This window comes from Quercus lobata, chromosome 2 (assembly GCF_001633185.2).
Source record: "Quercus lobata isolate SW786 chromosome 2, ValleyOak3.0 Primary Assembly, whole genome shotgun sequence".
NCBI classification, from domain to species: domain Eukaryota; kingdom Viridiplantae; phylum Streptophyta; class Magnoliopsida; order Fagales; family Fagaceae; genus Quercus; species Quercus lobata.
In genome coordinates this window covers 26324674-26396762 of record NC_044905.1, presented here as the reverse complement: position 1 = coordinate 26396762, position 72089 = coordinate 26324674, and the positions used below count along the sequence as shown (strand labels likewise).

At 38.9% G+C, this 72089-nt stretch overlaps 3 protein-coding genes across 4 annotated transcripts in view; 1 reads left to right on the top strand and 2 right to left on the bottom strand.

Moving 5' to 3' along the window:
* LOC115975120 (E3 ubiquitin-protein ligase RNF170-like) overlaps positions 1–98 on the bottom strand; it is a 12641-nt gene extending 12543 nt beyond the window's left edge. For both annotated transcript variants that reach the window (XR_004088084.1, XM_031095776.1), the window contains exon 1: positions 1–98. This exon is cut by the window's left edge and continues 154 nt beyond it. The gene's annotated coding sequence lies outside the window, so the exon portion shown is untranslated.
* A 42099-nt stretch (positions 99–42197) lies between these two features.
* LOC115975119 (patellin-3-like) lies at positions 42198–45240 on the top strand. The gene is made up of 4 exons (XM_031095775.1): positions 42198–43858; positions 43961–44085; positions 44300–44441; positions 44555–45240. Exons 1-4 carry the CDS (start codon positions 42473–42475, stop codon positions 44807–44809), a joined length of 1908 nt encoding a protein of 635 aa, XP_030951635.1. The 5' UTR covers positions 42198–42472; the 3' UTR covers positions 44810–45240.
* Positions 45241–52057: 6817 nt separating this feature from the next.
* On the bottom strand, positions 52058–55520 carry LOC115962066. Its single transcript, XM_031080942.1, has 4 exons — positions 55452–55520; positions 53849–54292; positions 53668–53755; positions 52058–52716 (listed from the first exon to the last, which is right to left on the bottom strand). Exons 1-4 carry the CDS (start codon positions 55518–55520, stop codon positions 52058–52060), a joined length of 1260 nt encoding a protein of 419 aa, XP_030936802.1.
* Positions 55521–72089: the final 16569 nt, after the last annotated feature.

Here is a 72089-nt window from a genome sequence, read left to right as displayed (position 1 = left end):
TTTTGAATAGCACCTGACCAAAAGTGGAACTCTAGACTGCGTGTCCCGTGGGTTCGGATTCCAGTTAGGTAAAATCTCTTACGTTGGAATTAGAGACAAGTCCACACAAAAAATTGATTGATATTTTAGCGTGCGTTTAGATTAAGTATTTTGCCCAATTCGTGCGTTTTGCATTTTTTAATGGATATCATGGATACTGTTTACTTTTCCACCAAACTTAGCAAAACCCAGAATTTTAGGTAAATTTGGATCCCACAACATTATTAACATATTTAAAAATTATTTTGCTATAGTATTTTCAACAATAAATTTTTAGTTTTCATCAAATAAGCGGTATCCAAATACATCGTTAGGGTTCGTTTGGATACAGCTTATTTTACTGAAAACTAAAAACACTGTAACAAATAAGTGAAAAACGCATGCAGATTATTTTTGGGTCCAAGTATTGTATCTCAACTGAAAACGCGTTTTTACTTTCTTTCTTTTTTTTTCTCTCTTCTATTAACTCCTCACCCACCCTAGCTAACGCCTGTGTCTAGAGAGTTTCATGCCCACCAAAGAAAGGAAGAAAGGAAGACCTACATCTCAACGACCCCGGCAAAGAGCTCAAAATGTAAATTCACGAGGAAGACAACCCAGCCCGACATCAGCGAGGTGGTGGATGGGTTGATCGGCGGTGGGTTTGATGGGTTTGATTTGCATTTGTTGGGTAGATCCGTTTGATCGGTTCCGTTTACTGGGTAGATCCGTTTGATCATTTACATTTGCTAGGTTTGATCGGTTGATCGTTTGATAGGTTTGATTTTTTTTTTTCACATGGGTTTGATTCATATGGTTTTGGTTTCACTGTTTTGATCTTCTGTTTTGAAGGGTTTGATGGGTTTCAAGAACATGAATAGTCATGTTCTAGGTAGAACATGAAGAACACGCATGCATTTGAACATCTTGGTGGTGCAGTTGATTGGTGCGGTGTTGGTGGTGGTGCACGCCGTAGTGAGAAAGACTGATGATTTGTTCTTGGATGAAGAAGTTTTGGATACATGCCTAGTTTGATTGAAACAGTACACGCTTTGAAGGAAAACTAAGCTTCGCGTTTCATCTCAATGTTTATTTCATTCTACTGTAGCATGGGTCCCAGCATTAATAAAACGCAAACGCTGAACGCTGGAGAAAAATGTTAATCCAAACGGGCACTTAGTGTGCGTTTGGGAAGCAACGAAAATTATAAATTATTTCACTATTCAGCTTATTTTTGCTACTATTTATGGGCTTCACTGCACTTTTTGGTATTATTCATGGGCCTCACTATACTATTTCAACTAATTTTTACCTTTATCTATGGTACTTTCAGCAAAATAAACGGTATCCAAATAAAACCTTAGTCTGATAATAAAGAGCACCCGTGGTATTGATATATATGAGCTCGCTTTTTAATTTTTATTTTAAACCTAAAAAAAAGGTACATTTTTTATTACATATTTTTCATTACACTAATTTTTGCACTAAAAATTAGTGTAATGAAATTGGTATATACTTTCTTTTTTTTATGAGAATCAAAATTGGTATATAGTATATACAAGCTCGCTTTTTTATTACATGTTTTTGCATTAAAAATAAAGATAATGCAAATTTTTTATTTACCAAAATACCATATATCTTTATATTAAGTGTGAATTTTGAAAATCTAACCTTGGATATTGTATGTTCTTATTATATCCTTCATGCTTGCAAACTTTCAAAAAGTTCAAAGATTAATTGATATGTCATCAAACAAATATTAAAATTTCAAGCTTTTGTTATTTAAAATCGTGTATAAAAAGTAAATTTATTGATCAAATAGAAAATAACATCCAATTTGAACAAAATTTGATATATATGTTGAGAACATAAGGAACATGAAATTCAACAGTTAAATTCAAAAAATAGATATATCAGAAGTTTGAAGAGTTTCTCTTTAAACTAGTTTGTCAAAGTTAAACTCTATCTTTATTTTTCTCATGCGTTTTATTGTTTAATTTGGGTTTATGATTTTGACAGATTCTTTGCTGGATTTTTTCAATCTATAGCTGGTTTGCAGTTTGAGGTATGTATACTACAGATTTGGTTTATGTAGAAAAAGTGATTTTTATTTATGGGGTTTTTAAGGTTTTGGTTGATTTGTAGTTTATTTTGATATAATAACGATATATATATATATATATATATATATTTTTTTTTTTTCTTTTTTTGTAGCTTATATGATTGATAATTGGTTTGTGTTTTTAAGAGGTTGTGTTTTAGCTTGAGACCAACATAATTTTTTTTTTTTTTTGAAACTGAACAATTCATTCATTCATTGATATGTAAAAAATCTTGATACAAAGCATCCATAGCAAGTGGTGGAGAGTCTTCCATCCAATACATTTCATCACTAATAGTCCTAGCATGTCGAGCTAAAGAGTGTGCAACCATATTACCACCCCTTTTAACGCAGTTGATTGAAGCATATTGCAACCCACGAATAAGGTGTTGGATGTCTTCAAAGATGTGTCCCAGCAAGGAGTTGTTCTCTACAAAGCATGATATTGCATTCATCACCAATGCATTATCCCCTTCAATGACCAATCTTGAAAAACCAGCTTCAATTGAGAATTGAACAACTCTCCTACACACCAAAGCTTCAGCTTCTGTACTGTTATGAACCAAAGGACCCTTGACCGACATCCTAGCCATCACCTCACCCTCTTCATTGTGGATAATTGCCCCAAATCTAGAACAGTTCAGATTAGAAAAAATTGTTGCATCAAAGTTTAATTTATATATTGATGGAGGTGGTAGTTTCCAGGAAATTCTAGCAGGTGCTGCAGCTAGCTAAACCTGTGATTTTTTGTACTCCTTGAGGTAGTCCAGTGCTCTTTTGTTCAAAACCTTGGATCCATCATCTGTCCTCCATGCACCACCTTATTTCTTTGATTCCATATAAGCCATGATTAAACAAGAAATAACTCAAAATCTGCATCAGATAACTTGTCAAAAAGAAATTCAAATAGCTGAATAATATCACATTGGTTAGTTGAACACTTTTGCAGATTGATTGAACTTCCTACCCACACATCTTGAGCAGCAACACACTCCCATATAGCGTGAACAGTAGATTCTGGAAGAGATTTGCTGCAATGACACACCAGATCTGATATGATTTTTCTTCAAGCAAGGTTGACACGAGTTGGTAGAATTTCATGGCAGGCCCTCCATCCAAAAACCTTAATTTTATTAGGCACCCATAGCTTCCACAACTTCTTCCAAATCTGCAAACCACTAGGACCCCTTGAACTCTTTGGCCAATCCTCTTTTCGCATCACCCTTCTTGCTATATAATACCCGAACCTAACAGAATACACTCCCTTCCTATTGCGCAGCCACACCATAGAATCAGATACTTGTCTTTGGCTCAAATGAATTTTGCAAATAGCTTCAGCATCCTCCCTACGGAAACTAGACATGATAACATCACGCCTCCAACAGTGTGATACTGAATCAATAAGCTCGAACACCAACCATTCTTCATTTTCCTCCTGAGCTGGGTGAAGAATTTTATTAGCGGGATAGTTAGGAATCCATTTATCCTTATGCACTCTAATGAACACACCATTTCTTACCCTACAACAACAGCCACTCTTTAAAATTGGTAGTGCAGCCACCATACTTTTCCACACATAAGAACTATTAGGCGAGTCCACAGCATCTAGGAAATGACACCTTGGAAAGTACCTAGCTTTGAAACACTGAAAAAGGAGTGAATCATGGTCATGCAATAGTCTCCACCCTTGCTTAGCTAGCATTGCAAGATTGAAGCTTCTCAAATCCATAAATCCCATCCCACCATCATTCTTTGGCTATCATAAACTATCCCAACTCTTCCAATGAACTTTCCTCTCATCCCCCACTTAATCCCACCAAAGAAAAGGTTTGGTATTTTTCCCGACCCACCAAAGTTGGTAATCCCAGATAGGATTCAAACCACTCCACCTCCTTCACGCCTAGGACACACAATCTCCACTTTTTGACTGGCAGGGGTATTACTATTGAAAAAGATTGACAACTTTTCCATATTAATACATTGGCCAAATGCACTGGCATAAGTCTGCAAAACCTCATTGACCACAGCAACCTCACTGTTTGTGGCTCGGCAAAATAGTAAAGAATCATCAACAAACATTAGATTGGAAATTTTGGGCGCTCTTCTACATATAGAAACACCCTTAATACGTCCCTCCACTTCTACCTTAGCTAGTAAGGAAGTAAACCCCTCAGCACACAAAAGTAATAAATATGGTCATAAAGGATCACCTTGGCAAATCCCTCTAGTTGGGTGGATATTGCCATAGTTTTTACCATTAATGAGAACTAAAAAAGAAGGTGTAGTTACGCAGCCCATCACCCAATCAATCCACTTTTCAGGAAAACCCAATTTAGCCATTATGCCTGCAAGAAAGGCCATTCAACCCTATCATATGCTTTACTAATGTCAAGCTTCAATGCCAGTGACCCTTTTTTACCTTTTTTCTGGGAGTGCATAGTGTGCAAAGTCTCATATGCCACTAGAACATTATCAGTAATCAATCGCCCTGGAACAAAAGCACTCTGAGTAGGGGAGATAATATCTAGGAGGATCTATTTCAACCGGTTAGCCAACACCTTGGAAATAATTTTATAAATAACATTACAGAGACTAATAGGCCGGAAATCAGATATTTTCTCAGGTGTCTTCACTTTAGGAATCAACACAATATTACTATGATTAATACCCAAAATCATGATACCAGAATTCAAATAATCCAATACAACAGTAACTACATTATCAACCACAACATGCCATAATTTCTGGTAAAAGAAAGCATTCATACCATCAGTCCAGGAGCCTTAGTTGGTCCCATCTAAAACAACGCTACCTTAATCTCATCAGTTGTAAAATCACTGGACAAGATCTATTGCATGTCTAGAGTCATCTTCTGTTGTGCAGCACTTAAACAATCATCAATCTGATCACATGCACCTGCATTAAACAAACTCTCAAAATAAGTTATCGCCACATCAGCTATTTCTTCCATCTCTTCAACCTAAATGCCATATGAATTTTTAACTCTTTGTATGTGGTTTCGCCGCCTTCGTTGTGTTGCTTTAGAGTGAAAAAATTTCGTGTTTTTATCCCCATATTTCAGCCAAGAAATTCTGATCTCTGAGCCCAAAATATCTCCTGCTTCAGTAGTAGTTCATCCAAGGCTTTACTCACCCTTAAAAATTCAGCTTTTGACTGCTCAGTGGGTTCTTACATGTTTAGCTTCTCCAATTGCTTCTGAAATTACTTAATCTCATCAGTATTCGGGTTTGTTTTTGAAGATCCCCACGCCCTCAACACTTCCCCATAAGCATCAATATTCTCTTTAATCATGGCTAGCCCGTGCACCTCATTCCCATTAGCATTCCAAGCATCTTTTACTACATCCTCACAGTTCTCCAATAACAACCATACTTCCTCAAATTTAAAGCTTCTTCCACCACTTAATCTATTCTTCCTATAATTATGAGTTTGGAGAATTATAGGGAGATGATCCGATGCATGGGGAGAGAGATGAGTCACGGGGAGAGAGATGAGTCACGGTACTAAGCTGGAACTTTTCTCTCCATGCCTTTGTTGCTACTGCCCTATCCAATCGAAGTTTAGTGTTTGCCTTGCCTGGTCTTTTATTATTCCAAGTAATAAGGATAAAATATAAATGTACCTACTGATATAGAGGCATAGAGCAATGTTCCAGACAAATCCGTTGGCCTTGTATTCAATAATATATATTTGGAGTCTACGGCTCCAAGCTGACGGTATCAACTTGGAGCGAAGATAAATGGCTGACGACATTAAGCTGAAGGGCATACACAAGATTGACGGATCTGACATAACTTGGCCTTCACGCATAGGTTTATAAGAAAATAACTTGTATCCCACGTTTAGAAAGACTCCTACAAGGAAAGGGTTCCGTAAAATACGATTATGAGAATTCCTATAAGGAAAGGACTTCTAAACCAAGGAAAAGATGTCAACCCTCTACTACTATAAAAGCCCCAATACCCTCATTAATCAAGGTATGCATAATTTACCCGCTCTGGCACTTTAGAATTGTGAGAAATTCTAATTTGACTTTCGAAGGGTATTTGGCCGACACCACACCAGTGCTCTCTGCGAGGTCTTCTCTTTTTGTGTTGTGCAGGTGTTGTTTCGAGCACGTGTGAACCGTGTAGCTTACTGTTGATTTTTCGGCATCATCAGTTGGCGCCGTCTATGGGAATACGCACACTTTAGCCTATCGCTTCTTAGACAAAGAGTTGCATGGTACTTACTCCCTCGATGGCAACTACCAACAACGTTCAGGGAGACAAGCCAAAACCCACTGCCCTGGAGAGGCAGGTCCAAACCCTCACGGCAGCAGTGGAACATCTCACCAAATAGAATCAGGACCTTGAAGAATAGTTACGGCAGAAGAACGCCGCTATGGATACCTAAAAGGAAGATCAAGAAGGTACCAGTGTTAAGAGGAGGGACCGAGAGAGGCTGGAAGGTAGTAACACCCCGAGTAGACCAGAGCGACAAGATATGAGCCGTCCTTCCATTACAGACACGGCTCCCCCTCACATTGTCGCAGAGATGCAGATGATGAAGAAACGGATGGACCTTATGATGAACGCCCTCAAAGGACGAGTGTCCAGCGACCTCGATGATCTGGTCCACCAAACTGATTCGCCTTTCACCATATCCGTCAACTTCTTCCCCTTATTGCAGAAGTTTCGCATGCCGTAAATAGAAAGCTACAACGGAGTCAATGACCCCCTCAATCACCTAAAGACTTTCAAGACCTTAATGCCCCTTCAAGGAGTAGCAAACGAGATCATGTGTAGGGCCTTCCCTACGATGCTAAAGGGTCCTATGAGAATTTGGTTTAGCCGACTAACGCCTAACTCCATCAGCACTTTCAAGGAGCTCAGCGCCCAGTTTACTTCACACTTTATTGGGGGACATAGGTATAAAAAGTCTACTGTGTGCTTGATGAGTATTAGGCAGCGAGAGAACGAGACGTTGAGATCTTACATAGCCCGCTTTAACAAGGAAGCACTCTCGATCGATGAAGCTGACGACAAAATACTTGTAGCACCCTTCACAAACGGGTTGCGGAAAGGTAAGTTTTTGTTTTCTTTATACAAGAACGACCCGAAGATCATGTCAGATGTACTTTACAGGGCCACCAAGTACATGAATGCCAAAGACGCACTGCTGGCTCGAGAAGAAAAGCCTAAGAAGAGAGAGAGGCAGGAAGACACGCAATAGGACAGAGGTGGAATATGGCAAGGACTAGAGAGTGGAGGGATGACAGACGCTCTAAGCCCCCTGCGGGGAGGTTCACAAGCTTCACCCCGCTAACCACCCCAATTGACCAAGTCCTGATGCAAATCAAGGACGAAAGAGCCTTAACCTTCCCTGGAAAGCTAAAGAAGGATCCCAACAAACGACCTAGAGACAGATACTGTCGTGATTACGATCATGACACGGTCGACTACTATTACTTGAAGCAGCAAATCAAAGCTCATATCAGGCAAGGGAAGTTGCAGAAGTTCGTCAGTAGGGAGAGAACAGATTTGCCTCAGCAAGAGCAAGCCCCACGATGGGACAACGAGTGTCCCAAACCACCCCTAGGAGACATAAGGATGATTGTGGGAGGCACGGCAACCGCCATCTCGTCCAAAAAGGCCCAAAAGACTTACCTCAGAATGGTTCAGAATGTTCAGCTGACAGGCGTCATCCTGAAGATGCCACAGGTCAATAACCCAATTATTGGTTTCTCGAAAGAAGATGCTCGATGTCTTCACCAACCACATGATGACACGCTCATCGTTAGCATCCAAGTAGGAAACTATAACACATACGAGTCTTGGTTGACAACGGAAGTTTCGTAGACATTCTCTACTACCCAGCATTCCAACAGATGTGAATCGACAGAGAACGTCAAGTTCCAACCAACGCTCCACTTTAGGTTTGGAGGAACAAAAGTATACCCCCCTGGCGCGGTCACATTGTCTGTAACAATTGGGGACTATCCTCAGCAAATCAATAGGGATGTTACATTCCTTGTTGTGGATTGCTCCTCCGCCTACAATGCCATTATAGGACGATCAACCCTTGACTCATGGAAGGCCATAACTTCAACCTACCATCTGATGATTAAATTCCCCACGGAGTACGGAGTAGGGGAATTACGAGGAGATCAAGTAGCTGCGTGCGAATGCTATATTGCGATGCTGGAGATGGACAACCATCTACAGACCATGAGCATAAAGGAACAGTGGATGGGGGCGGAACCCGTAGAGAGGCTCGAGGAGATACCTCTCGATAGCTCCAGGTGGGACAGAACCACGAGGATTGGCACTCTCGCCAACCCAATGGTTCGCCAAGCGCTCGTAGCCTTCCTCAAGGAGAATCAGGACGTGTTTGCCCGGAGTCATGAAGACATGCCAGGAATCGATCCGTCAGTCATGGTACACAGGCTAAATTTATCACATTCTTTTCCATCCGTTCGGCAGAAGAAGCGAGTATTCGTCCAAGAGCAAGACCGAGCAATAGTAGAAGAAGTCAGCAAATTACAAGAGGCGAACTTCATTAGGGAAGTATACTATCCCGATTGGCTAGCAAACGTGGTAATGGTTAAGAAAGTCAATGGGAAATGGAGGATGTGCGTAGACTTTACAGATCTAAACAAAGCATGCCCCAAGGATAGCTACCCTCTTCCTCAAGTCGACGTATCGGTAGACTCTACAGCTCAGCACCAATTACTGAGCTTCATAAACGCCTTCTCGGGGTACAATCAGATCCAGATGGATGAAGTGGATCAGGAGAAGACTTCATTTGTTACCAGCCAAGGTTTTTTTTGTTACAAAGTAATGTCGTTCAGCCTTAAGAACGCGGGCGTGATATATCAAAGGCTCATGAACAAGATGTTTACGAACCAAATCGGGAGGAATGTTTAGGTCTACGTCAACGACATGTTGGTAAAAAGCCGAAGAGAAGAAGACCATTTGAAGGATCTCAAGGAAACATTCAGCACCCTTCGCTCCTACAACATGAAGCTTAATCCGAGTAAGTATGCATTCGGGGTGATAGCGGGAAAATTCTTAGGCTTCATGGTGTCTCAAAGAGGTATTGAGGCCAACCCAGACAAGATTAGAGCCATAGTGGATATGGCCCCCCCAAAGAACGTGTAAGAAGTACACAGTTTAAACGGTAAAGTAGCCACCCTGAACAAGTTCGTATCAAGAGCAACGAATAAATGTCTACCCTTCTTTCGCACGCTAAAGAAATATTTTGAATGGACTGCCGAGTGTTAGCAAGCATTCGAGGAGCTAAAGGCCTACCTCTCTTCCCCACCGCTGTTAAGTCCTTCACAATCGGGGGAAGAGCTCTTCCTGTATTTGGCTGTCTCCCCGGTAGCCGTCAACGCGGCCTTGGTTAGAGAAGAAGACAAGGTTCAAAAACCCGTGTACTATGCCAGCCAGGCATTTTGTGGTGCAAAGGAAAGGTATCCACCCATGGAAAAGCTTGCCTTCGCCTTAGTTACAGTAGCCCGCAAACTCAAATCGTACTTCTAAGCCCACACGGTAATTGTCAAACCCTTAAGGTGGGCAATGAGCAACCTTGAAGCTGCTGGTCGGTTGACGCTATGGGTGATAGAGTTGAGTGAGTTTGACATTCAGTACTGCCCACGCACTGCTATCAAAGGTCAAGTCGTCGCTGACTTTTTAGCAGAGTTCACCAACGAGGAAGACAAGGGGGCAGATGAATATCCACAGTGGAGTATACATACAGATTGGTCATCCAACAGGTAGGTTGGGGGCGTAGGTGTCGTACTTCTCTCTCCTAAAGGAGACCTGATGGAACGTATGGTTCGCCTCAACTTCCCTACCACCAACAATGAAGCGGAGTACTAAAGCTTTAGTGGCAGGGCTTGATCTCGCCAAAGCAGCAGAAGCCACAAGAGTGGTTCTTTATTGCGACTCTCAGGTCGTCACTAACTAAGTAAACAGGGATTATGAGTGCAGAGGAGAAAGAATGAAGATATATCTAGATCAAGTAAGGAGAAGGGTAGACAAGCTGAAGGCCAAAATTGTCCAAATCCCTAGAGGAGAGAATGAGCAAGCCGACCGCCTTGCCAAAGCAGCTTCAGCCGAACATATGACTACCCTTGATAATGTACTCTCTTTTGTTCAACTTTCTCCACTAATAGATACTATCGATGTGCAAGAGATAGGTTCTGAAAGCAATTGGATCACGCCGTTAATCTCTTACTTCAAAAATGGCGTCTTACTAGACAAAAGGGAGGCCGCAAGAAAGCTGAAGGTCCAAGCAACGCAGTTCATCTTGATGAAGGATGTCTTATATAAGAGAGGCTTCTCCCGCCCATACCTAAGGTGTTTGGGTCTCGAAGAAGCAGACTACACTATGAGAGAAGTCCACGAAAGGATCTGCAGAAACCACTCAGGGTCATGATCGTTGGCACACAAGCTAATTCGAGCAGGGTACTACTGGCCCACCATGCAAAAAGATGCTCAGACTTATGTCAAAGCTTGTGAAAATGCCAAAGATTCAGCAACATCATTCGCTGTCCGAGGAGTTGACCCCTATGACAGCCCCATGGCTGTTCGCTCAATAAGGGTTAAACATCATGGGGTTGTTCCCAATAGCAGTGTGACAGCTGAAGTTCCTGATAGTAGGTATTGACTACTTCACGAAATGGGTGGAAGCTAAAGCCTTAGCCACCATTACGGAGAGGAACGTGAGAAACTTTGTCTGGAAGTCCATCATATGCAGGTTTGGGATCCCTAGAGTCTTAGTCTTAGACAACGGGAAACAATTCGACAATGACTCGTTTCGAGATTTTTGCTCACAGTTAAAGATCATAAATCACTACTCCTCCCCCGCCTACCCTCAAGCAAACAGACAAGTTGAAGTCATGAACTGATCCTTGCTCAAAATTATCAGGACTCGGCTTGAAAGGCCAAAGGGTATATGGCCTGAAGAGTTGCCAAGCATACTATAGGCGTATAGGACAACGGCGAGGGCGCCCACAAGAGAAACACCATTTCAGCTAACGTATGGAAGCGAAGCAGTCATCCCAACTGAGGTCGAACTCACAAGCTACAGGGTAGATAACCATGATGAAAGAAAAAACGACGAGGCTATACGTCTACAACTTGATTTAGTTGACGAAGTTAGGGCTACAGCAGAATAAAGGCTCGCACAGTACCAGGACCGCATGGTTAAGCACTACAATTCTCGGGTCCGACATAGAGACTTTTAGGTCAGAGATCTCGTTTTAAGGAAGGTCATGGGCGCTGCTAGAGACCCTACCCAAGGAAAGCTCGGTCCCAATTGGGAAGGACCCTACTGAGTCACATCATGGCAAAGGAATGACACCTACCACCTGGAGACAATGAACGGACATAAGCTACACCACCCATGGAACGCGAAACATCTGTGGAAGTACAACCAGTAAAAAGGATAGCGTGAAGAGTAGCACCCCCTTATTTTTAGTATACCTTAGTTAAATTTAGCTACACTTCTTTGTCTTTCTATTTTACTTTAGGTTTTGCTACAATAACTCTTTTTTAAGCCCAAAGGGCAGGTTTTCTTCTTTTTAAGAACTACTTTTTCTACGAATGCACAGTTTATCATAATAACAGGAGTTTCATTCAGATATGACTTAATGTGTTTTTTCTACAATATATTATCAAGTCCATAAAATAGACGAGTTTGCAACTAAGTCCATAAAGTGGACAAACTTACTACCAAGTCCATAAGTGGACGAGTTCGCTACTAAGTCCCAAAAAGTGGACGACCTCATACCAGAAGGATGAAATATTATTAAGTCCATAAAGTGGACGACTCCACATAGTGGACAAGTTTACTACTAAGTAAACAAAGTTATTATTAAGTCCATAAAGTGGACGACTCCACATGGTGGATAAGTTTACTACTAAGTAAACAAAGTTATTATCAAGTCCATAAAGTGGACAACTCCACAAAGTGGACGAGTTTACTACTAAATAAACAAAGTCATTATGAAGTCCATAAAGTGGACGACCCCACAAAGTGAACGAGTTTACTACTAAGGAAACAAAATCACTATTAAGTCCATAAAGTGGACGACCCCACAAAGTGGACGAGTTTACTACTAAGTAAACAAAGTCATTATTAAGTCCATAAAGTGGACGACTCCACAAAGTAGATGAGTTTACTACAAAAGTAAACAGTCGTTATCATCAAAAAGGACGAATTTATTAAAGTCCGTAAAGTGGATGACTTCATTCCAGAAAGATGAAATATTATAAAGACCACCAAATGGACAAGTTTATTATGTCCATAAAGTGGATAAATTCAATAGTAAGCCCACAAAAGGGACAAACCAAAGTCCATAAAATGGACGGGTTCATTGGTCCACAAACTGGATGAATCCATTACTTAATAAGGTCATTTGAGGTTGACGACTTCATAAAATTACCATTTAAAAGCGGACGAGTTTAATAATAAAGTCCACAAAAGTAGACAAGTTTGTTAGCCAATCCTAAAAATTAGATGAGTCCATGAAAGTGGACGAGGTTATAAGGTAGATGGATCTAACTAAACTAACAGGCTCAGTAAAGAGCCAAGAAATCAAGTCTACAAAGTAGACGTCCTTAGGTGGACGAGCCTATCAGACAGACGGGTTCGTCTCTAACCTATGAAAACATATCATACAAGCACGAGGAACGAGCATATAGATAAAGAGCAGCGCATATATGCTTAAAACGACGGATATATAAATAAGATGACGTTTTTACAAACAGAGCTCAAAACTAAACAAAAGGGCATAAAACATTGTCCAGAAATTAGATAAACTTTACAAGGAAAAGAAAGACCCTAAGTTCATGAGGTCGGGAGGTCTTGTGGGGTCCTGTTGCCCTTGGTTTGATTTGGGGCATCCTGAGATGAAAGGTCGTTGGCAACTAGGGGATTGGCCGACAAATTCAAAGGAATGACGGGAGGATTCACGACAGGCTGAGCAAGGATGACGCCGTCATCTTGAGTATCCTGCTCTAACTCAGTGGCGCTGTCAGCACCCTCAGGAATGGCGTCGCCTGCAGGAGTTGTTGGCAAAGGCTCATCCATTAAGACCTTCACCAAATCCAGGTGAGGGTAATTGGATTTAACCTATTTGAGGCAATCCTCAAACCCCACACCATAATATTCGGCATAGGAATCAATGAATGCTGGCAAATCCTTAAACTCTTTTACAACGTCAGCCTTGGTCGTCTCCACCTGGCCCAGTAGAGCCGTCAACTCCTTCTCTACCGTCTCTTTGGCTTTCTAATCTTTTTTCCTCTGACGACCCTCCTCCTCCAATTTCTCTTTCAACTCCTTCACCTCCTTGTTAAGAGTACGAAGAGCATCCTTATACTGATCTTGCCCGTTGGTCAGGTTCTTAATACGCTTTTCCTGACGGGCAATCACCCCTTCGTTGGCAACACCCTTGACCTGTAAAGCCTTCATACGAACCAGTGCCTACAAGATAGAACAGCCGTCAGTTGGTTAGTATGGAAATGAATAAGTAAAAGAAAGAATGAAAGATACTTACCCGAGCAAGGTCATAGAGGCCTAAATCCCCTAATTCACTCGTCGCCTGACCAACACAAGGATCTGAATCTTTGTCTTTGATAATGGACTCAAACATCTTGACAGCATAATCCTTGTGGGTAAGAAGGCGACGCTCTGAATCTTGAGTGACAGGGCCGAGCGTCATCATCAACCCCTTACCAACCCCGTGCTTTGGCGGCGATGGCTTTTTAGGAAGCTTCTCTCCCAGAGTTACGGACACCTTTTTCAACGGGCGCTCGTCCTTCCCGCCAGCCTTCCTCTTGGCCGCCCCCTTACCAGTGGCCTTAGGGGCTGACGAGGACTCCCCTACCTTAGTTTTTTCTTCTTCTTTCTTACGAGCAGCAACTGCCCTCACCCTTTGTCTGGCTGCTTCCATTTCTACAAGAGCAAAAGACAAGTATGCACAAGTGACGACCTAAAGGAAAACACATACAAAGATGACGGGAAATTAAGGGATACTTACGTCGACTAGAATAAGCGTTTAACTGACGAGCAATTGGCGTTGGCTTTAGACCTCCGCAGTAAAGGTGTAAAGTGTTGAGTGTAATGATATTTCGACACTTTCTCTAATCCAATGGGATCTCTGTTACCCGACGGATGAAATCTTCCTGCTCCTCTGTAATATGGGGACGGATGCTAGCTGAAAATTAGGAAAGTAGACGATGTTAGAAGCTTGCAATAAACAAACAAAGGAAAAAGAGCAAACGAGGTTAACTTGAATCTTTGACAAAAGCCCAAGTGTTGTCAAAATAACCATGGGACATCATCTTCCATTCTTCCTGACGACACACCCAATTCGTCCCTTTTACAAAAAAGTATCTGCCCTTCCAATTCCTATTGGAGTCGGGCATGTCAGATACCAACTTCAGCTATTTTTTCCTCACCGCGAAGTGGTATATCCCCTGAGACAAGACTATATGTTGAGGTCGATAGCACTAAAAGAACTCGTTAATTGTTAACTAACGGTTCCCACCACTTAAACTACCCCACAAAATCTCAACCCCAATGAATATCCTCCAAGTATTGGGGGTGATTTGGCTGACGGACAAGCCTAAAAAATTGGCCAACTGACGGTGAAGCGCTGTCAGCAGCAGCCTCAACCCTGCTGCAAACGTGGCATCATACATGCCAATGTCTGCAGTCTTCCTTGAGTAACACTTCTTAAGCTTCCCAGGGAGACAGATTGGGATGTCGTCCGGTATCTGGTAACGATCTCGTAGGGTTTTAAAGACTTTGTCTAACATCATCGGCAAAAAGTCATTGATGGTCCATATCTTAGGGAGAATGAAAGGATAGTCATCTCCAGGGGCTCCCCAGGTACTATCTAAAGCCTTCTCGTCACTATTATCCTCATCACCGTCATTGTTGTCCCCATCACTGTTTCTCCCTTCCCCTTCATCTTCCTCATTGCTTATCACTCCCTCATCTTCCTCACTACTCATCACTCCTTCGTCTTCCCCTTTATAACTCTCTAATTCCTCATCAGAAGGTTGGGCTGATGTTTCCCTCTCTGACAACTAGGAGAAGCCCTCTTCAGGCTCGTGACCTGACGGGACGACCTTATCGTAGCCCGCTCCATCACGGACTGACAACTATTCACTCGTCGCTTCTCTAGACATCTGAATACAAGTGAAAGAGGCATTCTAAGAACCTAAGTTGACGGCCTTTCTAAAAAATACATAGAAAACAGAAAGTAATGAGAACAAGAGTGACTTACCTAAGTAAAGCTGACGGATTCATTCTAAGAACCTAAGTTGACGGCCTTTCTAAAAAATACATAGAAAACAGAAAGTAATGAGAGCAAGAGTGACTTACCTAAGTAAAGCTGACGGATTCTTGGAAGATGACGATTTGAGTTAAAGCAGAGGATGTGGGTGAAGATTTCTCAAGTGATGGGTTTGCTCTGACAGTCAATAGTAGTAAAATGGAGAAAAATGAAGGGAAAGGCAAGGTATATATAGGGAATGATAGGCACGAAAGACGAAGCGACATCCTCGTCCAAAGGCGGAGCCAATTGGATTGTGCCACGCGTCCAAGCATTAAATAAAGGCTGCTCGAGGAATAGCCCATAATTGATTCTCCCTTTCTCCTGAGAAAAAGAAAAATATTCAATAAAGTTCAACTCCATAACCCATCGGCTTAGACTGACGGAGATATGGAGTAGGGGGCAGCTGATAAGGATAAAATATAAATGTACCTACTGATATAGAGGCATAGAGCAATGTTCCAGACAAATTCGTTGGCCTTGTATTCAGTAATATATATTTAGAGTCTACGGCTCCAAGCTGATGGTGTCAACTTAGAGCGAAGATAAAAAGCTGACGACATTAAGCTGAAGGGCATACACAAGACTAATGGATCTGACATAACTTGGCCTCCACGCATAGGTATATAAGGAAATATCTTGTGTCTCACGTTTAGAAAGACTCCTACAAGGAAAGGGTTCCGTAAAATACAATCATAAGGATTCTTATAAGGAAAGGACTTCTAAACCAAGGAAAAGATGTCAACCCTCTACTATTATAAAAGCCCCAATACCCTTATTAACCAAGGTACGCATAATTTACCCACTCTGGCACTCTAGAGTTGTGAGAAATTATAACTTGACTTTCGGAGGGTATTTGGCCGGCACCACACCGGTGCTCTCTGCGAGGTCTTATCTTTTTGTGTTGTGCAGATGTTGTTTCAAGCACGTGTGGACCGTGTAGCTTACTGTTAATTTTTCAGCATCATTACCAAGTATATTGATAACCTTTATATCCCAAGTCTTCAAGCTAACAAACCACCAAAACTGCTCTGAAAGCATCAATCTGATTCATTTGAGCCAGTCGTTTACTAAGCTTCTCAGAGAACTGAAGTACTGCATTAAAATCTCCAATACAAAGCCATGGAGCTTCCACAAAAGATTTAAGATGGGACAGCAATTCCCATGACTTGTGTCTTTGAATGGCTTTGCGCCAACCATAAAAACAAGTCAACCACCAAATAAACCTATCATCTTCTAGCACTCTCACCATAATATGGTTTGCTGTGAAATTTATTAATTCCAACCACACATCATTCTTCCAAATTAACACCAATCCTCCTCCCAGGTCAGGTTGTTTAACAATAATTCTATTAGGAAAAGGTAGTTCACCATACAGTTTCTCAAATCCTTCTTTATCTAATCGTGTCTCCATAAGAAAATAGACAGTGGGAGCTTGTTCCCTCACAATTTTGCGAAGGCTACAACCTGTTCAAGGGTTTCCAAGCCTTGGCAGTTCTAGCTTAGGAGCCTCGTTGCTTTCGCCAAGGGTGGTAGTCCACCCCCGCCAATGTATCATCAATATTCTTTTTTCCCCCATAATTTAATTATACTTCTATGCAAAGCTTGAGACCAACATAAATTCCATCCTGCTCCTACAAACATATCAAACGCTAACAATTGCTCTTGCTCCACATTTTTAAATTTTCTTACAATGGTAACAACTTCTACAGTAACAACTTCTACTTGCTACGTTTCTACTAATCTATCAACTTCTACTTGATACTTGTGTTCCAAACTTCTAATAATCTTTCACCAACTATACATAAAAAAGGAGTCAGGAGCCTTAAGAAGAATGTTTATTTATTTATTTTTAGTTATGTCAAGTTTTATCTCTTTTGGTGAGGCGTGCTGATAAAAACGCACCGTTTCATACTAAAATTTCACTTCATTTGTGATCACTCACTGCTAAGACAAAAACTCATGCACAAAGAGTGATGGACAGCAAAAGGGAATTAGTTATAAGAAGATACGTCGATGAGATGATCAGAAGCATTGGATTATGTTTCTCACTCTCTTTTAATTTATAAGTTTTCTAATTTCGCCCTTTACTTTTAAAAAATCTCAAAGTGGCAAATCCTTTGTCTTTTTCTTTTTTTCTTATTAAGTGTCTATTTGGCATGATTAATTTTACCGACTTATTTTACTATTTAGCTTATTTTTGCTACTATTTATAGGTCCCATTGCACTTTTTGGTATTATTCATAGGTACCACTATACTATTTCAGCTAACTTTTACCGTTATTTATAGTATTTTTAGCAAAAAGTTTTTAGTTTCAGCAAAATAAGCGGATCCCAAACAGACCCTAAAATTATCCTCCTCTCTCAAGAGGAGCTACGCCCTAGCTGCCCAGGTCAGCTCTCCCTCCCTCTCTAGCTCTTTGAGGATTAAATCTGCATAGTTTTTATGTGATTACAAGTTTAAGGCCTGTTTGAATTGAGGGGGCAGAAAGGGAGAGTGGAGGAGAGTAAAGTAGAGTTAATTGAAAATATGCTAATTTTGGGTCAATCATACTCTACTTTATTCTACTCTCACTCCCTCCCTCCCTACTCCTCAATCCAAACGGACCATTAAGGTCTGTTAAACTTGAAACTTTGAAGAGAGTTATTATGGTTTTTTTCTTAAAAATCTTAGTTAAGCTGTTTTTTTTTTGTGTGGGTTATATTACCCAAAAAATGGGTACCCCTAAACTTCTATTTTTAATAAATTGCATTCAAGAACTATTATATTTACCGTGAGGGTTTTAAATTATGAGCATACCTCTAGCTGAGGTTGAAACAAGCTTAGGGTCTGTTTAGGCTCCGCTTATTTTGCTAAAACTGAAAATTTTTAACTAAAAATATTGTAGATAAAGGTAAAAGTTAGCTGAAATAGTACAATAGAATCTATGAATAATACCAAAAAGTGTAATGGAGCCTATGAATAATAGCAAAAATAAGTTGAGTAGTAAAATAAGCTGGCTTTTTAATTTGGAGCTAAACACACACTTATTTTGTGTGTCTAACAAGTTTTTGTGGAAATGTTTTGCTGTCGATGTCACGTTTTGATTGGGAATTACTGAATTAGTATTTTCAGGATGTGTTTACCGATTGTTCATTGGTTTGTGAATTTGAAGGAGAGGAATAGCAGTGGAATACTATTGTTTTTATGCTATTACTTTAAAAATCAAAGTAATTTTTTATATATGAAACAAAATAAAACAAAAGCTTATAATCACAAATCTGCCATAAGTGTGTGCCTTCTCAATATATGTATTCTATGGGATTTTGTAAAATGTTGAGTGAGGGAGTTCGATAATGATATATGGTGGCTTAGGTGTAAGTTGGAAGGGGTAACTGAAAGGTACATCCTTTTTTTTTTTTTTTGGGTATAAGTAATTGAAAGCCAAAGGTACTTTTTTTATTAGAAAATTATAAACTTTACATGCATAATTTTATTTGATTGGAAAGCAAACCATAACTTTGTTTGGAATTTTTTCTCCTTTTTGGTGGAAATAATTTATATGGAGATTTATGTTGTTCTGGTTTTTTAACAATTATAATATATGTAGTCTCACATGATGTTAATCTATATCTATATATTACTAAAACCTGAAGCGTAGTGTTTAATGTTGCTACTTTCACGTTGCGCCACATTAGCTGCCACATCATTCTTTTTTCTTTTTTTTTAAATATAATTTGTCCTACAATTTTAAAATGGTTTTTACAATTTTCAGCCCTATAAATGCAGCCCACTACTTATTTATTTACTTTCAATATCACCCTATAATAAATTCAGCCCACTACTTATTTATTTACTTCCATTATCACCTTATAATAAATCTGTATAATTAATCTAGCCCAGCTCTTATTTATTTAGTTTCACTAGAAAGCCCAATCTAAAACCTTTTCAGTTTAACTTTAGGGTTTTGTGTGAGCCTTTTCAGCTTAAAGGAAGAAAAAAAAATATAAAAAAAACGTTGAAGCCTTTCAAGCTTTAGGGTTTTTTTTTTTTTTTTTTTTTCAATTTTCTTATAATTGTTTTTAACATTTATTTTTTTAATATTTACACTTCTCCAACCTTTCTCTCTCCCTTACCATTTCATCTCCCCACTACCTTCTACATTAATATCATTCTTCCTCTTTCCCTTCATCTTCCTTTATTTTTGTCTCTTCTTATTTACATCCTCTTACTATAAATTTGTCACTATCTCTTCTATTCTATGCATAGTTTTCCCTCACAAAAAAAGGTTCCCTCTCTCTCTCTCTCTAAATTTTTTGGTGGATTTTATTTTTTATTTTTCTTGCATCTCTACTTTAGGTTGATAATTTTTTATATTCTTTAAAACTCTATTTTGGGTTAATGCGATTTTGTTTTGTTTTTTAAATTGTGATTTAGTTTTGTTTTTTAAATTGGTTTTTTTTTTTAAATTCTCTTTGATTATTAAATGTTATCCTATTGCGTTCTAAAGAATTAAATATAGCATATAAAAATATAATATTATTCTATTACATAGCATGATTTGGATAATTTGGTATTTATTCTGTTACATAGCATGATTTTTTATAGTGCTCAATTTAGATGTTAAACTATGAGACTTTACTAATTTTTGTTTATTTTCTAATCTTTTGTGGTGGACAAAGTACTCTTAATAGTTGTATTAGAAGTACTCTATAATACCATTTATTTAAAGAAAAACAAAGGTTAGCCAAACGAAAATAATCGAATAGGTAACAAATTTTAACTTTTGCAATTTTATTTTTATTATTATTATTTTATAACAATGCACGCATAGAAATTTAATTCTTAGATTTTGCTAATAATTGTTTATTTGATAATATGTTTTGGGCGGCCGAAATTATAATTTCTACAAAGAAAATAACCTTAATAGATTATCAAAAACAAAATTTTATCCTAATATTGGTTCAATTAATCATTGTCAAGTTTTATTAATTTTTTTTAGTTTACGTTTTTTTGGTGTTTTGGATTGTTCCTATATTACATTTATAATTGTTTCTATAATAAATAAAAATATAATTACGAAATACATTACTCATTATTAGATTTGTTTAAATTGTAAATTTTTTTTAATAAAACCACCATAAAAATAATTATCACACGCAACGCGCGAGTTCGCGGCTAGTTATACTTATAAATAGATCTTTTAGGAGAAGGGGGTGGTAGCAAAAAAATAATTTCATATGGACATATAGGGGATGGATTAAGACTTAGATTCTAATGTGGCATTGCTTACCCTGTCTTGCATTTCAGTTGAATTTTTCCTTTCGAGTGATTATTAGGAAATTCAGTTGGGTTTTGTGTACTGAGTGGCTGTGATAAAAATTAGAGTTTTATGGTTCTGTTATTAACACAAGTTGAAGTTTTTGGTGTCTTGTTGCCATTGTGTGTATTAAATCTTATGCAATCATCTTCACATGTCTCTTCCCTTGCTAATAGTACCGGAAATAAAATCACATTTTCGTATAATCTTAGTCTTGACTCATCGACCAACTTATAAATTTGTCTGATTCAGGAATACAAAACACAGCCAAAGAATTTCTCTCCATTTTCAACTTTGTCACCATTTTCTGTTTATCAAAGCTTTTGAGCTTATATATTTTATCACACAGACCATTTGATTTAACCATATTTTATCACACAGAAACAGTTATTGTAAATAGATCATTTGTATTAAACCTCTTTTCTATGTTTATAACTGAGTTTTTCTAACAAAAACTAATTTCATATGGTAGAATTTATTGTTAGAATTGTAAGCAGAGTAGAGTCACTAAAAGTGAATACGGTGTCGGTGTGGTATTAGTGCTGCATTTGATAACATTGGTTGGTATTAGCAAAAACAATGGGCGCATCAAACCTGAAAGCTACTTCTAATCAAATCTGGAATTAAAAAATTCCAGTTTTTTTCTTGCAGGTAAATAGCAATTATTGATCCATAAGCATGTTCTTTGGCCTGAAGTACAAGATTTGGCCTTGGGACTTTTTAATTGTATATTTATAGTTGGATGTTGGAGTATGGAGAAAGCTGTCTATTAAGGTAATGTTGAGGGTGGCTTGCAGTATGGAATATGTATTCCTTAGGGCAAAAGGTTTATTGGACTTGTAATTGAATTTTGAAATGTCAATTTTTCATTTTTATTTATTCTATTCACACAAAAAATGATTTACATATTGGTTTTGTAATTGTGTTATAAATAGGTTTAATATTTGAACTTATATTATTGTTCAATAAAAGATGATGAATACTAAACAGGATAATAGCATTATACAATGCTTCAAACAAGTGCCCCAAAAGTTTCTAAAAGCTATAATGACTGCCTCATTTATTGTTGCTGCAGCACCATAACAGCAAAGCATCATACTTCTCTCCAGCTTGTCCTTACACACTAAGTCCATTAAATCTTTTTTTTCTTAGAGTAACTTGTATCATTTTTTAGATTAATCCCAGCAATAAGCATTCTTCTACATGTATAAGTCCACCATATGCCATATTCAACCATTAGGTAATATAGACAATCCTTCAAACACAACTTTGTTTCTAAAAACCAAATAGACCATAAGATAAGACACCTTCAATCAGAACTACAAGCAAGGTATTATCAGAAGCATGTTCAAATATTTAAAAAAGTAATTGATTGAGGTTGCTTTTATGCTACAAGCAAACCACATTGCTCTAGAAGTTGAACAAGCAAAAATAAATAATTAACAGTTTCTTGATTCCCTCTCTCCTCCATAAAACACATAACAAGCAGAAGATATACTGTCTTTTATATAATTAGGTTAAACATGTAGAGAGCATTTTGAACCAGTTTTAAGTTTCAACAAGAAGACTAAAACGGCAAAAATAAGAAGGTAGTCATATTTCTTGAATTAGATTACAAACTGTAAAGTTGTGATTTACAACTATTTTGTGTTGGCTTTTATTTCCAGCCAAATTTGATTGTAATTTTTGTTCAATCCTATGTACCTTGTATTTTATGTGGGATTTCTTTGTAAGGGTTGTGTGTGAGAGAGAGTGTGAAGACTCAAGTTAAAGTGAAGAGCAAGAAGTTTTCGCGGGTAGCTCGCGAGAAGCCTTCCCGCGAAGTGAAGCATGTGCCCTACACATGACTGGAATGTGAAGAGTCATGACAGATGGTAACAGCTAGTTTTTGTGAGTGTCTCGCAGGTAAGGCCTTCCTGCGAGATACCTGCGAAACATTCTGTTTTGCCAATTTATCATATCTGATACACCAAGTCTCTACATACACTATATATACCAACATTCTGAAAGGAGTTCTTTTAAGAGAGAAAACCCTAACCACTATCCTTGAAAGTGAGAGATTGTTATACCCACAATTCTCTACACAATCCATTGTGGTTTTCCTCAACTCCTACCTCTCCATTTCCAAATCCTTGAGAGGTTGATAGCCCAAACACTTACCACACCCATTCTGATTGTCAAGTGAAGTTTTGGTACTGCTGGGAAGCATTGGAATAAGCCAAACTTTGGCGGATGCAATCGGGCGTATTGTAGGATCCGGAAAGCTAGACAAGACACAATTTCAAGAAGTTTTGTTGGAATAGGAACTTGGAGAGCTTAGGTGCATTGGGTAGATTAGGCTTGGAGGGTCTCTTGCTACATGTGTATCCCAACTTATTGTCTAGTGGATCAATTTACCGCTTAGAGGGCGGCGGAGAGGTTTTACATCAAGTACTTCAGTTTTCTCTTCGATAACACATCGGCGTGTTATCTTGTATTTGCATTCTTCTTCCCTACTCTTTTAGCTTTCATTTTACTGCTGTGTTTGTTTAATATGGCTTAGAGTAGTTTTATTGTTTGTTCGCTCGCATTTACTCTATTTCGTACTTAGTTTAAGTTAAAGTAAAATCAACTGAGCCATAACTTTTAATTTGGGAGTCTAAACAGCTCTTGTGTTTTAACACATAATTGAGCTTTCACAAACAATGTAATAAAAAATTATATGTATTCTATACTGGTAAAATAAATTAACATTGACCAATTGAGTTTAAGTGGAACAAATAAAATAATTTTTCAACTACATCCAACTGTCAACATGTCTATAGGGACACGATTTTTAGCCCAAGTCCAAAATGTATGAGATACTGGCCCAGTGAACCCCGTACAATAAATTTGTAGAGAGTGGGTAGAAGAACTAGGCTTTAGTGAATGAGGTAATAGTTATAATGAGATTCCAAGACAATCAAACAAAAATGAACCAAGTTTGTACAAGAAAGTTTGTCCTCGGCACAATCCGAGGAGCTCTATTCTAGTATATATTGGATGATAATGGTTACAGGAGTTGTTGAGATTGCTACAATGCTTTCTTTTCTCATTTTCTTTCCCCTTGATCTCTGGGGTCTCTACCCTTATTTATACTACATATCTTCCTTCATCTCTACCCTACACGTGAATAGTTGATGGTTTATGCTGATACTTGTCCCATCAGCCCCCTCTAGAAGTCTTCTGGGGTGGTTGTAAGGCTGCAATAATACTGTGCAGAGGTCACTTCCTCATTAATGCGGCTAGGGAGTTAGCTGGGGTGCAGTCAATGCGGTGATAGCAGCTTTTCCCAAGATATTTTGGAATTCTTCTTTGTCTTTTGTTCCTGCAATGCTTATCCATATTTTCAGAACTTCATGGATCGCACCTCTAGATGGCAGGCATCCTTTACTGACCTCGGCCTTGGCTAGCCGAGGACAAATTCATCCTCAGCACAAACTCCTAGGCCATTATGTTCAATATTGTCTTCCCTATCCACTAGCATGGGTTTCCCTGGCTATACTTACCCATCCTCAGACGGCCCCTTATCCTCGACTTGGGCCTTAAGCCTAAACCAATTGTATGATTTGGCCCATGACCCCCACAATGTCCATTGAATATCGCCAAATATCTACAATATTAACAACAAAGCATAGCAAGTGAAAGCCTATATTAAAATTATGGATTCTTAAATATTTTCATTATTAAAGCGTACGTATGAAAATGTAATCAATTTAAATCAAGTATCATATCAACTCATTATATTTCTTTGCACGAAAAGCAATCCTCTAGTAAAAATCTTACCTTAACTCATAACCTTTTTAGTAAAGGCCAACTTTCGTGCAAAAAAACAGTTGGTTTAGAATATCATTTTAATGTTTGTTATAAACTCAATTAGTTTCAACAAAAATTTCACATTAAGAATTTTTACTTTCTAAAAAACATTTCCATGTCAAATTTCACTAAATATACAACTGTACGTGAAGAAATTAATGTTTGTTAAGTTAATTATGGAAAAAATAAAATTATATATATATATATATATATAAATTTCTCTGACACCTTGAACGAGCTTATCTCTTTTATTAAAAACTTTCTTGAGAAATGTACTATTTATAATCCGAGAGAGGAAGGGATTAATTTCGAATATTTAATCTTGAAGCTCAGCAGAAAACTTGTAACCACCATAATTTCTTATCTTACCAAGTGATATTATTGTGCCACGATCAATTGAACCCAGCAATCATACGCACAGTTGGTTTCTTGATGGTATAACAAAAATTTAATAAAAAAAAGTCTAACTTAAGGACAATATCAAATCAAAAAGATAAGGACAAAAGACAATGATTTAAAAACACTCGACATGGACCCAATTAGTTAACTATTCCACCAAACGTTTTCTCAATGCATCCTAAAACTATTACAATCCACGACGTCAACAAAGTCTATGGTTATCAAGAGAACAAAAATAAACATTAAATCTAGGACCCAAGTACAAAAACACAGCACTAAAACTAGTCTTCTTATTTAAATAGAAAATTTCATTTTTTAAAAACCAAATCAACAAATTAAGCTACAATCCAACTCAAGTTAATAAAACCAACATCAAGTTACTTAAAGTTGCTATACAATTTTTTATTTTTTTTATTTTTTTAATACAAGATAGAATTTCTACTTTAATCTAATTTAAGTGTATATGTGTATGAAACTCCCTTCTGGAGACTTAAACCTCAGCCCTTGCCCCCCACACCCTACAAGCATTTATATTTGTGAAGTGAACACCGCACCAAGGGTGCACAGTGGTAGCGGCTATACAATTAACATTAACAATAAGCTGTAATAATTCCAAAAAGCTATCTACTGAACCTACAGAAATAGTAAAAAACTATAATACATAGGTCACATTGTTCGAGCGTGTTAAGTTCTAGTTATATCTAGTGTAAGTTTTGTTAATGTTAAATTACTTAGTAACTTTTTTTTCTTATACATTATTTTCTTGTACACTCTATGTCTGCAAAATTTTACAAAATGTCAAGATGATTAAATACCAATAACTATTTCATCTAAAACATTTTTAAATTTTTTTTTAAAAAATTATGCATAAAATAAGAGGTTATATATTGCTTATTTTTATAGTGTGGCGGGACATTGCAATTAGATTATAATTACGAGGTGATGATGCCGAAAAATCACTAGTGAGCCACACAGTCCTTGCACGCTCGGAACAATACTTGCACAATAAAAAGAGAAAACCTAACAGAGAGCACTGGTGTGGTGTCGGCCAAATACCCTCCGAAGGTCAAGTTAGAATTTTTCATAACTCTAGAGTGCCAGAGCTGGGGTAAATTATACGTACCTATTTTCTAAGGGTCTTTGGGTTTTTATAGTGGCGTAGAACCGAATTCCCTTGACTTGCGTCACGAGTCTTTTCCTTATAGGGAAAATCTCCATTAATGAGCGTATATTCCAGAATCCTTCTTGTGTTAGAATTCCACTCATATTGGGACTCTATGGACTAGGGTTAATCGTGAGGCGCAAGCCGTTTCCCTTTAGGGTTTCTTGGAGACCACATAATGATCAATTGAATGCCACATGGCCTTTATGTCTGTCCACCCTTTCGTCCGTTCACATAGGATCCGTCCACTACTAGCCTATTTGTCTAGTAGTCCGTCCATCTAATCTGATCCGTCATCTCCAGTTTTCTCCCTTTTCAGTTGCCCCCTCACCCTGTGGGTCCGTGCTTTCTAAGTGGAAGGACCCGTGAGGTGATGGTTTAATCCGGATTTTTAACGAATGCCCCTAGCCTTGATAGACTGGCCTAAGATCATTAATGATGAAGGACACGTGGCGTTTACTAAATGGCCGCTCACTTGGATCGAAGCGCACCTTCGTCTTTCGTGCCGTTCTCCCTATATAAACTGAGCTATCTTCCTCTCATTTCTTTACTTTCTATTGAAATCCACGATCAGAGCGCACCCATCATCTCTGTCAGACGATCATACCGTTCAGCTGTTGTGTCTGTCATCCTTGTCAAACGTCCATACCATTTGACTTCATCCTGGTAAGCATCCTTTTCCTTCTACTTCAAATTTTACGCATTTTTATTTTTCTAGACTCTTATACTTCCATCAACCATTATAGTCCCGCCAGTCTTAGGATTTACCATCACGTGTAGGTCATGTCTAGTGCATCAAGTAACCAGTCGTTTTTCTGCGACAGAGCGGGTTACGATGAAGTGTACTCGTCAGGTCACAAAGACCCTGACAATCCCAGTGAGCAGAGGAGTCCGTCAGCTTCCTCTTCAAGGGATAAGGATTCAGAGATGGAGAGGTCAAATTGTGACTCTAGTGACGGTCTAATTGGTGCCGAACCCCCAATCCAATCCATCATAGGACCTAATGGGTTAGGGAGTTCATCCTACTTCCCTTATGGACGGTCAATGATTTTATTTCTAAAATCAAAGAATCACACTTCAAAACACTTAGGGATAAGTATCAAATACCCGTCCGTATACGCATACGTCTACCTTACAAATCAGAGAAGTATTACTACAAGGGTCTTGAGGACGTAGGAATCTATGAGCAAATGCTGAAGGTAGGGCTCAGGTTTCCCTTAAGCACCCTCCACCGTCGTCTCCTCCAATACCTTGGATTGTCCGTCAACCAGATCTCCCCAAATGCCTGAAGGATCTTCCTTAGTGTGGAGGTCCTGTACGGTGCCATGTCAGACGGAGCATGGAGGTTAATGGTGGAAGAGTTTTTCCACTGTTACCTTCCTGCTGAGGTCTCCCAGTCCAAGGGCATGTACAACTTCATGCCCAGGAGCCTGTTGCTAAGGCTTATTTGTAAGAACTTTGACTCCAACAGAGATTGGAAGAGTCATTACTTCTTTTTAGAAGGTGACGAGTGGATGTGTCACCCCGATGACAACGAATTCATGCCCGTTGACAAAACATGGGGCATAATGCCACCGTCAGGTATGCGTCCATCTACTATATTTATTTTTGTTTCAACTTTTCTTCATCATCTAATTGTCCGTCTTCTTATGCAACTCGGGACCGTCCTCCAGTTTCTCTTGAACAGTTTAGCTTTTTGGAGAAGATTTTTAACAAAACCAAGCTTGAAGAGAAGACGTGGGCTAAATTGGTCAATTTGGATACCCTGTATTGATATTGTGACGGACCAGAGCTGACCACAGTTTCCCGTCGATACGACGCCCAAGTCCGTCAACGTAAGTCCATCCTCCAAACCTTGGTTTCTTTGCTTTCAATTTTATACTAAAACATCCGTCCGTCTGCTTTGTTTTAGAAATGGATGCTACGAAGAGGAGGGCCTACACCAAGCAGCAAGCTACCATGCAAAAACAGCAAGAGGGTCAGATCTCTAAGGGGCCTGGTTCAGCCATCCCGTCCTCCAAGAGGAAACAACTGGAGAAGGGTGACCGTCACCCCCTTAAGAAGCCTAAAATTGTCCTTGAACCCGTCGTGGGGTTGGAGGCTGAGGGTAAGAAGACGGTCACTAAACCCGGCCTCGGGAAGGGTAAAGGACTAATGACGGGTCCTGATCAGTCTGCTAAAAAAGCGCCCGTCCTCCTTCGTGAGGACTCGAAGTATGCGTTGGAGCAGCTTTCGTCCATCATAACCGTTGACGACTATGAGGACTTTAGCAACCACGTAACCAAAGCTATGGGGGAGATGAGTCTTTTTTGCATCGCTCAAGTAATTTCGTAACCGTTTACTTTAACTTTTTCTTCTAGCCAACTTCCCTGTTACTAACTCATCCGTCTTCAGACAATGCTTATGATGAAGGGGTTGATGGGTCGTTGCCTCAACCATGAGACGACGTTGGATCGTATACGAGAGAAGGCGAGGTTGACAGAGGACGAGTTGAATGAGCTGAGGGCTTGGAAGGTTGTTCAGGAGAAGAAGCTTGCCTTGGCGGAGCAAGCTAAGGATGAGTTTGAGAAGATGATGAAGCAATTAAAGCAGGTTCTACAAGACAAGGAAAAGGAAATCCATGATGCCAAGGACTGGCTCCGTCAGGCTAAGGAAGAAGCTGTACGAGAGTACCACGACTCTGACGCCCTTCTGGCAAAGCTTGGAGGCTCATTTGCTGAAGACTTTAAGGACGCTCTCCGTCAGGTCAAGACTTCTTTTCCTGACCTGGACTTGTCTCATATCAACATCAACACCCAAGACCAAACCTCATTTCAGCCCGTCCACTTTGAGAGTATAGATGAACTTTTCGCTGATGATACCTTGGCCAACGATCCTCATGGTGACAGAGGAGATGTTGTTGATGGCTAAGTCAACCAAGACGCTGATCAGGCCCGTCATCTTGAAGACTTAACAATTGAAGAGAAGAACTAAACTCCTACCCAGATCATGTAGTTTTTTCTTTTTTCTTTTTTTGGTGGTTTGTAAAGATATTGGAGAACAACTTTTTGTTTCATCGAACATTTTTCTTTAAGTAATATTTATTTATCCGTCTACTTTTATGGCTTTAGACATGTAGTTGATTAAATAAGACCATCTTTTTGATGGATTCATCCCCCAATGAATAAGTAGTGTTAATTTTACGTTGAACTTGTCCACTGTAGTGATCAATTGTGGATTAGTGAGGTAAATCAACTTCATGTTGGGTCCGTCTACTAAATGGACCTTATAGTTTTCATCCTTTAGGATGAGTCCATCCATTCATGGACTAGTATCAACATTAAGTTGTATCCGTCCATTATATGGACTTTATAGTTATCATCCTTTTTAGGATGAGTCCGTCCACTTGTGGACTGGAAATATTAATCAGAATCCATCCAATTATGGACTAGCAATATTATTCCAACCTTAATTTGGGTCCATCCATTGTATAGACTTTACAGTTATCATCCTCTAGGATGAGTCTGTCCACTTGTGGACTAGAAATATTAATTTGAATTCGTCCACTTATGGACTAGTAATTTCAATCCAACCTTAATTTGGATCCGTCCATTGTATGGACTTTATAGTTATCATCCTTTAGGATGAGTCCGTCCACTTTTGGACTAGAAATATTAATTTGAATCCGTCCACTTATGGACTAGTAATTTCAATCCAACCTTAAGTCGGATCCGTCCATTGTATGGACTTTTTAGTTATCATCCTTTAGGATGAGTCCGTCCATATTTGGACTTGAATAATTTGTCCTTTTCAAGTAATTTAGAATATTTCAGCCTCCTGGGTTGAAATGTCCATTTTATTGGACTTCGTGGTAGATCCGTCCACTTATTGGACTAATACTTTCACCCTACTGGAGTGAATTCATCCATTTTATGGACTTGATAAAATTTTGTAGAAAAAACACTAGTCATATCTGAATACTCCTCTTATTATAGTCATTTATTCGCAGGAGAGTAATTTTTCCAGGGAGATGCTTAAAAAGAGATACTTAAAAAAATCATTGTAGCGAAATAAATTGTCTAAATAGTGAACTGAAAAACTAGAAAAATGTAGCAAAAAATTAAACTAAAAGTAAATTAGAGGTCTAGTGGATGTTGCTTTTTGAGTCGTCATCTCTATTGGTAGTACTTTCGTAGGTGCTTAGCGTTCCATGGATGTTGCAATTCTCACCCATCTAGTCTCTCAAGGTGGTAGGTGCCTTTTCTTTGCCATGCTGTGACTCTATAAGGCCTTTCTCAATTGGGGCCGAGATTTCCTTGGGCAGGATCCTTAGCTGCTCCCATTACCTTCCTCAAAACAAGGTCTCCGACCTGGAAGTCTTTGTGTCTAAATTTGGAGTTGTAGTGCTTTGCCATGAGGTTTTGGTATCGTGCCAACCTTTGCTCAGCTGTTGTCCAGACCTCGTCTACTAGGTCAAGTTGCAGGCGAATGGCTTCATCATTCTTATTCTCGTCATAATTCTCCACCTGGTAGCTTATGAGCCCCACTTCTGCTGGGATGACTGCCTCGCATCTGTATGCTAGTCGAAATGGTGTTTCCCCTGTAGGTGTCCTTGCTGTTGTCCGGTATGCCCATAAAACACTTGGTAGTTCGTCTAGCCATATGCCCTTTGCCCCCTCGATCCGAGTTTTGATGATTTTTAACAAGGATTGGTTCGTAACTTCAACTTGTCCATTGGCTTGTGGGTGGGCTAGTGACGAGTAGTGGTTCTTGATTCCTAGTTCCGAACAGAAGTCTCTGAATGCGCTGTTATCGAATAGCTTTCTGTTGTCCGAGACAAGCACCCTTGGTATCCCGTATCTACAAATGATGTTTTTCCAAACAAAATTCCAAATATTCTTCTCTGTGATAGTGGCTAAGGCTTTTGTTTCCACCCATTTGGTGAAGTAGTCGATGCCAACTACTAGGAACTTTTACTGCTTGACTGCTATTAGGAAAGGGCCTATGATATCTAATCCCCATTCAGCGAATGGCCACGAGGCCGTTATAGGGGTGAGTTCTTCGGACAGTTGTCTGATGACATTGCTGAACCTCTGGCATTTGTCGCAAGTTTTGACATAAGTTTACGCGTCCTTCTGCAGAGTAGGCCAGTAGTATCTTGCTCGAATCAGCTTGTTCACCAACGATCATGCCCCTAAGTGGTTCCCGCAGATCCCTTCGTGGACCTCTCTCATGACGTAATCTGCCTCCTTGAGGCCCAAACACCTTAGGTACGAACGGGAGAAACCTCTTTTGTATAAAACGTCTTTTATTAGAACAAACCGCAATGCCTGGACCTTCAATTTTTTGGCGACGTCCTTCCCGTCTAGCAGCATGCTGTTCCTTAGGTAGGAGACTAATGGCGTGGTCCAGTTACTTTCAGCACCTATCTCCTGCACACTCGTAACCTCATCTATGAGTGAAGAAATTGGGATGAAGGATAGTACTTGATTGAGGATGAGCATGTATTCTGCTAAGGCGGCCTTAGCTAGACGATTAGCACATTCGTTCTCCTCCCTTGGGATTTGGACGAATTTGAATTGGAGACTGTCGATTTTGACCCTTCACCTCCTCAAGGTACTTCTTCATTCTTTCGTTCTTGCATTCGTAGTTACCATTAATCTGACTGGTTACGACTTGGGAGTCGCAGTATACGACCATGTTTTCAGTTCTTATTGCTCTTGCGAGGTCCAATCCTGCCACCAAAGTTTCGTATTCTGCTTCATTATTGGTCATAGGAAAGTCCAGGTGGATCATGCACTCGATCTTATCTCCTTCCGGGGTGTGGAGTACCATATCAGCCTTTCCTGCTTGCCTATTTGAAGATCTGTTTGTATGGACGCTCCACTGTGGAACCACTTCTGCCCCCTGGCCTTCCATGAGAGTGAATTCGGCGATGAAGTCAGCCACCACCTGTCCCTTTATAGCAGTACGCAGACGATATCGTATATCGAACTCACTCAGCTCGACTGCCCACAACGTCATCTATCCTGCAACTTCGGGGTTACTCATGGCTCTTCTCAATGGCTTATCCATCAAGACAACAATAGTATGTGCTTGGAAATACGGCTTGAGTTTTCGTGCTGCGGTCACCAATGCGAATGCTAGCTTCTCCATCTGGGGATACCTTTCTTCTACTCCTCGAAACCCTCGACTTGTAAAGTAAATGGGTCTCTGCAACCCACCCTCTTCTCTTACCAAAGCCGTGCTGACAGCGGCTTGCGAGACGGCTAAGTACAGATAGAGTTCTTCCCCGTGCTTGGATGGGCTGAGTAATGGAGGAGATGAAAGATACAACTTTAGATTTTCGAACACCTGCTGGCACTCATCTGTCCATTCAAACGGTCACTTCAATATGCGGAAGTAGGGTAGGCATTTATCCGTCGCCCTTAAGACAAACCTGTTAGTGCTGCTATCTTGCCATTCAAGCTTTGCACCTCCTTGACCGCCTTCGGTAGGGCTAGCTCCATTATAACCCGTATTTTCTCTGGATTGACCTCGATACCCCTTTGGGATATCATGAATCCCAAGAATTTCCCCGCAGTAACCTCGAACACACACTTATTCGGATTTAATTTCATGTTAGACGCTCGGAGGGTGTCAAAGGTCTCTTGGAGGTCGCTTAAGTGTTCATCTTCTCGTAAGCTTTTCACCAGCATGTCATCCACATAAACTTGCATGTTCCTCCCATTCTGGTGTGCAAACATCTTGTTCATTAATCTCTGGTACGTTGCCCCTGTGTTCTTGAACCTGTATGGCATCACTTTGTAGCAGAAGAGTCCTTGGTTGGTAACAAAAGAAGTCTTTTCTTGATCGGCCTCCTCCATTCTGATCTGGTTGTATCCTGAGAACTCATCCATGAAACTTAGAAGCCGATGTCTCGCGGTTGAGTCTACCAAGGTATTTATTCGTGGGAGCGGGTAACTGTCCTTGGGGCAGGCTCTATTGAGGTCCATGAAGTTTACGCACATCCTCCACTTTCCATTAGCCTTTTTGACCATAACCACGTTTGCCAACCAATCAGGGTAGTACACTTCTCTAATGAAATTTGCTTCCAATAACTTCCGAACCTCCTCGGCTATTGCTTTGTCTCGTTCTTAAGCGAATACTCGCTTTTTCTGTCGGACGGAAGAGGATGAGGGGGACACATTCAATCCGTGGACAATGACTGAGGGGTCGATTTCGGGCATGTGCTCGTGACTCCAGGCGAATACGTCCTAATTTTCTCTTAGAAACGTTGTGAGTGCTTGACGAACCAGCTGACTAGCCAACATACCCATTCTATTCGTCCGCTCGGGCCTTGAGGCATCAAGGGTCACTTCCTCTAGTTCTTCTACCGGCTCCGTTGTTGTTCGTTGTTCTTCTATGCACATGGTTTACTGATGATCATCCATCTCTAGCATGGCAATTTAGCATTCACACGTTACCACTTGATCCCCTCTTACTTCTTCTACCTCGTATTCGGTGGGAAACTTGATCATCAAATGGTAGGTCGATGTTACGGCCTTCCATGAATTCAAAGTAAGACGTCCCAATATGGCATTGTACGCGGACGAGTAGTCAACGACTAGGAAGGTCACGTCCTTCGTGATCTGCTGAGGGTAATCTCCGACTGTCACTGGTAGGGTGACCGCATCTAGTGGATACACCCTTGTTCCTCCAAATCCTACGAGCGAGGCATTGGTTGAGACCAATCGTTCCTTCTCTATTCTCATTTGCTGAAAGGCTGGATAGTATAAGATATCAGCGGAGCTTCCGTTGGGCATCTTCCTCCGTGAACCCAATTACGGGATTGTCGACCTGCGCCATCTTCGGGGCATACCTTGTTAGTTGAATATTCTGAACCATCCGTAGGTATGCCTTACGTGCCTTCATAGAGGAACTAGAAGTACTGCCCCCTGTGATCATCCTTATGTCTCCCATGGGTGGCCTGGGTCGCTCATTTTCTCTTCGGGTTGGTGCTCCTTGGTTTTGTTCTATTCCTTCCTTGTTGATGAATTTTTGCAGTTTCCCTTACCTAATGAGGGCCTCTATCTGCTGCTTCAAGTCATAGCAATCGAACGTCGTGACCGTGGTCTCAGTGGAAATGGCAATATTTATCCCTAGCCTCTTGCTGAAATCACCCTTCAATTTGTCGGGGAATGTCAAGGCTCCTTCATCTTTGATCTGTATCAAGACTTGATCAATCGGGGTATTCAGGGGGGTGAAGTTTGTGAACCTCCCTGTTGGAGGCTTTGACTATCGATCATCTCTTTTTTCTCCTGTTCTGACCATCTTTCTATCCCTATCCTGCCAGGCATCCTCCTGCCTCTCTCTTTTCTTGGGTTTCTCTTCGTGGGCCAGCAGTGCATCTTCAGCATTCATGTACTTGGTGGCCCTGTAAAGCACATCCGACATAGTTTTTGGGTCATTCTTGTACAAGGAGAATAAAAACTTACCCTTTCATAGCCCATTTGTGAAGGCTGCTATGAGGATCTTGTCGTCAGCTTCATCAATCGAGAGTGCTTCCTTGTTGAAGCATGCTATATAAGACCTCAGTGTTTCATCCTCCTGTTGCCTAATGCTCATTAAGCATGCAGTTGACTTCTTATATCTATGTCCTTCGATAAAGTGTGAAGCGAACTAGGCGCTTAGGTCCTTGAAAGTGCTGATGGAGTTAGGAGCCAACCTACTGGACCAAATTCTCGCAGGACCCCTTAATGTGATAGGGAAGGCCCTACACATGATCTCGCCTGCTACTCCTTGAAGGTCCATTAGGGTCTTGAATGATTCCAAGTGATTGAGAGGGTCCTTGGCTTCATCGTAGCTTTCTATCTGCGGCATGCAGAACTTTTGTGGTAGGGGGAAAGAGTTGACGGACATGGTGAATGGTGAATCGGTCCAATGGACTAGATCATCGAGGTTACTTGATACTCTCCCCCTGAGCGCGTTCATCATGAGGTCCATCCGTTCTTTCATCATCTGCATCTCTGCGACAATGTAAGGTAGAGCCGTATTAGTGATGGATGGAAGGCTCATGTCTTGTCGTTCCAGTCTACTCGGGGCGTTACTACTCTCCGGCCCCTCTTGGTTTCTTTGTTCAGTACTGGTACTTTCTTGGTCTTCCTCTTGGGTACCCATCACTGCGTTTTTCTACCGTAGCTGTTCCTCTAGGTCTTGGTTTTGTTTGATGAGGCGTTCCACTATTGCTGTTAGGGTTTAGACCTACCTCTCTAGGGCAGTGGGTTGCGGCTCGTCTCCCTGAAAGTTGTTAGTGGTCGCCATCGAGCGAGTAAGTACCATGCAACTCTTTGTCTAGGAAGCGTTTGTATGGCTTACAAGTTGCAGTCTTTCCCACAGACGACGCCAACTAATGATGCCGAAAAATCACCAGTGAGCCACACAGTCCTTGCACGCTTGAAACAATACCTGCACAATAAAAAGAGAAAACCTAACGAAGAGCACCGGTGTGGTTTCGGCCAAATACCCTCCGAAGGTCAAGTTAGAACTTTTTACAACTCTAGAGTGCTAGAGCTGGGGTAAATTATGCCTACCTGTTTTCTGAGGGTTTTTGGGTTTTTATAATGGCGTAGAATCGAATTCCCTTGACTTGCGTCACAAGTCTTTTCCTTATAGGGAAGATCTCCTTTAATGAGCGTATATTCTAGAATCCTTCTTGTGTTAGAATTCCACTCATATTGGGACTCTATGGACTAGGGTTAATCGTGAGGTGCAAGCCGTTTCCCTTTTGGGTTTCTTGGAGACCACATAATGATCAATTGAGTGCCACGTGACCTTTATGTCCGTCCACCCTTTCGTCCGTTCACATAGTATCCGTCCACTACTAGCCTATTTGTCTAGCAGTTCATCAATCTAATCTGATCTGTCATCTCCAGTTTTCTCCCTCTTCACAAGGGAAGTGCTATTCAATTTGGTCCTTTTTTTTCTTAAACAATTTTAGAGAAGAATCGATTGTTATTACTTGTTAGAATCCAACTCACATTTTAACAGGTAGATTTTTTTTTTTTTTTTTTTTTTTACATAAATATAGGACAAAATAAAATTTATTAACACATATTTTCCATAATTATCCAAAAAGTCGAATATGTAATTGTACTACTAAGCTGGGATGTTGGTAGGTTCAATGTTACTGGGATGTTATGACGTTTTAAAGCAAGTTTACATACTCTCATTTGATATATCTTAAATTTGGCACTATGTCTCTCTCTCTCTCTCTCTCTCTCTCTCTCATCATAAATGGGGAATAGTTTTTCTTCTTGAGGGGTGACAACAATTTTAGCTAAACTGTCATAGATTAATTTCTATGTGCTCTATTTAGGTGAATCTTTTGTAATCATTCATTTTCCTCTAGTAAAAGATTATGATAGGCCAATAGGGTAATGATTATCACACACTTGTTATTGTACACCCATCATACACACAATATCACATGAACTGCAATTGTGTTTTGAAAACACAATTTCAATTAGAGTGTGCAATAACGAGTGTGTAAGAAGATTTTTCTTATGAAATAAATCATGAAACATCATAAATGGGGAACAGTTTTTCTTCTTTGGGGGTGGCAACAATTTGAACCAAACTATCATGAATTTCCTTTTCAAATCCCCTTTTGTTGAACCAAAAACACGAAGTAAGCATCAATTTCAGAATGCCACTCCCCACCGCACAAATTCAGAGCTAAAATCCAATTGATGCAGCACAAGTAGAAAATAGGAAATAAAAGAGTAACAAAAGGAATAACAGAACAAACCCTAGGCTTCAAGATGAGAAATTGTGCATTGTAATCGAAGTCTATATTTTAATAGAACTCTTGTTGTTTTGATGGTAGTGTGTGTGAGATTGTATAAGTTTTATGCAGCAGGTATGTTTGTTGTGTATATTGTTTGTTTTATTTACCCAGTGAGAGATAGTGTTTATTACAAAGGAATATTTGAGATGGTATTTTGTATTTGCAATTTATTTTTGTTTTTATTTTAAATTTTCAATACTATTAAATAAATAAAAAGGTTAAAAGCAATTAGTTTAGAAAACATTTTTAGAAACATTTTATGAGAAAAGAAAAAAAAAGTAACTAATTTGTTTTACAACTTTTTATATTTCCTTTAAAAGTTGTATAAGATCATAAAATGGTCTATTAATAAATGCTTTAAGGATACTTGTTAACTGGATCTATAAATAAATTGTGTTTATTATGTTTTTAATTGTTTATGGTACTTTCCCTTTCAAGTAATTCTTCGCAAGAAAAAAAAAAATAATAATTCTTAAGTATTTCTGAAGTACGGAGAATAATACTTCTTCTTCTCACATTTATGGAGAGGTTTACTCATTAAATTTAAAGTAGGATCCACCTTGAATGTGAGATGATATTTCACCATATTATAAGTCTAGCTCAGAATCGTAACGAAAGGTAACGAAAGATTTTTGCTTCATTGCTTCTAGAGTTTACTGTGTAAAGTGTAAACACAGTAATGTAATTTCTATATATCATGAAATAAATTGTTTGAAAATTTAAAAAAACTCAGCAGCCCGGTCCAATACTTTCGCTTCAAAAAAAGTTTTTAAAAAAAGCTCAGCCCAAAATTATTAATTAACAAAATTCAAAAGCCAGCCCAGCATAATATTTAATCTTTAAAAAGCTCAATCGGCCCAACCAATTTGCCGTGAACGTGTAGGGGTTGTCACTCTGCTTTTTAATTTACAACAGCAGCAACAACAAAGATAACAGCAAACAGTATTTGGAGCTTTTTCCACGCCCAACGCTGGCTGCCAGGCCAGCACTGTCACCGAAAAGCGTCTACAAACATGCATACCTAACTCCAGAAAGTCACAGCACAACTCATGTACTTATTATTATTTTTTTGGATTATACTAATGAGTGTCTTTAGGAGACTCAAACACTTATTAATAATTCATTTAAAAAAAATTTTGATATCATTTTTATGAAAAATGAATAAAAATTGTCAAAATATTATTTATTTTTTTTTTTTTTTTCATAAAAATTTTCTTTAAATGAATTATTAATCAGTACCCTTAACATTTTCCTATTTTTTTTAGCATAAACTCAAGTATTTATTATTTTTAGTATTATTATTAATCCCCCTAATACTAGTTCCAATTTCCGACAAAATGCCTCTAGCACGTAACCCCGGTTTTCTTTTTTCTTTTCTTTTTTTGAAACTACGTAACCCCTGTTTTCTACATTTAAAATGTTGATTTCTTTAATCAAACAAGACTTAGGAAGAAAGTGACAGAAAAAAAGAAAAGAAAAAAAAGGCCTTGGCTTGCTTGGCATGACAAGAAAAAAAGGCAACGTGGACCCCATTAGGACTAAGAAGACAAAAACAGCTTCCCCTTGACATACATGTCTATTCCATTCCCAGCGGGCTTTTTAGTTTTTACAGCGGCCTACAACTCAGTTCTCGCGATAAGGTCGAGTTTTTGAGTTGCGATGGGAACACGCATTCTTATCAAATAAATTTAAAGTGACATCATGCTTTTTAGTTTTTGTGTATAAATAAATCTAAATTATTAACAAATTATGAAATTAGATATACATGACTTTTTAAATTATTAACATTTTTGTCCACTGTTGATTAGTGCAACTTGCAACCTACCACTTTGCATCAAATCAGTATATTATGAAATTGAGTAAAAGAATAGTTGGTCATAGTAACATTTTTATATGCACTTTACTGCAATTTACTTGGGTGTCAATTTGATTGAATTAGATCATTTACACAAGCGTCCATCACCTAAAGCACTTTAAATAATAATTGAAATCCAAACAATTTGTGACAATGTATATTACTAACCTTTTTGTTATTTTCTATCATTTTCCAAACAAAAATAGATTGGATTAAGATGATCCTTGTGAGAGGATGTCCTGAGGAAACGAAGTTGGCTTTAGATACCCCATTTCGTTGTAACCTATACCCGAATTCTCCAATCCCTATAATGAGACAATCATTCGCTACTAAAATTATCAGCATTGTGTGTTGAGCGCAATGAACATATAAACCCAAAAGTGGCTTAATATGGTCTAAGCTCAAGCCTAACTATGGCCCAAGAACCAAGCCCAAAAGTCTATTTTTGACCTAATCTGGTTAAGACTTACAAAGCCTCAAATCACGCCATTTCCATTTTGGTGAGAATCTAAGACAACCAACTTGATCAACTAGTTGCCTAAATGTCTAACCTAACCCTAGACCTCAATTTTTCCTATTAAAAAAAAAAAAAAAAAAAAAACCCCACTTTCACCATCAAAAGGGTTAGACTTTTTACAGCTACAGAAACTTTGTCGAAATACATCCAGAAAATTAAAACCTAAGAGTTTAGGCTAGAAGGGAAAAAAATGTGAGTATTGGATTAATCTTCAACCATTTTTTGTTAGAAGATAATCTCCTACTCATTCACGTTCAAAACTTCTAATTGGTTCAAGCTTGCTAGCACACCACTTAGGGTCATTCAACCAACCGTAACAAAACCATTCGAATCATTCATCCACACACACAACTACGGTAGTCAATTTCAGCCGTGGGACCAGTAATCAACATCATTGTAAGTGCTATGAGGAGGAAATGTGGATCTTTCCCATGATTCATACTCTCCTCCTCCATTCTTGTTTCTTTTATGTTTTTTGTTGTTGTTTTAATGCGTTAATATGTTGTTTCAGTATCATAACATATTCTGTGTTAGTTGTTTTATTTATTTCCTTAATGTTTATGCAAAAACTTATTTGTGCATAAAAATTTACAATCAAAATAATGAGAAAATGTCATTTTTTAGCATTATTTTTAGAGCGATTTAAGCACTTTTAAGTTGTGATTACCTCCAAACTATTGAGAACTCTTTAATTACCCTAGGTTGGCGTATACCAAGCTCATCATTGGGGCCGAGGACCAAAGTTTATTAACGGGTACAAAATGAGGTGTCTACAAAGATTGGTTCCCAGTTTTTACTGTTTCTTGACCAATTTTGATTTTTTTTCCCCCAATTTTGACCAAATAGGTTCTAGGCTTGGTTCTCGATTAGACTAGTTGAAACGGCTAGGCCAATACAATTTTTAAAACAATGGGGTTTCAATTCCAGTGGGTTTATTTGGAGTTTGATTAGGGTTGAAGTTTGATTTTAATTTGGATTCAGATGGGTTTTCATTGGTGGGTTAGTTGGTGCTTTTCCTTCGTTTTCTTGGAAACCAAGAGAAGGGATTATTTGTTGAAAAAAGCATAAAAACGCATTGTCTAGGTTGGAGCTATGAACAGTTTGAACTCTTGACTTGACACCACACCCTTAGTACCAAAATTTTGTGAGGTGGTGGCACCTTGGTATATGGGAGGATCCTCACATTCCGCTGTTAACTCTCAATCAGGTAGGGTTTATGACTTCATTAGAGACTCTTTTATAATAGCTCAAGGATTCCATGGATTGGCATCCAAATCGGGTACCTCTTGCATATCCCTTACTCCTTAAATTTTTCCTATGAATATTAGAAACTGAGATTTTTCTTGACAATCAAATATGTTCTTTAAGGGAGAAGGTGTACATCTTGTTCTTCTGTAAAAATATTGAAATGTAAAAATTATAATTATAATTTAATTTGATTTGATTTTAAGATTTAGTTTAAGTATTTTTTATAAAAATTATATTATTCTATAAAATGTAATAAATAATTTGTGTTACAATTTGATTGGACCGACTCGTATACTTCATAAACTACACATAAGCAAAAGCAAAAACTACTAAAAATCTAAAAAAGGATATAACTTTTAGGTGTAAAATTTAAAATTTTAGAGTATCAAATTTAAAAACCCCAAATTTTAGAGGTTTATTATGTAATTTAACCTAAAAATAAAATAAAAAAATTTAGTTACAAAACCAGTTATAGCCTAAGGCTACAAACTACTCTAATAAACTGACATATGTAAAAAATAGTATGTGCGTTGCACATGATTACTTAACCCAACAAACCCTAGTTAACCACACCTTAAAAAAAAAAAAAAAAAAAAAAAAAAAAAACCTATACGAATACCTATTTTCTCTCTCGCATTAACATCTCTATAAGACTGTAAGTCTGTAATTTAGCCCCATCGGTCACCCTCAAAACCCTCATCTATCTCCACCGCTACCCCACCCTCAAAGCCTCCTCTATCTCAAAGAAACTCTTGATTAGACTCTGGTTTTGTCCTTTTGTTCCTTCTAGTTTGTTTTGTCATGTACCAGATTAAGCCTCATGGGCTGCTCTAGCCTTTAAAGTCTTAATTACCTGGATGTTTTACCCAAGTCTTAGTGTTTTTTCTTATACCATTGGTTTGGTTTTCATAAAATAAATTTCTATCTTTGTCAAATGTAAACTAGCTAGTTTGACATCGTTAGGCTTAAAGCTTGTAGAACAATTTTTAGTGATATGGTACACAACAACTGCAGAACAAGTGGTAGCATTTTGAACCACAAACTTTATCACTCACAATAGCTCAAATAAATTCAGGCTAAAGTGTAGGGTGGGCAGGCGGTGGAGATAGAGGAGGGTTTGAGCCTCTAAGGGTGACCGATGATTGAGACAAAGGAGAATTTTGGGGTGACCAATGGAGGGAGAAGAGAGCTTGGGTAATTTGGTGGGGTTGGGTTACTGAGATCTCAATGAGAGATATATATACACTATAGGTTTTTTTTTTAATAAGTGGTGTGGTTAACTAGGGTTTATTAGATTAAGTTTAGTTAATTAATCATGTGCAATGCAAATATTATTTTTTACACGTATCACTTTATTAGAACAGTTTATTACCTTAAGTTAAGTTTTGGAACTAAGCTTTATTCAAAATAAAATGACGAAAACAAACGGCAAAGTTAAAAGTTGAAACTCAAAAAGGGAGAATTATTAGAAAGAAATGAAAAAGAATAGCGCGGTGAAACTGAAAGGCAATAAATTCAATACATAACCCAAAAAAAAAGAATAAAAGAATATAGTTGTTTGTTTATAATGAATAACCCTAGGGTGCCTGGGCCCACTAACGAAGTGGTGTACTGGCTGGCAAACTGGTCTGACAGACTGGTTCTACACATAGGATCAACAACAACAAGAAAGCCAACAACAACCGTCTTCTTGCTCGTTCTCCAATCTCTCTCTCTCTCACACACCTCTCCTCCTTTTTTAAGCCCTTCCACTGTCCCCCAACAATCTCTGCTATTCTATACATACACACCATACGCTGATCACACAAACTCAAACCCAGCCCAAAACTCAAACACAAACACAAGTACAAAGAAACATATAGTTTTTTTTTTCTTCCATGGCTGAGGAACAGCATCAAAAGCCAGCGCCAGAAGTAGCAGCCTCATCAACGGTAGTGGAGGAGGTGGTGGAAGTGATCCCACCTGAGAAACCCATCACAGAAAATGAACCAGCTCCAGCACCAGCACCAGAGCCGGAGCCAGAAGCACCGGAAAAGCCTGTTACTTTTGAAGAATTGGTGGAGGGAGAAAAGGCCACTTCGATAGAGGAAAAGGAAAAAACCAAACCGTCAGAAGAAGCAGTTAATGTTGCCCAATCGGATTCTTTCAAGGAAGAAAGCTATGTAGTTGGGGAGCTCCCTGATTTACAAAAGAAGGCACTTGATGAGCTGAAACAGCTCATCCAAGATGCCCTTAACAAGCACGAGTTCACTGCTCCACCACCACCACCACCACCACCACCTAAAGAAGAAGAGAAAAAGGAAGAGAAGAAAGAGGAGAAGGAAAAGTCTCCTGTTGCTGCTGCTGAAGAAGTGAAAGAAGAATCAAAGACAGAAGAAGTGAAAGAAGAATCAAAAACTGAAGAAGTGAAAGAAGAGGCTTCAAAATTGGAGGAAGAAGTGGCGGAAGCCAAAAAAGAAGAAGAAGAAGAAAAAGAGTTGATTGCTTTAGTGACTCCTAAAGTGGAACAAGAAGCCTCGTCCTCGATTACGATTGAAGCAAAAGTAGAAAAAGAAGAAGAGAAGGTTACACCACCACCACCCACTGAAGAGGTTGTTGCTGTTGTTGTGGAAAAGGAGACCTCTATTGTCGATGAGGATGGTGCGAAGACTGTTGAGGAAATCAAAGAGACCATAGTGGAAGTCTCGGCTCCTCCTCCTCCGCCCACAACAGAAACAGAGGAACCTAAAGAAGAAGTCACTCCTCCTCCAGCTCCCGAAGAAGTCTCAATCTGGGGAATCCCGCTTCTTCAGGACGAGAGAAGCGATGTAATTCTCTTGAAATTCCTTAGAGCCAGGGATTACAAGGTGAAGGATGCATTCACTATGATAAAAAACACGGTCCGTTGGCGCAAGGAATTCGAAATTGATGCTCTTCTTGAGCAAGACCATGGTAATGATTGGGACAAGGTGGCTTTCACTCATGGATATGACAAAAAAGGCCATCCTGTTTGCTACAACGCCTTCAGTGAGTTCCAGAACAAGGATTTGTATCAGAATACTTTCTCAACTGATGAGAAGCGCCAGAAGTTCCTTAAATGGAGGATTCAGTTCTTGGAGAAGAGTATTAGGAAGCTTGACTTCAGTCCTACTGGCATCTCTTCCTTTGTTCAGGTCAATGATTTCAAAAACTCCTTTGGAATTGGCAAGAGGGAGCTCTGGCAGGCCACCAAGTTGGCTGTTCAATTGCTTCAGGATAACTACCCTGAGTTCCTAGCTAAACAGGTACATAAATATTAATTTTTCCTTAAATTTTTTTTTTAAATTGTTTAATTAAATTTGGGTTTTGATCTTCTTATTGACTGGTGGGGTTTTTGGTTGTTGAAGGTGTTTATCAACGTTCCATGGTGGTACCTTGCTTATAATAGAATGATTAGTCCATTCCTGACACAAAGGACCAAGAGCAAGTTTGTATTTGCAGGCCCATCCAAGTCTGCTGAAACACTTTTCAAGTAATAAACTCTACTTCATTCATTCATTTCTTTCTCTGTACCTTTGTATATGGATTCATTTCATGGTTATTAAATATAAGAAATCTAACATGAGACAGTATGTATATTGTTAGATCTGAAACATAAAATCTTAATCGTGAAATGAATGAAATGGAAAAGGTTTAAAATTGGGCCTGTTTCTCTTATTGATTCACTTGTTTGGTTAATTAAACAGATATATAGCTCCTGAGCAAGTGCCAGTTCAGTATGGTGGGCTGAAGAGGGAGGATGAACAAGAATTCACCACTGAAGACCCTGTTACCGAGTATACAATCAAACCATCATCTAAAGAGACCATTGAATTCCCGTATACTGAGGTACTAGCCAGGCCTACCTTTGATCAAATAAATAAAATTTATTAATTAATGGACAATGTTATAATTAGCTGTATATCATGTAATTTATGATTGGGAATTGTTGAATTATGTAGACTGGCTTGTTGGTTTGGGAAGTCAGAGTTAGTGGTTGGGATGTCAGCTATGGAGCTGAATTTGTGCCGGACGAGGAGGGCGGGTACACCGTGATTGTACAGAAGTCAAGGAAGATTGCCCCAACTGATGAAACAGTGATCTCTAACAGCTTCAAAGTAGGAGGGCCTGGTAAAGTGGTGCTTACCTTTGATAACCAAACCTCCAAGAAGAAGAAGCTCCTCTACAGGTCCAAGACCAAACCATCGTCAGATTAAGCTTAATTAAGCAAATACCTTTGTGGCCGGGTGGGTGTAAATTCCTGTCAATTGGGAGGGCATTGAATTGCAGAATAAGCAACAGGGTTCTTTGTTTTTAATACAGGGTTTAATATTTCTTTGAAACTTAATTTTGTTTGGAAATTTAAAATGTGGGGGGTGAGGGATTTTATTTATATGTTCTTTTAAAAGTTATTTTGGGATTTTTGTTGTTTGGTTTGAATTGTAAACCATTAATGGTGAAAAAACAGTCTGGGACTCGGGATGCATGAGAGACAAATTCTGAAGTACATATGGTTGGGGAATGGAGGTGTGTCGACTGTGAACAGAAACTTTGTTACTGCCTTTCATACTCTTGCCTGTAAAATTTGTGTAAATTTCTCTTATTTTTTCATTCCTTGGGCTATGTTAACTAATGATTTGTTGATTCATTTTTGTTGGCTGGTTTTCTGCTTATTTTACCTCCCCAAATGGCCTATGAACATGAACTAGTTCCATATGAGAAAATCTTAGACCACAAATTATTATTATTATTATTATTATTATTTTACCTTGACTTTGACACAATTGTAAGTTAATGTAAAATGGATAGAAAACCACGTTAGAGTTGACAAAAAAATTAATCTGTTGTCCTATCCTAGACCGCTTGTTTGTTGCCATGTTGATTCTATGGTTTGGTAAGTCCACTGGTATGTTCGGTCAAAATATTGACAAGAGGCCCATATGAAGTGAAAAGTCTATGTTAAGATCATATACTGATATTTTTCAACCATAAGAAATGGAAACCAGTGGAATCAATTCACCCCTCAACATTACATCAAACAACTTCCGAAAGCACTTAGGTTGCTATTTGGAACCCCCCATAAAAAGCATTTTAAGCAAAAAATGAAAAAGAAAAGAAAAGAAGCAGCAGAATGAACTGAACCAGAAAAACGGGTTATGAGTATTTTTCAGCTAATGTGCTTTTAGATAGAACTAGACAGTGTCTCATGCTTCATTTGAAATCATTATTATGTATATTAAGACCTAAATATAATACTTATTTTGTTGTATAATATTTGTGTTTGCTCACAATATTATTGAATATTTTGAAACTTGATTTGCTTAATTCATTTTTTTTAATTGTATAACATTAAGACTATAGCATATTATAATATTTCCTGTTTAAAGTAGATAATATTTTTAAAACTAATTAAATGATTTTAAAATCTATAAATAAAAATTTAAAGCATAAAATACTTTTATATCCTAAAATTACATAAATTTAAGTAAACTTCCAAACATTTCCTTAACTACTCCATTGTCACAACCAAATATGGAGACTCCAATCTCAAACACCTAATTCATTATCTCAATGAAATTAAGGAAATTATTTATAAGTATCAAAATAAAGAGAACGTGATTAAATAATGAGAAATTGGCTAAAAACACATTGATTTTTAGTTTTATCAATATGGTTCATACCGCACTAAGTAGCAGTAAAAAACCTACAAAGAAACTTACAAATTATGAGTTCTAAAACAAACCAAAAAAAAGCTAAATTCATAAATAATCAATTAAAAATTTTATTTTTCTTTACCTTTCGTTCTAAAACAAAGTACATTTATGACTTTCCCACGCCAAAATCTCAAATACCCAAAGATTCAAAGTTGATCATAACCTTCACAAAATCCACAACATACAACTTTAACATAAAAAACGTAAGCTCCATCATAGAATAAAAAATGCTAGCCCACTTCTTTGGTCACATCCTACTTATACGGGTTAGGATCAAATGGTTAGACAATGCTGGAGTTATGTAGGTGTTGTTGAAAGGTTGAAGGCAAGTGATATTGTTTTTGTATGGCTTCATTTGAGACGAGATGGCATGAAGGGTTGTGGGCATGTGTATATAAAAGAGTATAGTGAAAAGGGTGAATGGAAATGCAAAGAGTTTTGTGTGTGTGAGAGAGAAATGAAAAGTCTTGAAACATTAAATCAAAAGAAACAAAAAGTAATTGTAAGGACCAGATTTGAATTCCTAACCCAACAGGTAGATGGACTAAGGCCCAAAACAATGAATTTGTAGAGAATGGATTGGAAAACTGGGTTCTAATGAATTAGACAAACACAAAAGAAGGTTTATCAGACAGGAAGATGTAAATGGATAGGTTTATAATGAGGAAAATCGTCCTCGGCATCTGTTCTTATATATTTCTATCAGATTTGATTACAAAGTCAGTTCTTGATGCTACGGTAATTTTTTCTTTCCTTTCCGATCCCCTCTTTTAGTGCCCTCTTTCTTCTTTTATATTGTCTCTCCTTTTCATCTCCACCTTCTATGTGCATGTCAGACGGTTGGTCTTGATACTTGTCCCATTAGCACTCCCCATAAGTCCTCATACAGTAGTTGCAAGGCTGAAATCCATTGTTCAGGCATCACCTCCATATTAATGTGGCCAGAGAGTTAGTTGTAGTGCATTTAATGCGGAGGCAGCAGCTTTCTCCTAAGATATTTTTAGGATTTCTCCCTGTCTGATGTCACTGCAATACATATCCGCGCCAACGAAACTTCCTAAAATGTTACCCTGGACGATAAACAATCTTTTCGGACCTCGGCATTGGTTAGCTGAGGATGTGCTTATCCTCGGCCTACCTCTTGAACTATTATGACCAAGACTAATCTATCATCTTACTAACGCAATCTCTTTTGACAAAGATATCTCCTCCTCGGACAAACCCTCGTCCTCAGATTGGGCCACAGGCCCAATATATAAACAGATAACAAACTTCTAGGCCCAATATCCCTACAATAGCCCCTCAGGATTCTTCTTTCTGCCTCCTCGGTAAGAAAGGAGGATTTTGAAGTCACCTTAGCTAGTCTGTGCCTATCAAACATCACCTTTGCTTGAGTAAACGCCTCTTTAACTGCCCGAGACACGCTCTTGACGCTTCTGCTTATGAGATGCGCTCCTCATTAAATTTTTACGGCCGCATGTCCCCCACATTCTACGGTGCGATGCAAATCCAACGGCTGAGAACTCTGCTAGGACTTGAGCGGGAACTTTCCTGCTCTGTAGCTTTCTCTTTGATATAAATATCACTTCAATCAATCTTTCATCTTATTTTAGCATTCACTTAGCTCTAGCGCTCATACATTGAACCTGCCAACTCTCTTAATTTACTCATGCCTCTACAAATATTAAAAGTATGTCCGAGGATACCCTCCTTATTTCTGTAAGTCTTCACAAATCTCCATACTCTATTTTTCCATATATTTTTCTGTTTTTCGTACTTTAACTCTCCTTGACTCCATTCTCTCCTTTCAACCTCTCTAGTTCTCTCCAAACCCTTCTAGAAATGGGTAGATTTAAGAGTCTAGTAGACTCCGAGGAGGGGATAGGAAACTTTAGGGCTCAGTATAGGATTCTCCCATGAGTAGGCATTAGGTACTGTAAAGAGGGACAATGGCATGAAGACAGGTAAGAGGAAGAGGAAGTAATCCCAATGATTGCCTTCATAGAGGGCGGATGAGGATCCCTATGGGCACCGTAACCAGGGATTATCTTAGGGCCTATAGGTTAGCTCCTACCTAGTGTGCCCCAAACATGTTTAGGATCCTAGCATCTGTAAATGCCCTCAATGAAAGGATGGGGTTAGGACTTACCCACCACGATGTTAATTGGGTCTACAACCTCCATCACCTATAAGGGCAAGGGTATTACCTGAAATCCAGGTACCCCGAAGTTAGACTCATTTAGTGCCTGCCTGAATCTAACAAAGGCTTGAAAAAAGACTTCCTGATCGTGTCAGGGGATTGGCACGATGGCCTTCCCTGCCCGATGAGAGAGGGATAGCCAGGTGGGGTCTTAGACCTAGGACGGTTACGCTTGAAGTTAAACCTTCTACGTTCTTCTTTTCTCTTTTACTTGTACTTGAAATTTTCTATAATTCGCATTGTTTTGTTTTTTGTTTGTTTGTTTGTATGCTAATGATATTTTTTGTCCTTCCTAATGGTGTTCCAGACAAAAACGCTGTCGTCCCCAACTTCAGCCTTATGAATTAGGCAAGCCTAGATAGGATCCTCAAGGCTGAAGTGTTCGTCCACACAGACAGACAACTAAGGGTTGCTCACCTTATTCTGGATTACATGCCAATCTCCAATGCCTTCCAAGCACCGAAGTGCGTAATCAAGGCGAAGGACCTGCGTCTACAAAGGATTAGTGTAGCCGCTCCAAGGTTTCTTATTACCGGTTTAGTCCTAGAGGGCACACTTGCCACCGGTCTGATTCTAGAGGGCATCTCTAGGGTCACCCAGCCATTATAGCATATAGCCGAGGAGGGAACTTATTCTCATCCCGCCTTGATAAAGGAGGAAGAAGAAGAAGAAGAAGTAGTAGAGGTGTCAGATTCCGAGGACAAATTTGGCTTCTTCGACCAAATCTGATTCTGAGAAACCTCCCCTGTTGACCTCGGCCCTCCTTCCCTAGCCTCAGCTAGTCCTTACCAAGAAGCTCCTGACACCTCTACTGATATAGGCATCCAACGCAAACAGAGGTCCACACTTCAGGAGCTGTTAGAGTCTCAGCTGGGGAGGGATGCTCCAGGGAAGGCGCCTCAGATGTCCAACCAATCTAACTTGATCCAGCCGACCACAAGAGGAAAAGGGTGGAGAAAGGGAAGGACGTGATAGAGGTTGGGAAAAAACAACCTCCTTAAGAGATCGAACCTCAAAGGGGGGCTAAGCAACCTCGGACGATGCAAACGAGGTCCGCCACTGAGGGGGAAAGAAGGGTTGACCACAAAACTGTGGCCCCTGTCTGGGCCCCTCACATGGAGCTGGATGGAGCTCCCCTTCCTAGTGATGCCTCCATCCAAGACTTCCAGCGAGGCACAACTGGGTATGTGGTAGATGCGGTGAAGCAATCCCTACTTCTACCCAAGGACATGGCTGACCTCAGATCCATGAGGCAGCATGAAGTCTTCCTCGGATTAAAAAGGGACTTGGCCATGGTAAGCAAGATTTTAAGTAAAGTAAAGTTAAGTTAAGGTTTTTTATTTTTTTTTTTATTTTTTTAAATTGTACTTCTTTTCCTTTCTGGGCTATCCAAGCCACCTTTAGGGCTGAGGAGATGGTGAACCACTCCCATCGGAGAATGAAGGAGGAAGAGGACAGGAGGATAGCAACCGTAGATGTCTTCCACATGGCTGAAAAAAGTAATCAGAAATTGAAGAGCAAACTGCAAGAGGAGGAAAAGGAAAGAAAAAGTGCCACCACTACCCTGAACACTATGGAGAAGCAAGCCGAAGGCCAGAGGGTGCTTCGGCGTAACGCCGAGGACTAGCTGGCCGCCTCCAAGGAGCAAATCATTGCCTTGAAGAAAAAATTGGAGGAGGTTGAGAAGGCTAAGGCTCAAGCTAAAAAGTCTAAGGAGGAGGTAGAGAAAGCCAGGGAGGAGGCCAAGCAACATGGGTATGACATTGGGGTGGCCAAGACCAAGGATGCCCTTAGGGCCAAGGTCTTAGGGGTTTGTAGGCTTTACTACACCCAAGTGTGGGACAAAGCCCTCAACCAAGCTGGGATTGAGGCTTCCTCTGTGCTTAGGAAGGCAGAAAATGTTTATTACCCTGAAGCCATTCGCCCTCCTTCCTCCAGCAACTTTAAGGCAAACACTCCTCCAGAGGTGGCCGATCCAGAGAAGAGCGAATCTAAGAAGGCCCTTCCCTTCTCTGGCAACCCTCCAAAGGTGGCTGAGCAGCCGAGGGTGAATGAGAAAGAGGCCGAGGTTACCAAAGGTGTGCCCCCTGATGCCACCATGCCCCCGACTATTCCCCAGGATCCCACTAAAGATAATGAGGCATCCAATATAGAGATTGTCCTTGCAACTCTCCCAATTCCTGCTAAGGGTGACCTCAAAGGTACTGACCAAGGATCCCCAGAGGCTGCAGCCCAGCAATCTAAGGCCCCTCCCCAAGGAAAAATTGTAATAAAAAAGAAGTAGACTTTTGCATAGCTCTCTTCCCTTTTTTTGTTGTTGTTGTTATTGTTGTTGTGGTTTTCACAATGTGTAATCAAGTTACCTCTTTGTACTTGATCTGCCTTATCTTAAAGCCTTTATTAATGAAAGTTGTAAGTATTTTCTTTCATCCTGTGATTCGTATATTGGAGTTGATATGATTTCTATTTTATCTAACACTTAATGAAAGTAGTAATAAAGTAAAACCTCTATCACCAATCTGCATGAGTAGTGGAAAATTTATCCCATTTCATATGATTAGTAGCAAAATAGGTGAAATTTATGAAGTCCATCATCTCGACAAGGTATAATTTCAAGAACAATACCCAGTAATATGACTCGTATACAGTTGAAAATGTTTTAAATGATGCTTATGAATATCCACTTGAGTTTGTTACCACAATGAAGATCTTAGCTGTTTGGAGTAGTTGATCATATTTGATATTTAAGTAATCAATAGGAAGTACTTATTTTACCTTAAGTATGTAATCCAAAAAGTCTGAGAAAAACTAAGGCTTTGCCCGGACACTAGTCAAAGATGATAGGAAGTATCAATGATCGAAAGATGTCAATTACCTCAAGGTATGTGGTCTAAGGAGCCAGACATGACCGAGGTCCCGTTTGATACTTAGATAGATGTCAAGGAGTATTAATTTCTTCAAAGCATGTGGTTCAAGGAGCCAGGCATAGCTCAGGTTCTATTTAATACTTAGTACAATGATTAAAAGATATCAATTTACCCAAGATATGTGGTCCGAGGAGCCAAGCATGACCAAGGTTCTGTTTGATACTTAGATAGATGTAAAAGAGTATTAATTTCCCTAAAGCATGTGGTTTGAGGAGCTAGACATAGCTAAATTTCTGTTTAATACTTAGTACAGTGATTAAAAGATATCAATTTACCCAAGGTATGTGATCCGAGGAGTTAGGTATGACCAATGTTCTATTTGATACTTAGATAGATAGCAAAAACACATGATATGCAATATAATAAACCCAAATAGGGTGAAGAAAACCTTTATTAATAATAATATCTTCTAAGGTTATGTACATTCCAGGGGTGTGGTACAGCCTTTTTCTCTAGATCTTCAAGATAATATGCACCTATTCTGGCCACCGATGTGATATGATATGACCCTTCCCAGTTGGGTCCCAATTTTCCCCATGCTGGGTTCTTTGCAGTTCCTATAACCTTTCTTAAAACCAAGTCTCCAACTGTTAGTGGCCTTAGCTTTATGTTGGCATCATACCCTTACTTGAGCTTGTGTTGGTAGTAGGCCAATTGGACCATGGCATTTTCTCTACGCTTTTCAATTAAGTCCAAGCTCTTCTCCAATAGCCCATCGTTGATGCTCAGAGTGAAAGAATTTGTTCTTAGTGTGGGGAATCTAGTTTCCAAAGGAATAACAACCTCGGCCCCATAAGTCATTGAAAAGGGCGTCTCCCCAATGGATTTACGAGGAGTAGTCCGGTATGTCAAAAGGACGTGTGGCAACTCTTCCACCCACTTTTCCTTTGCGTCGTCCAATCTATTTTTAAGTCCACTCACTATGACCTTATTGACAGCCTCGACCTGCCCATTCCCTTGTGGATAGGTCGGAGTGGAATACCTATTCTTTATTCCTAGATCACAACAGTATCTCCTGAAGGCTTTACTATCAAATTGAAGTCCATTGTTCGAGATGAGGGTATGGGGGATTCCAAATTGTGTGACAATATTTTTCCAGACAAATCTTTTGGCATCCATGTCCTTGATATTTGCCAGTAGTTCAGCTTCAACCCACTTGGTGAAGTAGTCTGTGCCGACCAACAAATACCTCTTATTCTTTACTGCCTTAAGGAAAGGGCCTACAATATCCAACCCCCACTGTGCAAAAGGCCAAGGGCTGGATAGAGGATTGAGGACTCCTCCTGATTGATGAATGTTTAGTGCAAATTTTTGACATTGGTCGCACTTCTTCACGTAGTCTTGTGCTTCTTTCTGCATATTTGGCCATTAATAGCCCTGTGTGAGGGCTCTGTGAGACAAAGATCTGCCCCCAGTGTGGCTTCCATAAATTCTTTCATGTAATTCTTCCAGGAGTAGCTCAACTGTTTCGGGGTGTATGCACAATAGATAGGGACCAAAAAAGGACCTCTTATACAAATTTTGATCCTTGGACAGCTAAGATTAAGGAGCATCTCTCCGTACCTTGTCAGCCTCGGACTTATTCTCAGGTAAGACATCTTCCTTAAGGAATAGTACAATAGAGTCCATTCAGCTAGGGCCCACTCTTATTTGATGAACACAGATCTCATTTCCTCCTAACTCAGTGGGTTTGCATAAGTCCTCTACAAGGATCACCCAAGGTAAATTTTGTGCCGAAAATATTGCCAGTGTGGCAATAGAGTCTGCATGGGTATTTCTACTTCTAGGAATTTGTGATAGATTAAAAGACTCAAACCTAGACTGTAAATGTCTAATCTGGTTCAAGTATTCCTGCATTTTGGGATCTCTAGCCTCCAACTCTCATTGGAATTGGCCCACCACCAACCTCGAATCAAAGAATACATCTACAGCTTTTCCACCCATTTTTTGAACCATAATCATCCCTACCCGCAGAGCTTCATATTCAGCTTCATTGTTTGTAACCGAGAAGCCCAATCTAAGGGATTTCTTAATCGTGATCCTTTTTGGAGATATCAGGATTAACCCCACTCCAGATCTCCTGTGGTTCACTATGCCATCAACGTAAACCCTCCAGGATAAAGGCTTTTGTACGGAGATTGTTCCAACTGATTTTTCGTCCATGTTCTGCTCCTCTACCTTATCTTCTAATGGGGTTTCAGTAAACTTAGCTACCAAGTCGGCAAGGACCTAACCTGTGACAGAGGTGCGAGGCATGTATTTGATATCAAAAGCCTCTAGAATCATGCCCCACTTTGCAATTCTCCCTGTGTAATTAACACTCTGAAGTAGAGATTTGAGTGGGAGTTAGGTAAAGATAACAACGGTGTGTGATTGGAAATAGTGGGGTTGCTTATGCGTAGCATGTACCACTACCAGAATGGCCCTTTCTAGTGGTAAGTAACGGACCTCAGCCTTATGTAGTGACTTGCTCACATAATAAACTGGCCTCTGTATACCATTATCAACCTGTATTAGCACCAAACTTACCGCGTAGGAGGCTACTGCGATGTAGGCAAACAAAACCTCATCCACCTCAAGTCTGGACATCATGGGTGGCTGAGACAAATATTCTTTCAACTGTTGGAAAGCCAGGACACATTTCTCGGTCCATTTGAACCCCTTCCACTTGTTCAAAAACTGAAAGAAAGGCCTACACCTGTTTGCTGATCGGAAATGGACCAGTTTATGGTAGCGGTCATTCTGTAAACTTCTAGACCTCTTTGGGATTCTGAGGTGGTCACAGATCGTTGATTGCCTTAATCTGGTTGGGGTTGAATTCAATTCCGCGGTGTATGACCATGTAGCCCAGGAACTTCCCTGATCCAACACCAAAATAACACTTGGAAGCATTAAGTCGAAGCTTATGTCTTCTCAAGATATCAAAAATATTCCCGAGGTCATTAACATGCTTGGACTTTGCCTTACTCTTTACCACCATATCATCGATATAAATCTCAATGTTTTTACCTAACCGTGGCTCAAACATCCTAGTCATCATCCTCTGGTAGGTAGCGCCTGCATTTTTCAAACTAAAGGGCATCACTTTGTAATGGTAATTCCCAATAGGTGTGATAAAAGCTGTCCTCTCTTGATTGTCCACAGCTAGAGGTATTTGATGGTATCCTTGAAAGGCATCCAAAAAGCTCATCCAAGGATAACCTACAGTGGCATTCACTAGCTGGTCGATCTGAGGCATAGGAAAAGGGTCTTTCGGATATGTTTTGTTCAAATCTGTGAAGTCCACACATACCCGTCATTTTCCATTTTTCTTCTTCACCACCACAGTTTTGGCTAACCATTCAAGGTAAAACACTTCTTTAATAGCCCAAGCTTGCTTAAGTTTCATCACCTTGTCTTTGACGGCATCAAAATGATCCTTAGGTGAGTGCCGAGGTGGTTGCTTTCTGGGGACAACAGATGGGTTGATTTTCAAATGATGACAAATGAAGCTCGAATCCACCCTTGGAGCTTCATAAGCATTCCAAGCGAATACGTCAACGTTCCTCTTGAGGAATTCCACCAACTCCTTTTTCTCTTGAGGTGGCAGCTAAGCTCCAACCTGAAAAAACTTCTTTGGATCACCACTTACAGTAAATTTCTCTAAATCTTCATATTTGGCCTCCTCGGCTGGCCCCTTCATGGGTAATACCGAAGACTTTAACTGCTATAAGCCACCCTCAACAGAGGCCGAGGACTCAGCTGCTGGCTAATGCAAAATTGCAGACACAAGGCATTGCCTAGCCATTGATTGATCCCCTACTAACTCTTCAATCCAGTCTCCTGACGGATACTTCATCTTCTGATGCAGAGTTGAAGAAACAGCTCCTAGGGTATGGAGCCATGGTTTGGCCATAATGGCTGTGTAGGGGGAGTATAAGTTTACCACAATGAAGTCTACTTCCACCACCTCTGAGCTAGCTTGAACGAGTATCCTAATTTGGCCCTTTGGAATAACAACTTTCCCATCAAAACTTACCAAAGGTGAATCATAGACTGTCAGATTTTCAGGCTTTAAGTTCAACCCCTTGTACAAGTCAGGGTACATAACTGCCTTGGTCTACCATTACTCTCTTAACGCCATACCCCCCTATTCTGAGGGTAACACCAAAGCGTCATCATGTGGTTGGATAGTTCCAATCTTGTCTTCGTCTGAGAAACTCAGCAATGGTCGGACCTCCATCCTAGCTCTCTTTGACTCGAAGTGAGAGTCTTCAGGTGGTAGCCTAGCTATAGACATTACCCTGGAAGGGTGAGAACCAGTTCTCCCAGGCACAGCAAAAATGACATTGATGGTACCTAGTAGGTGCCTTGAAGGAGTATTCCCTCGAGGTCCTGACCTTGATTGGTCCTTTTGTCCATTGGGCCAGTACAGAAATTGTTGCAACTTCCCTTCCTTGACCAGTTGCTCCAGATGGTTCCACAGTGTTCTACAATCCTCGGTGGTATGTCCCCTCTCTTGGTGGTATTGGCAGTGAAGGCTTTAGTTATGCCTCAAAGGGCCTCCACTCATTCTATTCGGCCACTTGAAGTATGGTTCGTTTTTTATATTCTCCAAAACCTGATGCACCGATTCTCTGAATACAGCGTTAACCACTTGAGGAGCTGCAGGCTCAAATGACCCAGCAAAATCCCTTCGGGGTCTGTTATTGTTGTAATGGTCCGACCTGAAATCCCTCCTCTCTTGAGGGATAACCTTGTCCTTTTCCTTGCCTTGCTGCTAGTCCTCTTCAACCCTCTTATACTTGTCAATCCAATCCATGAGCTGGCGTCCACTGGTAATAGGTTTCCCAGTCAAAGACTTCCTTAAGCCATGCTCGACAGGTAGGCCAAGCTTGAATGTGCTGATGGCTACATCGTCAAAATCACCATCTATCTCGTTGAACATCTCCTAATATCTGTCCGAATATGTTTTCAGGGTTTCTCTTCTCTCATGGACAGAGACAACAAGGAAGCTAAAGGCTGAGGAACCCTGCTGCACGTAATAAAGCAAGATCCAAACACCTGAGTGGGTTCCTTGAAGGAATCAATGGAACCTACCCTTAGACCATTAAACCACCTCATCGCTACAGGCTCCAAACTGGAAGGGAATACTTTGCACATCAAGGCCTTATTCTTGGAATGTATAGCCATTCTTTGATTGAAGTAGCTGACATGCTCTGCAGGGTTTGTTCTACCATTGTACATAGTGAATGTGGGCTGAGTGAACTGCCAAGTAAGTCTTCCTCCCTTAATCTAGCTTGTGAAAGGTGACCTGGAAATTTGGTTGAGTGCTTTACTCATAGCATTGTTTCCCAGGCCTATCGAGGACGAATTTTTGTTTCTGTGCTCATGATGATAGTCCTCATCATATGAGAAAGCTCTCGCTAGGAGGAGTCCTTGATCTGCACCTATAACTGTCATCCTCTTCACCATTGGAAGAGAAGTTAGAATTGGATGGAGCTCACTTTCTCCGTTCATGGTGCAAGCTTCTCTTTAGGTGATCAATTTCCTTCTACATGGCTTTGGTATCTTTCTCTTGGGAGAGATGGCTACCACCCTGAGAATGGCTCTTATGAGTATGGGTAGTACGTACACTCCCTTCCTGGTCTCTTCTTTGCTCAAGTTCACGGAAGTGATCTTGATGTTGAGATCCCATGGATTTTGCTTGGTTTGAACCTGAACCTACCATAGTTGAACGTCAGACTCACTATCTCACTAGTAATTCCCATCGATAGCGCCAATTGTAAGGACCGGATTTGAATTCTTAGCCCAATAGGTAGATGGACTAAGACCCAAAATGCCCAAAACAATGAATTTGTAGAGAATGGGTTGGAAAACTGGGACGTTACCCGAGACTTCCTAGAACATTACCGGGGATGACAGATAATCTTTTCGGACCTCGGCATTGGTTAGCCGAGGATGTGCTTATCCTCGGCCCACCTCTTGAACTGTTATGACCAAGACTAATCTCTCTACTTACTAATGCACTCTCTTCTGACAAAGATATTTCCTCCTCGGACAAACCTTCATCCTCAGATTGGGTCGCAGGCTTAATATATAAATAGATAACGAACTTCTGTGCCCAATATTCCTACAGTAATCTTGAAACATTGAACCAAAAGAAATAAAGATTCCATATTTTTAAATTTGTTCTTATCTATGATGTGGTTTAAGAGTATTTCAATTATCTTTTCAAAGAGTGCGGGTTTTTACATTAGTGTCAATCACTCCCTGTGGATCAACTTCAGACCAACCAAGATATTATCACTCGCAAATAATTTATACCTGGGTTTGCATTAACTTGATTGCAACAAAAATCAAATCCAAAATCAACAAAAAATCAATAAAAAACCCACCAATAGAAAACCCAAAATCAAACCCAAATTTTCACTGTCACTACCGTTGCCATCACCAAGTATGCTGTGGATGGTCGTTTCAAAGATAAGATTGACAATCTAGTGAGGAATAGAGGTGTGTAGGTTGTGGCTCTATGAGAGAGAGAGAGAGAGAGAGAGAGAGAGAGAGAGAGAGAGAGAGAGAGAGAGAGATGGGAGGCAAATTGTGTGAGTGTTTTTGGTTTGGGATGAGAGAGAGCTGAAAGGAGACACTTAAGAGGAGACTAGAAAGAGTGAAAGCAAAAGACACAAGATAAAAGAGGAGTTGAAATTATTAATAATAAAAAATAAAAAATTATTATTTAAATAAAATAAAGTGTATAATAGATAAGTTGATGTGAGTGGTTTTGAAATATGGTTATGTAAAATAGAAAAAGTAAGTTCTTATGTTAAAATAGATATGAATTTTTGCATGGATTGATGAAAATGTTTTAACATACCAATTTACAACTTATCTAACTTCCCTTTTTTTTTTAAAAAATTTGACATACAACACATTAAAATAATGTAAACAAAACAATAAAATTGTATAACCCAACTCTCTCTCTCTCTTCTCTCCCATCCTCTACAACTTGTCTCTTTCTTGCTCTCTGTCCCTCTCTCTCAACTACCCACCACCCAAACCCAAATCAACCCGCCACTACGTCATTGCCCAATGCCCATCACCCACCACCCAAACACATACTGAAATCAACCCATCCATTTCCCACCACCTAAGACTTAAACCCATATTGAAATCAACTCATCCATTGCCCACCATCCAAACCCAGATCAACCAAACCACCACCAACCAAAACTGAAACTACCACTATTATCACCAACCAAAGCAACTAGCCATAATCACTAGCATCATGCCACCACCACATCATAATCAATAACCACTATGATAGGCCAAGAATGCATTGACCCCCTTTGGTAAATTAATCAATTAATTAGTCAAGTGAATTAATTAGATTCAATTACATGCAATGGTAGTACAAACAAATCACCAACTAAGTTAAATGCAGCGGAAAATAAATTTGACATAGGTGATTTGTTTACGAATGGGGAAAACCACCGTGGGAAAACCCCACCGAGTGAATTCAAGGTCACCACTCCCGAGAATCCACTATTATCAAAACAAGCAGTTACAAGTAATGTAGTGACAATCTACAGTTGAACCCTTACCCCAATACACAATTGGACTTGCAATGTAGTGACAATCTCTCATTTCAAGTATGTGACTAATCAATCGATGCACAGATCTCAATACATGACTAACACACTAACTTGAGAAAGATGTTGGCTGCAAAGTTCTTCAGTTCATCCAAATGATGAAGATTAAGAAGATCCTTGGTTACAAAACCCTTGGCGTAAAGACACAGCAACTTCTACAAGAAGATGAATTAGGGAAAATTGTCTCTGGTCACAATTTTAGTAAATAATCACTTTGCATCAAGTTTCATCACCTTAGACGGCCTTTAAAATAATCATTTTATATGTCTAAAGTTGTGAGAAAAGAAACCCTACATAAATAACTTGGATATGCTTGAAAAATATATCTGGAAATCTGAATTTCGTAATTCTCGATAGATACGGCTTCTGTCAAGCAGCTATCGAGAATTCTTATTAAACCTCGATAGATTTATCTATCGAGCTTTAATGAACAACACTTCTTCACTTGTTTCTTGGACAGACTTGCATGACTTTAATACAAGACTTGAACTCTGGTTCCTTAAAGTATTAAACACATCCTAAATCTACCCAATTACAAGTAAAGTGCGTTTTGTCAAAGGATTAGCCAATTCTACATGACATATGTTCTAACAAGTTCCACATATGTCTTAACAATCTCCCCCTTTGGTAATCCGTAACAAAATCATAACAAACAAATGAAGTATGAGAGAAGTCATAAATCACTAAACTCATAATCACTTGTTAAATACTGTAAGGGTGCTTTTTTCTTAGCACACAGGCCCAAGTAGAAACAAGGATCCCGGGCCCTTTACTTGTTGTTTGGTGGACTGGGCTTGGTTCACCGCTGCTAAATGAGGGCTAATTACGAACCAAGTTGTGCGCAAGTCACATAAATCTCCTCAAGGCAAAAATGCGATTCCTCTTAGGCAAAAAAATACAATTATAAGTGTTTTAGCGTCATAAAATGACCTTTTACTCTTACGAAAAAAAAGTAAAATAAGTATTCATAATATTCACAATGAGAAGAAGATTGAAATAGAGTATTTGAGGCTTATCTTTTATTGTGAGAACATTTAAAAGAATTTCTTCACTTGGTACCCCAAACATACTAGGCCTGTAATCCCAGAATATTGATTCTCTGAACTATATGATCTTTCTCCTTGCTTATTATGCAATAGAGTTTTGTCATTTCTCTTTACCTCTGTAGGTTCTGCATAAGAACACACTATACAATACACATATCTTCAAATAATTGTTAGTTTCTTAGATTAGGATATATATTTTAATACATATACATATATGTAAATGAATTTCATGAGAATGATTCAGCCACAAGGATCTTGGCCCTAATTCTCACAGACTTAGTGCTTCTGCACAAGACTTGTGGGATTTGGAACTCAAGTCCAAGTGGCTTTGCTTGGGCATTGCCTTCCAAGATAGTTAGGTGAGGAGGATTTTTGTGGGAGAGAGTAATATCTGATGTGTGCATGTTTTAGCATATGTTTCTTTGGAGGCTAAGTGATATTTTGAATGATCTCAAGGATATGGGACAAATTCCTTCTCCTTGTCTCTCTTATTTTGTTTCTTTCTTTCTCTTCCTTGCTGGGCTATTAAAGCTCTAAGAATATATCTTTTGAACCTCTGAACTATCCCTCTGAATCCCCATTTTTCTCCCCCCCTGCTGCTATGCCTTAGTGTTCCTTTTACAATGGACATGGTCCGGCACCCCCGGCGAGGACGTTCTTGGTATGCTAGGTAAAACTATGTCCTCTGGAACCTGAAAAGGTGCATTGGGCAGAGGTTTAGCTTATTTAGGCAATTATAACTTAAAAGGGGCATTTGGATTTAGCTATAAATAAAAGATTCCTTCTTGGAGAGTCAAAGGAATGGCTGGGTTGCTCAGTGTACTGGATGACAGCTTTAGTTGAAAATGACAATTGAGAGGAAATTATGGGGAGGTGTCATGCACATGAGGGAACTGAGTTTTCCATTGGTTCATTTATTCCAAGCAAATATATGAACCAAGGGAAACCCTCGGGATCCTCTTTTCACCAGAAATCACTCCCCTACCGACTAAACCATTCCTCCTTTACTATCTACTCGGGATCCCAAGAGCTTAGACCATGGGTTACAAAGAGAATACTTGGTTTTTTGCTGGATTTTTAATGGCTTTTTGCATACATCTGAACATACATAGGGCTTTGGTGTTGACTCTTCTTACTGCATATCCTTTGGCCTAACCGAGATTCTTGCTGCATGTCTTCTAATCCGATCGGGATCCTTCCTTTGGCCTGACTAAGATCCTCTTCTTTTTTTTTCTTTATTATTATTATTATTATTATTCCTTTCTTTTTCCTTCTTTTTGGGACTTTGGGCTTTCATGGTCCTTCTTAACTTCATGAATTCAGCCTTCTTTTGTTCAAACCTATGGTCTTTCTTTACTTTTCATGGAATGAGCTTTTTTGTGAAATTTTGGTCCTCAACAAATACAATAAAATCTAATCCTAACATAAACTCTTGAAAAATGTTGCAAGAAAAGAGTTCATGGCATGATAGATTTTAACAACCTGTCTTTCTAAAAACTTTAAACAAAACTCATCAAGGCAACTTAGTGTGAAACAATAATATAATATTGCATACATAAAAAAACATGTGTATAAAGAGAGAAAAGAAACAACACATGGAGAGATAGGTGAAATGATAACAACATCATCATATTTATAGAAGAGATATAAGTACAATGTTTGCTATCACCGAATGGTCATAAGACCAATGTACAAAAGGATAATGTATCTTAAAAGAAAGAAAAGAAAAGTACATAAATCCTCACTACATCCCTCAAAAGATATAAACACTCCCCCTATCAAAAAGTCCTACGCTAACTCTCCCCCTAAGTACATGACTACTCTTAACCCAAAACTACTACCCCCTTTTGTCATGAATGACAAAGGGTAAGTCACTGAGAAACGGTCATCTCCTCATCACCAGAAGAGCTAGCATCCTCATCCTCATCATCATTATCGTCACCGGAGCCATTATCAACGTCCTTGTCCTCAAAAGCCTGTAGAGATGGAGAGGGAGATGGAGGCATGATGAAGCCACCCATGCAAGCCTGTCGTCGTGCGATACAACTAACATGAGTGTTCACCTGATACAAATCAGTGGTGAGTGTATCAAGGCGAGCATCCATGCGCTCAAACTGCGCCATGATGGCCTCTAGTGTTGCACCACCCGTAGAAAAAGAAGAAAGAGCGGAGGTAGATGGAACAGAAGGGGCTGGAAGAGTCACCGTCTAGGTCTGTGGTTGTTTCAATTGAAGCTAGGCCTCGCTCTGTCGAACAGACGCTGCCCTAATGGCACCCATGATGGTGAAGTGAGAAGACACGGGATAAGGGATAGAAGAATGGCAAATGATCCTCGTGATAGTAAAAGGAAAGATAAGCTTATCACGGGTCATCATATTCTTATAAACATCTATAAGGGAGAGAATGAAATAAAAGGGAAAGTCTATAGTAAGGTCCTCAATGAGGGAAAGCAAAAGGCGAGCACTAGGCTCTGTAATGGAATTATAGTGAGACAAGGGATAGAGAACAAATGTCATCACCATATTAAAGAACCTCGGACCTTTTACAAAGCTCGAGCATGAGGTGTTTTGACGATCACCCCAAGAAGAAGGTGTCTCACAAAATAGAGACAGAAGTTCATCTTTTCGACACAGTTCTCAGATGTGGACATGAGGGATAATTAGGATGCGGTACCCTCGGAACATATAGTACATCGAAAATAATCTTCGAAGTAACTACGATACGTGTACCTCGAACCTATGTAACAAACCGAGGTATAGAGGTATCGAAACTGTGCCTGTTGGAGTAGAACTCCTGAATGATCACCGTGGGACAACTCACGGGTATCTCACATAGAGATTCCCATCCCCGACTATGAATGATAGTGGGTAGAGTAGTATTGGAAAAGTCCGATAGAATCACACAGTGCTCCGAATGAACACCACATTTGGAGAAGTTCTCCAAGAAGTCTTTTTGGGCCTTTTCATCACGGAACCGAACGTGAAGAGGAGTAGGATCAGAAGAAGATGCCCTAGAACGAAGAGGGTTCTAAGTCGGAGCAGATTTGCGCTTGGGTGCCATGCGCAGACTATTTGAGAAAGAGAGAGAAATGGAGACAAATAGAAAAGCACCATCACAACTGAGTACCAAAAAAAAGGAAATGGAAAGGTACGTATGCATGAACAATGCATGAGCATGTGACGTGCAAAGAATATTGTATCATAGGTTCAACCCAATCCAATCCTAATAGCACACATTTTTCTACATATAAACACACATCTATAATGCATGAAACATTGTGAAAATGCAAATGTAATGCAATGCTTGAGCATATAACATCATATAAGCAAAACCCAATCCAAAAATTTCACAAAATACTCATCAATTTTCAAAAACCCTAAAAAAATTTAAGAAAACCCAAAACCTAGGTCTAAATGCATGAAATGCATGAAGAATAAAGGATTAGAGAAGCATACTAGAGGGAAGACACAAGGTTTGGGCTAAAATCCAAGTGGGTTTGAGGTTTAGAGAGAGAAGAAAGTGTTTGCGAGGTGAAAAGACACAAATCTATCGAGAGAGAATGAGAGAAATGAATTTGATTTTCACGCTAAAGCTATTTAAAGGAAATGCATCTCGATTAATTGAGGATTTGTCAAGTACTAAATCTCGACTGATAGAATCTATCGAGGTGCTGTCAAGGTATTGTCGAGAATCTGTCAATGACAAAAATGCCTTGATGGATCGAAAAACTGTCAAGAAGCTATCGGCCAAACAGAAACTTTCTCGATGGATCGAGAATCTATCGAGACAAATTCCAGAAAGCTTAGATGGATCAAAGATGTGATAAGATCTGTTGAGAAAAGAAGTCCAAGGGTCTCGATAGATAGCTATCCGTCGAGAAGCTGTCGAGCTTGATAATAACAATTTTTCAAAGAGAGGAAAAACACAGAAATGAATATAATTAAGCAAGCTACTCAACCAAAGATCCAAATAACATTTTAAGCTCTCAAAAACATCTCTCAACAAGAAAATGCAAAACATTCATGATCCAAAACAAACACACACACATGCACAACAAGTCTAACCAATTTTATATTTCAAAAACAAGTCAAGATAATTTAATGAGTACACATTAACACATGTATCCCTTGTGATAGCCAAATCACATTGTACCTACACATGTATCAAAAGTAACAAAGAATTTTGCATGTTGTGTGTGGAATCATCACAAGATTGCATAAGTGTTTCATGTTATGACAATTTGAGATATGAGAAAATTAATTTAACTCACACACAATCATAACTGTTTGATGGGGACTATCACCTTCGAGGTACATCGTATAACTCTCACATCTCCTAGAAACTTGCTTGCAACCATATTTAAAAACATTTTGATTCTTTTTGCTTTTATTTTCTTTGCATATTCTTCTTCTTTTTAGCATATCATGCATGGGCATATAAGAGAGAAAATAAATACCCAATTATTTATGCCTTTCTCTTAGGATTTTTTAGTTATTCCATAAAAAAGAGTGATATGAATGCTAAGTATAAGAGATTACTTAATCGTACTCATCACAAATATGAGCCACAAAACTCACTTACTTGGTTGTGTATTGAGATGCTCATCTAAGCTACAAAAGATACAAAGTTTAGAAAATTTTGTTTCAATGGCCATCCAAGGTACACAAGTATCAATGTACACAAAACACACTGTTTTTGTATTTTTCTGATTTTTCAATTTTTTTTTTTTAAATTTTTATGAAAGCAAAATAAAACAAAAATTGAATACAAACAAAATAAAACATGTTATACAAAGTATAGCATAAAACTAGATTGACTCAAAATAAGAAAGCAAAACACACAAGTAAGGCATAAACAAAAAGAGAGGGAGAGAGAAAAAGTTACTAAATCACTTTGAGCATTTTTCCTTCCACACCTTGAAAAAACCTTTTTGTTTGGCGAACCCTTAATCCGGCGGTATGGGGGAAGAATTGAAACCGTTCAAGTTCGAAAGGAACATGAGGGCCTTAAGAAGATCTCCAAAAGGAGCAAAAGAGGATGGAAACTGATTCTGGTTTCTGGATGAGATCATACTGTTGCTTTGTTGAGTGGCTAACCACTTGTAGCAATTAGGTCAAGAAGAAATGCTGCTTCTTCTATTTAGACTTTTGGTTATTACCCTTCTTAGTTCTAGGGTTTCTAGTTTCTTTCTTTTCAAGCTTAGGAGGTGCTCCTAAGATAGATTTGCCTTTGTCTATGTTCTCACTAGATATATCAGTATTACATTCATTGTTCTTAGAATTAACATTATTAGTAGGAGGGACAAATACAGTAGTACTAGAGGAAGCAATATTAGGAGAAGAGAAGTCATACTCCAAACCAGTTCTATCAGAAGCAGATTTTTGAAAGCTAAGCATCTCATCAAGCTTTGCACTAGAAGTCCTCTCCAATTGAGCTCTGACTTGAAACAGCTCCGCTTCAAGCTTCTTGGTCCTTTCAGCCAAGAAATTGTTCTCAAATTACAGTGCTCCAATAGTCTGATTAGCTTCGTCAAACTTTGTGGAGAGCTCCTCTCGATCTAGCTCAACATCACTCATCTTCTTGGTGGCCAACCTATATAGTTTCTCATGCTTTTCAGAAATCTTGTACAATTTTTCATAGGTTGTATGGATATTATCTTGATCGTCAATTTTCTCAAACTTAGAATCCACTAAATCCTCTTCATCATCTATTATTTTTGAAAACCCATTAGTAGGATTAACTGTAGCAGTGAAGGCATTTAAGATTCTTTCGTCATCATTGTCATTTGAATCATCTTTAGGCTCGGTGTCACTCAAGGTATCAGCAAGGGCTTTGCTTTTTCCAATAGTCTTGAGATAAGTTGGACATTCTTGTTTCATGTGTCCAACATCCGAAGCACTTTGGTCCGAAGGGAACAGTGTACTGACCGCCTTCCTTAGCATCCTTCTTTCCTCTATCTTGACTCTTGAATTGTGAAGAACTGGATTACTTACGGTCCTTGTCGAATCCTTTTGCATTTGCATTCTTCATAAACTTTTTGAACTGCCTCGTGATATAGGATTTCATTTTAGAATCTTCATCACCAAAAGACTCATCAGTATCACTGCTTTTGGCCTTCAAAGCCATGCTTTTGCTCTTACTTGATTTCCTTATCCTAGTCAACCTAATTCATAGGTTTGAAAGATGCCAACTAGCTCTGTCAAAGGAATTTTATCAATATCCTTTGATTCCTTAATAGCAGTGATCTTGGCATGAAATCTCTCAGGTAGAGATCTGAGCACCTTCCTTACAACCTTGAGTTCAAGAATGATTTCCTCAAGATTAAAGGTAGAGTTCACTATATCCTTCAGCTTAGCATAGAACTCATCAAACGACTCATCCTTCTCCATCTTAATCTCTTCAAAGCTCATAGTAAGCCTTTGAATTTTTGAATCCTTAACAACCTTAGTCCTTTCATAGGTTGTCTGTAGGATAGTCCATGCTTCCTTAGCAATATTGGTGGAGGAAATCTTCTTAAACTCCTCATTGGTGACTGCACTGAATAAAGCATTCAATGCTTTGCTATTGAAGTTGGCCGGTTTGATCTTAGTATCATCCTAATCAGCCGATGCTTCCTTTGGCTTGGTCCAGCCTATCTCCACAGCTTGCCACACTTTCTCACCTAAGAACTGCAAGAAAGCTTTCATGCACACTTTCCAATATGCATAGTTAGTGCCATCAAATAAAGGAAGGATAATTAAAGATTGTCCTCTATCCATAACAAACAGGGGTCAATGGATCACACAACAAAGATTAACCCTAATCAGAGTGTGCTCGCTTTGATATCACTTAATAGGCCAAGAATGTATTAACCCTCTTTGGTAAATTAATCAATTAATTAGCCAAGTGAATTAATTAGATTCAATTACATGCAATAAGCGTGGTAGCATAAATAAATCACCAACTAAGTTAAATGTAGCGAAAAATAAATTTGACATAGGTGATTTGTTTACAAATGGAGAAAACCACTGAGACAAAACCTCATCGGGTGAATTTAAAGTCACCACTCTCGAAAATTCACTATTATCAAAACAAGCGGTTACAAGTAAAAGGAATCACAGTATCTAATACCAACCTACAGTTGAACCTTTATTCCAATACACAATTGGACTTGCAATATAGTGACAATCTCTCATATCAATGCACGGCTCCAAATACGTGACTAACCAATCAATGCACGAATCCCAGTATGTGACTAACACATTAACTTGAGAAAGATATTGACTGCAAAGTTCTTCAGTTCATCCAGATGATGAAAATTAAGAAGCTCCTTGGTTACAAAACCCTTGGCGCAAAGATGCAGTAGCTTCTACAAGAAGATGAATTAGGGCAAATTGTCTTCAGTTACAATTTGAGTGAATAATCACTTTACATCAAGTTGCATTACCTTAGACAGCCCTTAAAATAATCTTTATATATGTTTAGGGTTGTGAGAAAAGAAACCCTATACAAATAACTTGGATACGTGAAAAACAGATCTGGAAATCTGAATTTCGTAATTTTCAATAGATACAACTTTTGTCGAGCAACTGTTGAGAATTCTTATTAAACCTTGATAGATTTATCTGTCGAGTTTTAATGAACAACACTTCTTCACTTGTTTCTTAGACAGACTTGCATGACTTCAATACTAGACTTGAACTCTTGTTCCTTGAAGTATTAAACACATCCTAGATCTACCCAATTACAAGTAAAGTGCGTTTTGTCAAAGGATTAACCAATTCTACATGACATATGTTCTAACAAGTTCCACATATGTCCTAACACACTAAAACCCATTAAAACAACAACCAAAATCCATTAAATCAACAACCACCAAAACCCAAACCGCACAAACCAACCAACACTCAACAACTAGTAGATCGGTGGAGACCAGACCAAAACCCACAACCACAACCACAATATTTTCTTATCACGACAATTTGAGATTAATGGAGATTTTTTTTTTTTTTGGTTGTTGTCATGAAGGCCCAAAGGGAGAGAGAGAGAGAGAGAGAGAGAGATGTAAAAAAATGTGTTAAAATAAATAAAGTACTTTTTTGAGTGTTAAAATAGATATTTTTTTACAAACTTAGATGTTAAGGGCTTGTTTGGTAAGCAATTCCAAATAATAGTTTTCACTGTTTAAACATTGAAAACTGTGAGCCCAAAAAAAAAAAAAAAAAAATGTTTGGTAGGAAATTTTATTTAGAAGTGTTTGAGTTACATTTCTCATTTTAGGGTGTTTGAACATTATATTTAAAAAACTCATCCATACTAGTTTTTATTTTTCAAATAACATTATTTAATGAGACTTTTGTAAATATATTAAAAATTGTAGGCCCTTCCTAATAAGACTACACGTAACTAAAAGTTTTAGGACTCGCTACTCACGCCAGGAACTTCTTTCTCTCTCTTATGCCTCCAAACTTCTTTTTCTCTTTCTTTTTCCTCCCATTCATGCCTGGAACCTCCCCTTTCATGCAGAGTCGTCTTCAAACTCCTCCCTCTCCCTCTCTCACAAAAAATTCATTTGGACTCGACCTCATAAATTTTCATAAATTCTTCAGATTCATTTACTCTTCTATCTACCAATGACTCATTCTCATAAATAAAATCTTTTGATTCAAATCCTACTTTAAATCTCCTAACAAATCCTTCCCAACTTTCTTCAAACTTGGATTTGAAGTCAGATTTGTGGATTTTTAGAGTTCAAATCGTACACTTTGATGTGTGGGTTTTGCGGTGGCTGTTGATAGTGACAAAAGCGATTTACTTCACCTAGGAGATCAATAGATCACTATTAGAGATGAGCACTAGTGGGTTTTGAGGACACAAAGAAAAAGAAAGAGAGAAGTAGCAGTGGAGAAAAGAAAAGAGAGAAGGAGGAGAGGAAAAAGTCTGTGAAGATTGAAGAGAGGCAACAGTAAAATGAGAGAATTTTATCTATTTTCAAATAAAATAATAATACTTTTACTGTACTCATCATTTAAAAATATATATGCATATAACAAATACTCTTTTATGTTTTTTCACGTTTTAAAATATGTTATTTGAAATATGATATCAAATACATTTTTTGCATTATAATAAATACTCTAAACATGTGTTTTTACAATATTTTCTAAACCACAATTTAAACATTATTTTTGATAGGCCACAAACAGAATAACCCCTTGTGATAGAAATTAATTAATTAATTAGTCAAGTTATTAATTAATCAATTTATCATGCAAATTCGTGGTAGTACAAACAAATCACCAATAAACTAAATATGCAACGGAAAATAAATAATACAGTGATTTGTTTACGAATAGGGAAAACCTAATGACAAAAACCCCACCGGGTGATTTTCAGGTCACCATTCCCGAAACTCCACTATTATCACAACAAGCGGTTACAAGTAAAGGAATCCAAGTACCTTACCAACCTACAGTTGAACCTTACCTCAATACCCAATTGGACTTGTTCTATAGTGACAGTTCCCCTTTCAGATGCACGACTCCTAGTACGTGACTAACCAATTGCGCGGATCCTAGTACGCAACTTCAATCACCAACTAAGAAGGTTGTTAGTTGCAAAGTTCTTCAGTTCATCCACATGATGAAGATCAAGAAGATACTTGGTCACAAAACCCTATGGTGCACATACACAGCAACTTCTTCAAGAGAAAGAGATGAATTAGGGTAAGAACTTCGTCTTCGGTCACAATTCGCTTGAACAGAGTTTGCTCAAAACTTGTGCAACTTGTAAACACTTTGACGGCCCTTAAACTGATCCTTTTATATGTCTAGGGTTAGGAGAAAAGGAAGTCCAAAGACACATTTACGGATCCCAAGAAAATCAGATTGGAATTCTGACAATCTTAAATCTCGACAAATAGCAAGTGTCGAGTAGCTGTCAAGTAGGTGTCGAGCACACCGAATGAAGAACAACTTCCTTAAGCTCAATAGATGCAGCTGTTGAGCTTTAAAGATTTTGCACTCTAAACTTGTTTTCTTGAACAGACTTGAAAGCTTCAATACTTGATCTTGAAACAAAGTTTCTTGAAGTATTTAAAACATCCTAAATCTACCCAAATACAAGTAAAGTGCGTTTTGTCAAAGGATAAGCCAATTACATAAAATCATGACATATGTTCTTAACATGTTAAACACATATATCCTAACAATTTTGAGCAACTATACTTGAAATTTGCTACTAAGGGTCAGTTTGGATACCGCTTATTACTGAAAATGGAAAATTTATTGATGAAAATACTGTAGCAAAATAATTTTTAAATGATGAATAATGCCTGTGGGTCCCATGAACAGTTTTTAAATGATAAATGATTTGTGTTTTTCCGTTCAGTTGAGTCCCATGAACAGTGCACGAGACCCAACTGCTAAACGCAAACGCTAGACGTGATGAGTTTGGAACGCAATCCAAACTCACACTAAGCCTTCGTTTGGATACTAATGAAAAATGAAAATTATTTCACTATTTAGCTTATTTTTGCTACTATTCATGTTCCCACTGCACTTTTTATTACTATTCATGGGTCCTACTGTACTATTTCAGCTAACTTTTATCTTTATCTACAATACTTTCAACAATAAATTTTTAGTTTTAACAAAATAAGCAATATTTAATCAGATCCTAAACAAGTCTAATGCTCTGATAATTAAATTTGTGTAAAACGCCAAAACATCTTGAGTAAGGCCATTGGCCTCAGTGGCCTATTGGCACCCAGGTACTTGTCTGACCTATTACTCGAGGGTTCTAGCCCCTGCAATCACCTAGCAAAAAAAAAAAAAAAAAGGGCAATAGGTGATTGATCCTGTTCCATTGGGGCTAACGTTTTTATTTTTTTATTTATTTTTTAAAGTTTTTATTTTTATTTTTAAAGTTTCTGGCTTCTCGGGTACTTACATATTTTTGGTTGATTCCTTCATAGGATAGGGGTCCAAGTTTGGTTGGTAATCATTTTCCCCAGCATCTTAATTAAAGACGTGATTGATTGTGACCCTTAACCTTATATTCATTAATTGGCAGGGTCAAAGTGTGATTATGGTCTGATGAAGCACCCCTTGCGCTAATAATGTCATAAAATAATATCTTGGAATTGTATCAATATGACAATACGAGAGCCCTCATGACTCGTGGCTCGTGGTGATTATTTGGGTGACTTTCGTGGTTTTAAAAAAATGAGTTTCCAATTTCCAAATGACTTTCCTTTTCCATGACCGTCGGGATCTCATCATCAAATGCGCAAACCCTATGTTTTTTTACCTGCCGTGATAATGTAGTTTTTCCTACTTATGATAGGAATCATGGACTTTTTTTTTTTTTCTAATATATCATCAATTGCATTATTATTATTTTTTATTATAGATGAGGCCATGCACCAAGAACTGGACTAGGGTAAGATTAGGATGAGAAAGTTTCTTCTTTTTCTTTATTTATTTACTTTTTTTAGATTTTATTGATTGAAGATATGTTGTACATTAAAAAAAGAAAAGAAAAAAAAAGAGCATTCTTTTGAGCAAATAATGACCTCTTATTCTCTTTTGCAACATTAACAAAAAATAGAGCAGCTCTATTATACCATAAAGGTACATTAGCAAATGACATATAATAGAAATTTTCACAAATAAAATTAATTTCCTTAAGAATTCATGCGACCTCCAATGGACAAATTGTTTATGAATTCAAAAGATCAACTAGCTCTCCAAAAGTTCTCTCCACAATGACATTAGCAAAATAATTTTCCTGACAATAATTAAGCTTGTCTTATGAGTCATGATTGAAGCTGTTGTTGTCTAGCTTTCAGCCAAATGACTTGTGCAAGATTCAACCTCCTCGTTACAGAGTGCCCATGAGAAAGAATGAGAAATCTTTTGGACAAAAAGTTTAGTTCTAGTTGGAAAATTATTGGCGATCTTCCTCTCTTGCCAAATAGCAACTTGGGGATCCTAAGCC

Bases quoted from the DNA above. Each gene is read 5' to 3' on its own strand.
- LOC115975119 (XM_031095775.1), top strand. From the start codon at position 42,473: ATGGCTGAGGAACAGCATCAAAAGCCAGCGCCAGAAGTAGCAGCCTCA. The intron at 43,859-43,960 runs GTACATAAATAT...TGGTTGTTGAAG, and splicing joins CTGAGTTCCTAGCTAAACAG to GTGTTTATCAACGTTCCATG. The intron at 44,086-44,299 runs GTAATAAACTCT...TTAATTAAACAG, and splicing joins TCTGCTGAAACACTTTTCAA to ATATATAGCTCCTGAGCAAG.
- LOC115962066 (XM_031080942.1), bottom strand. From the start codon at position 55,520: ATGTACCCTGACTTGTACAAGGGGTTGAACTTAAAGCCTGAAAATCTG. The intron at 54,293-55,451 runs GTAAGTTTTGAT...GTGTTGGATCAG, and splicing joins CAGTCTATGATTCACCTTTG to GGAAGTTCCTGGGCTACATG. The intron at 53,756-53,848 runs GTAGTGGTACAT...TCTCTACTTCAG, and splicing joins CACTAGAAAGGGCCATTCTG to AGTGTTAATTACACAGGGAG.